At 39.9% G+C, this 60948-nt stretch overlaps 3 protein-coding genes and 1 pseudogene across 3 annotated transcripts; 1 reads left to right on the top strand and 3 right to left on the bottom strand.

Moving 5' to 3' along the window:
* Nucleotides 1-913: 913 nt before the first annotated feature.
* LOC129045730 (complement receptor type 1-like) lies at nucleotides 914-12832 on the bottom strand. Its single transcript, XM_064594096.1, has 5 exons — nucleotides 12646-12832; nucleotides 9061-9084; nucleotides 8158-8233; nucleotides 6558-6659; nucleotides 914-2875 (listed from the first exon to the last, which is right to left on the bottom strand). Exons 1-5 carry the CDS (start codon nucleotides 12824-12826, stop codon nucleotides 2863-2865), a joined length of 396 nt encoding a protein of 131 aa, XP_064450166.1. The 5' UTR covers nucleotides 12827-12832; the 3' UTR covers nucleotides 914-2862.
* Nucleotides 12833-14131: 1299 nt separating this feature from the next.
* On the bottom strand, nucleotides 14132-29880 carry LOC123845679 (complement receptor type 1). Its single transcript, XM_064595520.1, has 6 exons — nucleotides 29784-29880; nucleotides 29636-29735; nucleotides 24736-24821; nucleotides 16339-16566; nucleotides 15018-15194; nucleotides 14132-14139 (listed from the first exon to the last, which is right to left on the bottom strand). The coding sequence occupies exons 1-6, from the start codon at nucleotides 29878-29880 to the stop codon at nucleotides 14132-14134; spliced, it is 696 nt and encodes a 231-aa protein (XP_064451590.1).
* LOC123846072 (peroxisome biogenesis factor 2-like) lies at nucleotides 20590-21633 on the top strand (annotated as a pseudogene).
* Nucleotides 29881-30569: 689 nt separating the features above from the next.
* Nucleotides 30570-44634, bottom strand: LOC135364817 (complement receptor type 1-like). The gene is made up of 4 exons (XM_064595519.1): nucleotides 44432-44634; nucleotides 36023-36108; nucleotides 33843-34070; nucleotides 30570-30766 (listed from the first exon to the last, which is right to left on the bottom strand). Exons 1-4 carry the CDS (start codon nucleotides 44632-44634, stop codon nucleotides 30579-30581), a joined length of 705 nt encoding a protein of 234 aa, XP_064451589.1. The 3' UTR covers nucleotides 30570-30578.
* Nucleotides 44635-60948: the final 16314 nt, after the last annotated feature.

The raw sequence follows: 60948 nt of genomic DNA, 5'->3' as shown, positions 1-60948 counted from the left end.
TGGGAAAGTGCTGAGAGATTTTGTTTTAATCGTCTTAGACACTAGGAACAAGGTGGGGTTTGCGTCTAAAGGAGGGAGCTACGACTGTCTGCACAGAAAACGTTCCTGTATCAGCAGTGCAAGCTCTGATATGAAGTGGAGCTACTGTCTGTCCCTTAGCCCTCAGATCATTTTCGTGACTTAGTTCAAAGGGAGAGTGTTGACAATGAACATCCTGTAGCCTGGACAGGAACAGAACTCAAGAATCAAGGCTTTGAGTGAGGTAGGGGAGTAAAGGCTCCTGGTGCCTGCAACGCCCCCTAAAGATTTTGTCACACTGCCAAAGTGACAAAGAGGAGAGCACGGAGAATATGCCTGTGTGTCGACCAGGTTTTGAGCTATGTGCTAGATCTCCTTTAAGGCTTTATGAATGGCACTAGGGTGCAGGTAGGTGTGTGGGGATGTCATTGAACAGAGGCCAACTTCTGTGCAGTAAATCTTAATGTTAGATGATTCTAAATTAGTATATTTCCATCATGCTTTTCAGAGGTGGGGGTAGCAGCATGAATGGGCCTGTGAGTCCTCTCAGAAAAGGCTTTCCACTGTCGTGGTGAATTACACACTAGGTTAGCTGTGAAAAGCTGAAAGAGAATGGCTAAACAGAGCATAGATAAGCCATCTTTTTGATGTTGGCCCTGGGAGCTGTGCCACCTGTTTGTACCTGGTAAGCACCTGCCAGCCAGTTGACCTTCATATTTAGCTGTTACCAGCAAGAACATTCCAGTGGTAAGCTGCACCTTACACAGGGATTCTGAAACCATTAAGTACAGAAAGGAGGACACTTCTCGGAAGGAATGCATATTCATTTTGTTTCGTCTTGGCTTTTGAAGGCCTTAAAAAGTAAATATATTACAAACCATTTTCCAGACACCGATTTAGAAAGAAAAAATCTTTTATTCCTTTGCCATTACAGTGATGGAGACAGAACATTTTATTTAAATGTCATAGGCTTGAACTCACACCTCACGCTTACGTGTACACAAAAAGGAAACGAGAAAAAAAATTAGATTGTTAGCACTAAGAATGCCTTTGGAGACCAGTTGGTCCAGCCCTGCTTTCCAGATGAAAAATGTAAGGCCAGAGGTTAACAGAATTACTCAACAATACAAATGAAGTTAGACAATTCAGTATTTTACCCATAGTTAGTATAAACAGTATTTCCCATGTATCACTGATGTCACAGGCATAAAATCTCATGAATTTCTTGAGATTCAATGTCCCAGGCGTCAGATGCTGGTTAATCGCAATACTCACTGACCTACTGCATTCTGGGGGAAAAAGAGGAATTTACATTTTTTTCTTATGATAGGGAATTTTAATTCTAAGCAAGGCCAATTCCCAACAGATAATTTCTAGCCCTCCTTTAAAATGTACTTCTTCAGAAACTCAAGACCTAATAGATTTCCCTAAGTTTCAACTAAGCAAAACCATTGAGGATCTTTTGATATACTCATGGGTTACTTGCCTTTCTTTTATTGGAGGCCTGGCTGGATATCCTTTCCCCATTTACAGGGAGGTGGGTGGGGAGGGTTGGTCTTTGAATTTTTAACTCTAAATATGCCAATTACCCTTGTCTACGATATAAGTTGTAATTTTTTCCTCCTAGTTTGTCAGTTGACTTTGCTTATGCTGTTTTCTCCCTTTCTTCCATGATTTTAAAGAAAGTTCAAGTTGATGTCCAGTTCACTCTTTATATTTATTTATCTAGGTAAATGTGGCAGAATATACTCTAAAAGCAACTTAAAACCCAGAATTACACAGTAGTTAGCGGTCGTCATATGCAAATCTGTTGTTAAATATCCAGAAAGATTCTGGTATTTTCTAGATTGTTAGCATGGCCCATGTTATCATACCAAATAAATTGTTGATCTGTAAGCATGTGGACCAGTTATGGACTCCAGGATCACTTATTTATAGACCTGTACATTAATTCTGCAATTCTTAAAAGTCATGGTTTCTTAGTTTATTTGGTGTCTTCTGAATCTATACAAAAAGTCACTTGCTTTTATAATAAAATTAGTCTTTCATTTAAAATAGTATGTTTTTATACACACAGTACAAATTGCTTTTGAAATAGAACTTAGGAAATATCCAAAGCTCATTGGTTAAGATGTTTCTCTTGAAAACCTGTTCCTCGGATTCATTTAACGCCTTTTTAATAAACAGAAAATGCTGTGCTCGCTTCAGCAGCACATACAATAAACAGAAGATACTTTTTTTCCTAGAGAAAGTAAAAACTGATTTCTCTATATTTTACTCTGATCTAATAGGAGATTTTGTTCTACAGAAGAAAAAGTTACTAAGAAAGACATGTGTGTATAAAGAAACAAACATATATGAAGAAAGCTTAGCAGAAAATGAATCAAAATATTAACAGTGGTTATCACTGAGTAGTATAATTGTATGTGACTTAGTTTTTCACATCTTCCTCCTGGATTTTGATCTTCTCATTAATGAGCCCATTCCATACATAGGTGAATTACATACAAGGCGAATAACAAACTTGTAAACAGAAATCCGAAGTGCCACCTTCTTCCTTTAAGTAATTGAGACTATTTATATACCCTAAGTGCAGTCTTTTCCCCCAACTTGATGATGTGTGCGTTCAGCAGAAGGAGAAAGCACAAGGAGTGACAGTAATCCAAGCTAAGAGGAGGGAGCTTTTACTAGCTCCTGGGAGCCCGGCAGCGTCTTCACGTGCACATGTCTGCGTCTCAATGAGGTCACTTCCAAGATTTTATGAGTCTCACATCTTACTCTGTTGAATTGGCTCCTTTCCAGCAACATTGTGATCCGAGGTGTTTCCAGCTCTATAGTACTTTGTCAAGGAAGGGCACTGAAATAACAGGATATTTTTATTCGGGTGACAGCATGGGTGACAACTGAACTGCCCAGAATTTGCTGCTTAAAATGGTGATGCTAACATTACACATAATTACAAGTTCAGAAGAAGTGTTTATGCCCTCCTTAGTGGTTGCTATGTAGGGCACAAGAAAATATGGCATAGATTGAGACACTGAGTAGACAAGAGAGAGATTAATGAATAAGTTGACCTTTCCTCATTGCCTTTTTTGCCAAAGGAAAAGTGTTCTCAGTGTTGAGCAACCAAATAGAAAGAGCCTTGTTCCAGAAACATAGAGGTCCCTCCTAACACACAACGTATTTCTGACTCTCTTTTCTGAGCCAGCTCCTGGCAGGGGAGCGTAAACAGGAACTGGTAGTTTGGAGGAGGGTCTGCCTCAGAGAGCATGTCTTCCCCCTACCACCGTCATGACTGAAAGAAGATATTGTATAGTCCACGATGTCCAAACGCTTGCCTGGCCATGCTGAAAGCTCTCCTCTTCCGTAAGGCCAGGAAGACTGTCCTCCCGCCAGTGGACAGATCCCTGTGGAGGCCCAGCAGCTCATCTGACACCCCCTATTATTACTGCCACCTGATCCCTCATCATTGTTCTCTTTCCACCTCTCAAGACTTCCCAACATCATTTGTTACCTGCGCCATCTTTGAACATTCTCATGTCCTTTAGCACGCAGCTGTGTCTTTGGAATCTGCCTCTTTACCTGTATCACCCTCTCGGTCCTTGCACCTTGCTTGGGTGCACAAGGTGCAGATCTGACTCATTCCTTATCTACCACATCTTGCCACAGAGGATCAACCTTGCTCCTGGAGAACTCTATGGCCAAAATTCCAGTCTTAAAAAGGAGATTAGACACAAATTCATTAAGGACTTCCTACCATTTTATTAAAAGTTGATCAACAATGTACACAATTTTACCTGTACCTTGATATAAAAGAATGTTTCAAAAGAGTTGAGGATACATGAAATTTGATCAGTTTATCCTCAACTGTGTACACTTCTCATTGATTAAGTCTATACTTAGAATTAGGGGAAATTTAAAAGGGGTTCCCTTACTCTAGTTTAGCATGGTAAAGAAAACACATAGGTACAATATTGGTACATTAAGTGACTGATCAGTGTTTGAAGAATGAGCAAGTGCAATAGTGCTAAGAGGCAACAATGATAAATGAAATTTTGAATACTATAGAATATAAGTTTATATACAGTTTGTAATGATAAGGGAATGGTTATCATTTGGTGGAAACCAAACCAGGATTTAATATTATGCAGTTAATAAAATCTCAATGTATAACCTTGTAAAGTATGTGAAGAAGCTTATGAATACTAGCCATTGGATGGAGGCCATTACAGGTTATTTTTCTATTTATATTTTTCTGGTATTTTCTATATTTTCCATAAGCACATATTACTATTAAAAGAAAATATTCTAAAAATGGTATAGACAGTAAGTGCTATGAGTTCCAAAGACAGACATTACTTTGCACCAGAGCACTTTGGGAGAGTTTCTTGGGTGAGTGAATTCTGAGCTGGGTTAATGCAAGTTTGATTGGAATAAAAATAGTCAAGTGTTTAGGTAGCTACCCTAGCAGGACTGAGGAGAAATCAAATGCTCTTTTAAGTACTCTTGTGCATTTTTTTTTATTATGTTATGTTAATCACCATACATTACATCATTAGTGTTTGATGTAGTGTTTTTAAATGGACTTCTGGAAAGACACCCGGCCCTCACAGTGGGCAGTTACTTTCTGTGTTTATATTGGTGGCAGCACGGTGGGCTGTGAATCAGTTTCGCACAGCTTTTCCTTCAGAGTAAAGGACAAGGAATGCATCAACCCAAGAGCCTTAGAGCATAAGGTAAAGCATGCCTGAGAGCATAATGTTCTCTGTCTTATTTTATCTTAAAATCTCCTGCATTGTTTGACTTCTGTTCCATATATATATATGTATTTGTGTTAATATAATGCTCTTTTCCCTTGCAACATTTGGAATAACATTAGAAAAAAAATACTCTCCTAGGAAGTCATACCATGTCACGACTTCCATATCCTATGGATCTACCAGTCAAATTTCCCCAAGTATATGCAAATGCTCTTTTGAGAAGAATCAGGCTGGATGATCATTAAAGCTTCAAAAAGTTAATTAGGAATTCAGAATTTTTAAAAAGCAGTGCCTATTTCATTTGCTTCTATAAACAGTCACCAAAAATAAGCTATTCAGCAAAAGCATAGTGAGTAAAAGCCAAGTAGTAAACATAGGGATTCACACATTCTAACTAGGAGAAAGTTGACCTACCTTCTATGTTTGTTTAGAAGATCTGAATTGCCTGTATCTTGATTAACTATAAAATGCCTCTCCTACCCCCTTACCTTTTCCTGTGGCCACTCTACTGTCCTCTGTTTAAGATTTCTGACATGTTTGTTGATAAAAACGGACAGGTTTAAATTAATGCACATTGATATATGGGAAAGAGGACAGAAAGGAAATTTATTTAAAAATGTGATACTTTGGCTTCTGCTTTCTACAGGAGTGGCCTCATCTGTTTTATGGGCTTCGGTGCTGGTGTTGCTGACATTGTCCTAAATCTGAATGGATAGAAATTTTAGGACACTTGGGCATAGGCAGAGTAAGCAAGGACTGGGCAAATTGCTCTGTCTGATAAAGAAAATTGGAAGTTTGAATTTACAAGAAAACCAGGAGTCAAAATGAGCTCCCCTGAGAACACATTAAAGATCTTAACAAAACGGACAGGAGTCTCATGTGAGAGAAGCCTAGGGAAAGGGTGGAAAGCCAAGGCTTACCGGGGGGACCAAGCAGTGAGAAAATCCTGATCATACGATACAGTTCAGGGCCTGGCACTTTTCTTCTTAAGGACCAGATAATAAATATTTTGGCTCTGGGTGTCACCCCGTCTCGCCCTCTGTGGCTTCTACTCCACTCAGCTGCTGTAGCCATAAGTAGGCTACCAGTGAGGGAGGCTGTGTTCCAGTCAGACCTTAGTTACAAAAACCGTCACTTTACGGTCCCGGGATTTCTACCATTCAGTTCCACGTTGTGTGCCACTTTGGGTTGTAGCACCGTCTCCCTTTTCACCCCAATCCTTTAGCAAACAGCTAAACGTTTACTACACGGCAGCTCTGCTAGTAAGCTGGTACTTTGACCTCCTGGAATGCAGGCATGAGGTGTGGTGACAAGCCTCCGGGGGTGGGGGGCGGGGAGAGCAGTCCTAGGAGGCCAGGGGAGGCAGGGAATTCAGTGGGAGTGGGGAGGCAGGAAAGCCAGAGTCTCCACGGGGTCCTGAGGTGACCCCGTGCATTGAAGGGAAGTGGGGGACCCAGAGGCACGCCCACGTGGCAAGTGCTTGGGTTCCACAAGAAAAACAAAGGCTTCCTTCTCAAAGGTTCATAGCAGCCCTGCACAAAAATACGGGAACGCTTTGTGAAAACGGCCTGTGCTTAGCGCGGACAGTCCTCACCCAACTCACTGGAAACAACCAGAATCCAACAAGACAACAACCGAGGCATTTCCACTTCCTGAAGTCCCTTCGAACTCCCCTGGTACCAGCGATCCAACTAGAGCGGGAACATACGCAGATCCTGTTCTCATTTGCAGGATTTGAGTTCTTGAAGACACTATGAATTCAGTATTTACGTTAGGTACCTGCTGTTTTCCCGATCTGTTTGCAGAGTTTGAGGCCTTACACTGCTGTCTTCTAGAGGATGTAAGTGGATCATCTCTTTAGGTTTCTCATCTGTGATATTGCTAATTGGCAGAAGAAGAAAAATAGGAAAAATACCTTAATTCTATACATTTCAGTCTTGGAAGAAATTCCTCAGTCTCTTTTATTTTGAGATTTAGGACAGAATTTGCCTAAGTTTCTGAAATTTTTGCGAGATATGGAAAAGGAAAACATAACCAAATCCCACCTTTCCACACAAAGTCAAAAGACAGAGGAGGACATAATATGAAAACCAGCCCGTACGTTGTGTCAGAAGACTGCGTCCTTATAGACAAGTGTCCACGCCTTAAAACAACACTTATGTCCAAAGCAATTCTGACTGACAAATAATCACTCAGCGCCAGACTGTGACATTTAAGCCTCACAGGGTCAGTGGCTCTGCGCGGCGGATCTTACTCAAGGCTTCCTCTTCTGCTTTAGAGAAGATAGTTCTGTTTTCTGTACAGTTAACGTCCACAGTCCTTGTCCTGAGGCACAGGGGCACTGACAGTAATTCCAAGGATTTAATCCCCTTTAAATGCCAGTAACAATCACGTGTAAGTAACAATAGCTCACATTTTCTGACCTTCATCCTAAGGGCGGCACTGTGTTAAGTGAGGTCGGAACTATTGTCCCTACTTTACAGACAAGGAAAATGAAGTTTAGAGAAAGTCAGTGTCTTGCCGAGGGTTTCCTAACTAGTAAGTGGGTGTGAACACAGCTCTTGCTGATTGCAAAGCTCATGATCTCACCCGGTAATGCTGCTCTGCCTCTTCAGGGGTGAAGTGTAAGCGCTTCATTGTACATCAGTGAAGTGAGAAATGATACAATACCGGTATCTTTAGGTTTCAAATAGGTGTTGGTATTCGGGGATTTAAGGGTGGAAGCACAAGGAGTTAACTCACTGCACCACTTAGCAGTACATCCTCATTACTCAGTTACCCTTTACCCTTTCTTGGACGTTAGAACGAGGGCACTTGAGACAAAGAGGAAGAATGAGTCAGAAGCCAAAGTTTTCACAGGATGAGGAAGGGCAAACTTGAGATCCTTGCATGAGGAAGAGCAGAGGGTAGTACCGACAGGGGTCTGGGAGGGACTTCCAGGGAGCAATGACTAAGTGGATAGCTGAGGGAAGGCCGAGAAGTGGTCTTGGGTAATAAGTGGTACGTGGGGTGGGAGAAAACACAACCTTAGTGTATGTTGAATGAATGGCTATCCAGCTGATTGATGGTGGTTATAAGATAATAGAAAATATGTATTAGTTTCTTCTCTCAGTAGCTGGCACAGATCTCTGAAACGCTTATATAATTTTAATTATCACTTGAAAAAAATGTTCTTATCATATATATTTCTTTTAGTGTGAATACTTCTCTATCCATAATGTACATCAAGGGCCTTCTTTATAATTATGAATTATTACATCTGTTTATGTAGTAGTGGTTTTTCTTTTTTTTTTTGAGGTTTTCTTTCACTTCTCTTTGGCTTTCAAGAGGAGGCAGGTATAGTTGTGGACATTTTCTAGGAGAAAATGGCCATACTTACCCTTTTTTGTGCTTTACAATTATCCAACCGGAAACCATCATGGATGAAAGGAAGAAGATCACGCCAAAGAAAATACCTAGGCAGTAAAACAGGGTCATTGAATTCATGGAAAATATGACCCATAGGTTTCAAACTCTAAATATCTAGTCCCACTAGAGGTTGCCAGTGAGTTTTTTAAATGTAGCTATAAATTCTACTTTTAAGAAACACCTCACTCAGGCTTACCTTTAAGAGTTTCCCTCCCATCCAAGTACTAACCAGGCCCGACCCTGCTTAGCTTCTGAGATCAGAGAGTTTCCCTCTGCTCCTGGTTTAATCTAGCGCGTGAGTCTTACGACCACAGGGTCATAGGTAAGGGGTGAGCAGAGCAGTCTGTAACGTGTAGTCCACAGCAGACTTTCAACAAACAGGTGAGGACAGCCCCAGAGCTCCTGGCTCAGGGGCTCCAGACCCCTGCGCTCCTGCCTTGTGTGAGTCACAGGCACAAGCTATTCTCTGCAACAGAGTCTACTGCCAAACCACTCCTCTGAAATGGGCTCAGGAAATTGGTCTTTGTGGCTTCCGGTTTGTGCAAGTGGGCGTGATACCATCCTGAAGAAATTTCCTGGGTTATAAACCAAAAAGGAAGTTGTGCTCTCTAGCTCCCTTAGAACAGGAAGGATGATTATTCATTTGTAACAGTTTAAAGCCAGTATAGAACCTTCAATAAAGATCACTCACTCTATATATGCCCGTGAGGATACCAGTCTTGCCACACGATGGCCTGAATTTCAACTTACTTTCCTTCTAACTGAAACTGTAATGTAGGAGACCTTGATCTCGCCTTTTATGTTTCATTCACTGTAAGTGAATACTTACGTTAAAGGTGCTAGAGCTCTTCATCAAACTCTTCACAAAACTTACCGACTATGAGAGCATCACTTGTGCCTGAAGGGAAGACAAAAGTAGGAAGGACAACATCAGCCTGGCACACGGCATGATCAACAGATCAGTCAGTGACAAGTCATCCTGATTTTTTCAGCACACAGTCTAATGTTTTTCTAATATAAAAAGCCATTGGTTTCCCTCACCCAACCTCATTTTATCTTGTGCACTCAGCAAAGTATGTTTTTTTCTTTGTATCTTAAAATTTTATCATAAAACACAATTACAGCATTGAATTTATAAAACAGTATAGAAGAAAAATATCACACATGACCATACTACCCTGAAAAATCTTTTACTTGGTGAAACTGTTCTAAAATTGTGGTGTACATTTTTCTAGCTTCCTAGGCAGACTAAGCCAGCCTACCTACTTTTTTCTACATTTAGTTCCAGAAAGCTATTTCTGGAAGCTATGATATCAGGATGCCTCTAGGAGGTCTTCAGGGACTAGAGAGCCTTAAATCAATCTTACTTTTCTAGGACTAATTTCTACTTCTGTCTCTTTCAGCTTGTCAGCTCTAAAAGGAATCAGAAGAATGATAGAAGAGGGTGCAAGTCAGGAGGGGCACCTGGGTGGCTCAGTCAGTTAAGCGTCTGCCTTCGGCTCAAGTCATGATCCCGGGGTCCTGGGATTGAGCATCCCATCCCCCATCAAGCTCTCTGCTCCGCGGGAAGCCTGCTTATCCCTTTCCCATTCCCCCTGCTTGCATTCTCTCTCTTGCTGTGTCTCTCTCTGTTAAATAAATAAATAAAATCTTAAAAAAAAAAAAAAAAGAGGGTGCAAGTCCTTGGAGTCAAATTGGCTCGGTTAAAAATAAGTTTTATTACTAAATAGGCATATATTTGCCATGTTCGTTGATATTTCTGTATCTCATTTATCTTACCTGTATATTAGAGATCACAGTACATCTAACTCATAAGATCATTCATTCCCTAAATATTTATTGAGAACATATTATGAGCTATTTAATTCTGGGTACTGGGGACACAAGTGAAATAGACAAAAATCCCTGCCCTCATGGAGCTTTTATATATCTCTATATTTATATAAATATATAGACATATTTCTCCCCACTTAAACTTGAAAACCACTTAATGGGACAAATTATTTTCATTACTTTAGGTATAATCATTAACTTGCTCAAGAGCTCATAAAATTAAAAGAACAAATGTTAAGGACTCAGAGAAGTGCTTGTCATAAAGGAAGCATTAATAGATGCATATTAGTTCTTGTTTACTGCTCATAATATATATATATCTTTTTCTTCATCACAAATGTAATAGTATCCAAATAATACAGAAATATGTGAAGTAAAAATAAGAGTCCCTGTAATTTTTCTCCTGTAAAGAATTTGGCTCATAATTTGTTTAGTGGACTTCTCTTCCTAGGGCATCTGTGAAATGAAGTTTCAGGATGTAATAAGCCAACAATTCTGGCTATAATCAGTATTCATCGCGGAAGCATCAAGTGATTTTTTGTCTTTTTTTTTTCTTCTTCTTCTTTGTCAGTGTTCTCTGGCGAACAAAATTGCTTTGGCTGAGAACCACTGCTTTTAAAAAAAATCCTGAAATGTTCTGGTACATTCCGTTCTGGGACATTTTCCTGTGATCTAAGTTTTTACGTAGTTACAGACTCTCTGTATCTATCTAATATTTCAACAGTGGAATGAAGAGCTCAATATATGTCAACTTGTACAATCATCACAACCACTACATGCTATTTGCATGATACCACTATTAACGCTTCTTATAGTTGCACATATTTTTCATCTGGCTAATGTCTTCTAATTTACTTTTCAAAGTACATAAATTCTAAGTCAAATTTGTTGACATTTTATGATTTTCTCTATGCTGTCGGAAAGCTCAAAAAGTTGGCCGCCTTCTAGCTGTTTCATAAATATTCTTATGTTTTACCTTAGCTTTTCCATGTTCACTTTTAAAACTTATAACTCTTTATTCCACCTGGTATTTATTAAAGGATAAAAAGAAAGGGTCAAAATGTCTTCAATGCTACCTTATAGCATTTGATTATCTTTTTCTTTCCCATGGATTGATGTTTGTTATTATGTTTTATCTGTAAGATACTTTTATTTTTATTTATAATAGCCTTTATTTTATTAATATCTGCTTTGTTCCATTTATTTATAAAAATAAAGTTGTATTTTGCGCTGGCATAAAGTGATTCATGTATTTATGGCTTTATATTTTGTTTTAATATCTGGTAAGGTTGCTCCTCCAATTATGTGAATTTTCTTTCTCTCACAGTCACATCTTCAGAATACTCTAAAGGCATCCAGTCAGTTCAACAGTGAGATTTTTGCCAAAGAAATAAATATAATTTGATATTAAGGGAGTGTCAAATTTATTATTTGGAAATATTATGTGAGTCAGCTTAGTTAACATGTTTAAGGGATTAACTATAAAAAATAGTTTCTAATATATTCAATCATGTATTATAAAAAGAGTTACAAGAATTGTGGAGAGCAGCCTCGCACTAATTTTGATTAAGGGATGATTATACATTGTTAATTTTGCTCATCAGCAACTTGATGTTTAGGATTTAAGGTTTAGGATTTTCTATCTTACAGCACTCTCTTACTTGCCAGCACAGAGCCACTCTTCTACTGAGCTCAATGATACATGATTTTTTTAAATTAATGAATTGCTTTTTTATTTAAATTCAATTTAGTTAGCATATAGTGTGTTCTTAGTTTCAGGGGTAGAGTTTAGTGATGCATCATTTGCATATAACACCCAGTGCTCATTACATCAAGTCCCCTCCTTAATGCCCATCACCCAATTATCCCATCCCCCCACCTACCTCCCCTCTAGCAACCCTCAGTTCCCTATAGTTAAGAGTCTCTTATGGTTTGCCTCCCTCTCCATTTTTAACTTATTTTATTTTTCCTTCCCTTCCCCTCTGTTCATCTATTTTGTTCTTCAATGAATAAAGAAGATGTGGTATATATATACAATGGAATATTACTCAGCCATCAAAAAGAATGAAATCTTGCCATTTGCAATGACGGGGATGGAACTAGAGGGTATTATGTTAAGAGAAATAAGTCAGAGAAAGACAAATACCATATGATTTCACTCATGTGCAATTTAAGACACATGATTTCTAAATCTGCTCTATCCAGCTATACCAGCTTAAAATCCTGTAGCCTACACCAGTGAGGGAGACCAACTATCTTGTCTCTCCACCTTGGAAAATGCTCCCTCATTCATGTTGAAATATTCTTGAAGGCCTGCTCTACCACTGATGTGCTCCTGACCTTTAAGGCCCACAGGCTATAAACAAATCATTACTGTGCCGTGCAATCAACAATAGAGTAATACAGACAAAAAAGGTTCAGAGGGGTTCCTGAGGAGAGATGAATGGGTTGAGCAATGTGAGAAGAGCAAGGCTTGCCTTATTTTCATTGCTAAGGGCTTTCTGGGAAGAATTAGGAGCTCCTGTTGTACTCCTTAGCTCTTAGCAGGTGCTACAAACATCACACCACATTCAATGACAGTATAGATGAATGAATGAATAGTAATCATGACTAAGGAAAGACCTACATTTCTTGCAGCTCCATTTACTAGATGTACATATAGCCAGAGGAGGGTTCCATGTGTCATCTGCCTGGCATTGGCTCTGGGGACTGCCTTTCAGAGTATACCCATCTTCACACTCGAAAGTTATATTATCTCCATAGCGATACACTTTTCTCATTTCCAGCTCCTTCCGGATTCCATCCATAAACTCTGGAAGGATACATTTTACCTCTGAAATTAGAAAAATCAGAAGGAAATTGATATTTTATTGTTAATTGTTAGTTGAAATTGCCATAATGGAGAGATCTATGACCCAAACTGCTTTGCCTTAAGCAAAGATGAGTCATGTTTTCAATCGAGAACTACTGACACCCACTCAACATCTTAGGATTTTAAATTCTCTGACTTTCATTTCTTGGGTAAAGTAAGAGAATATGGAATGTATTACACATCCACTTTTAATTATTGACACCTCTGCAACTATGGAAAGATTGGGAGTTAATGATATCCATGTTCAAACACTGGATCCACTTGGGTCACACCGTAAGGAAACAGGAATGTCACATTAAGTCTCTCTAGGTATGCAGTAGGTACTGGTATTTTGCTTCTTGATTGAATGCATATTTCTGGCTCATTTTTATGCATAGAACAAAGAAGCTAGTAAATCATGATTCTAAATTTAAAACACAATTTTCCTACTTTATTTTATCTTATTTAGCTTATTCTTTGTTTTGCTTTCTTTCTCTGCCCAGCTATCAATACCTTCTTCAACTTCAAGCAAAGCCTGCTTTTTAATTGTAATTATCCCAACATGAGGTTAAATTATTTTTTTCTGTATAGGAACCAATAAGGTAAAGTGGTATTTCCCGAAGTATGGTCTGTGGTCTTCCTACATCAGAATATACTGATAGGTTTGTTAAACGTAGACCAAACTCCAGCTCAAAATGTCAGAATCAGAGTTCTTAGGAATGGCGCTTAAGATCCTAATTTTAATAAGGTTCCTGGCTGATTTTGCTAATGCTCAAAACCTAGAATGACTGCTATAAAGCACATTCCAAGAGGACAGTTATTAAGACAAAAATGAATTTTACTTGAAAGTAGCTGCCAAGGGAATAGACTATTACCCTTTTATTTTCAGGAGAAGAACCTTCCCAGAGTCTTAATTTGAATACTTAATCTTTGAAGTATTCCCTGAATCTTTGTACTTCTCCATGCTACTAAAGCAAGGAGGGGTAAGTGTTCCTATTTCTGCAGAAACACAGGGACTCTGCAGTTTATGCAGTCCATTCTTGTAAATAAATACAGGAGAGCCATTTACCCTCTCTGTAGAGGACCTCATTTTTTCTCTATCTAAAATCAGAGTGTGGCTAGCCAAGGACTTCTGAGACTTTTAGGTTGGGGAGGAACCTTTGGTCCTATAACCACCATGGCAGCCCATAGGACTAACTGCTCCTTAACATTTGAGACACAGGCATGTCTGAAGTCCCTCCTACCTCATCCCTGCCTTAGCTTAGTTTTCTAAAAAGAAAAGAGACAAAAAGCAAATTGCTAACTTACAGTTGTGCAAAGTCCAAAGAACCACATTTGAAAGGAGACAGAATATAGCGCAGTGTTTAAAAACATGGGCTGGGCAGAGGCCAGTGCTGGCCCCATCACCCAAGAGCTACGCACCATGGACTAGTTACTGGGGCTCTCTCTCAATTTCCTCTTCTGTAGAATAGCAAGAATAATCCCACCTCATCAGACTCTTTTGGAGACTAACACAAATAATTTTTATTAAAGACCTCAGTACCATGCTTAGTCACAGAATATTATTTTTAATTCCAAATTTTGTAGTTTTTAAGAATATTACCAACAAAAGATTTTAAGTTTATGCAAACACAGACAGGAATAAAGGCAGTAAGTCTTGGCACTTGTTCTAGGGAAGAGATGAAATAAGCACTTCACCTTTGGTCTTGGAAATTATAATAAGGACCCATATTCAGTAATTCCAGGTATGAATTGCTCTCAACCTTGCTCTATGCTTCAATTTTCCTCACACACACACAAAAAAAGTGTGCTTCTAGCCTCTTATTTAAGGTATTTGTGAGGACCACTTGTGACCCTATGAGGTCCTTCAGAGCTGAGATATATTATTAGTTAAAAGCCTGCAAATCATTTTAAATTTGTGTTTGATGTCGACTGTATTACTGGAAATTCCATCAGTTATTCCTACTACTTCGGTAGAACTGAGAATCCTTGGGTAGCCTCCTTCTCATCTTTTTTTTTTTTTCCTTCCCTGCTTTTCTCGCCCCCCTAATGACACTCATTTCACAATCTTCTCAGAAAGATCTCTCAGCCTTATCGGCTCCATGCATCCATTTTCCATTAAAAAACCCAGCAAGAATAAGAAATACCTTTGCAATAATGATCAAATTGGCTCCAGGTTCCCTGGTATGTGCAGAATATGAAGGCTCTTCCCACCAACAAGTAGCCTGGGTCACAGGTGTAGTTGACGGTCATCCCAGGAAGATATGGAGAGGCATGTCCTTCAATGTAATGCCCATTGTGGATCTTGGGCAGAGGTGGGCATGCTAAGAACAAGATTCCCCCAAAACACAAGAAAAGACATTCAGTTAAACAAAGAAGTACAAATACATCAACATATCTAATAACATCTTTGACTACTAGATACACAGGAAGACCCAGGGCAGGTAGGTCTCAAGGCACCACTTATTTACCGATCAGTGGGAAGACTGACTCTCTTAATGGAGACTTCTCTGCCTTTCATCAGAATCGCCTGTATTCTCTACCCACAAACTGCATCAGACGGGGGTACCACCAGGATCTACAAATGACCACTTCAGTGCTGTCTGTCTTCCCTGGTGCACAGAGCTTGTGTGGACAATCACAGCCACAAATGAGCCCCCGATTGTCAGTTACTGTCATTTAATGCCAGACTAACATGTAAAAGAAAGGAGTTTTAGGAGAGGAGAGCACAAAGAGAACACAACCTTGAACTCCACTTCTCTAGGGCATCTTGAGTTCCCGTTGCTAAAAGTGAGAGGAAGAGTCAACAAAATGTAGTCACAGGCTGAGCAGAACACTTAGAAGGAACAAAAGGAATACACAAATGCCTGCATCGGAGTTTCTTCAGTTATTTCCACAGCATCAAGTCTGAAGTAAAATAAAACCATCAACATGTGCTTTTTGCTCTGCACACCCACCTATCCAAGAGAAATACAACTTTTTTTTTTTTTTTAAGTAGGCTCCATACCCAGCAGGGAGCCCAATGCAGGGCTGAACCCCCAACCCCGAGATCAAGACCTGAGCCCAGATCAAGAATCAGCTACTCAAACGACTGAGCCACCCAGGCACCCCGAAATACAACTTGTAATAGAGATGGCACCACAGAGTGTTTTCTTTGGCATTCGTTTTTAGTGTTGGAAAATAGTCTCTATAAAGTCTGGGCCTCACTGATTCTCCCCATTCTCTCCCTCCTCTTCTCGCTATCCCACACTCCTCACCCCAGCGGGAAGGGCCATCAGAGTACCACCAACTGGGACACAGCATGGCACATCTAGAACCCAGCTGTTATTCGCCCGGCAGGTAATTCTGTGTGTCTGACTTTTACAAGAAGGCCACGTTCCCAAGCAAAAATGACTGTCCCCATAGAAATGGGGAGGTTCTCGCCTAGATACTATGATCTGTATAGGGCATAGGGAAATGTGCACTGACCTGCAGGACCAGCAGGTTCACAGCGAGGAGCAGGGCCACTCCAAATGCCCCTCCCTTGACTGTCACTTGTGCAGTGGATGGTGCTCTCCCCGATGAGGTTGAAGGTCATCCCTCTGGCTGGGTGGTGGTCACACGTGTAAGTAATTTCCTTTCCATAGGGAATGTCTCCCTGAGAAGTTCCGGTGTGGTGCCCATTAAGGATAGAGGGAGGATGTGGACAAAAGATTTCTAGAAAGAAAGCAAGAGCTTTAGGTTCCATTAGAGTTTCAATCAAAACGATCATACAACCATGGTGCCCTGGGACTGTATTTTTGCCCTGAGAACACAACTAAGGTGGGTGGATTTAAATATGTAAGACTTTTTCAGAGAAGGAAATAACTGAAGTGAGACTTTAATTACAGTTTATTGCAAAAGTCCAAGACTCTCCAGGTAGCTAAGATTCAATTGGAAAGGCAACTGATTTGTTTTTCAGCAGCTGTTGTTTGCCTGCTTGATGTCTGGCATGAAGACAGTCCTGGGTTGACGCGGGCGGTATAAGACAGATGAGGTTGGCCCTCAAAGCTCTGAAGTTGCAAAGAAATCTTAGTAAATCTTTATTAAACATAGACGATTGTTTTCAGCAGCTGTAAATGCTTCTTGATGATTCAAGACCATTATCATCTGTATCAATACCAAATACACAATAGTGTCTTCAGAATACACTGATTCCTATCGGGCTCTTCAGAGCCAGATTAAGTGGCTCTAGGAGCCTTTTTTTCTTTTCTTCTTTTGTTTTTTTCTTCCTTCCAAGTGACCAGCTGTCATTTCTTTCTGCTTTTAGTGTATCTGTTTCTAGCAGTTCTCTCCCTAAAACTAATTTGATTCTTTGAATCTGATATGAATTTAGAAATAGATACCCAAGCCTGTCAGAATTGTGTGAATAAACAAAGTGAAGGCCTTCATACAACGAACAGTGAGTGACTTCTCATATCTGGATTTTATCTATGTGTTTGTATTTATCTAAAGCTTACTTATGTATTTACTTTCAGATTTATATGTCTCAGGAAGGTAGAGTTTGCTGGATATCTGAGTTTTATTCATATTGGATGTTCTTACAAAGTTCCATCACAATCCTGTAAGATGTCCAAATAGATTTCTAGCAAGATATTTTAACAGAATCCAGATTAAAAGGGCGATTCACAACTGAACGAAGGTGGTTCTGTATATTACATTTCTACACACCTGTGTTTCAAAATATAAGTGGATGGTATCTCGGAGGCTTGCTGTGGATCCAAGGGAGTTGGAATCCAAAGGAATGGGGCGAACCGCCCCACCCCCATTTGCTGCAACTGAGGAAAAAGCAAAACTGGAGAAGGCCAAACATGGTGGACACGCACCACAGATAGAGAATTTGCAGAGGTCCAGTCAGCCTCACGGGAGAAGCAGGCGCCCATCCAGGCAGGACAGAGAGGAGATTGGAGGCAGAGGAGAAGGAGGATCTTTTTTTTTTTTTTTTTAAGATTTTATTTATTTATTTGACAGAGAGAGAGAGAACACAAGTAGGCAGAGCGGCACACAGAGGGAAAGGGAGAAGCAAGCTCTCCGACGAGCAGGGAGCCAGACATGGGGCTCTATCCCAAGACCCCAGGATCATGACCCAAGCCAAAGGCAGCTGCTTAACCGACTGAGCCACCCAGGCGCCCCGGAGAAGGAGGATCTTGAGGAGCCAGCTCCCTCTTCAGGGCCAGAGACCTCCCTAATGGAGCAGGTAGAAAGCGGAAGTGGTGAGTGATCGACTGGACCCATTTCTCTCCAGCTGCGCAGATTTCTGAGACGGGACCTCTAAGATTGGGGGAGAGAGGAAAGGGAGGGAGAGGCAAACAAGAATAACAAAGGGCATTGAAGGAACCTGTTCCCTGGCCATCAGCTTTGGGATTTCAGCAGGAGGTACTCTGGGAGTACCCTGACTTGAGGATTCCGCCCCATGTTAGGTTGTGGGCACCCACAAAGTAACAGGGACTAAGCCCACACCTCCCCCAACTCTGCCTTCAGCTTTTTCTACACCAGCTTTTTTAAAACCAGTGCTCCCCAGTGCAGCCCAGAGCCAATGCAGGTACAGAGAAACCAAAAACTTGAGCTATAAAGCGCCACCTTCTGGAAATCAAAGGAATGGTTTCTAATTGCAAGTATGTTGAACTGCAGTAAACAAAGGTATGTGCTACTTCAAATGGGACGGCAGAGACACATTTTGTCAAACACTGAAAAATCACAGGAACATCTAATGGCAAGTGATCGATCTCAAAGGCATGGAATGTTGCAATCTAAGTGATTAAGAATTCAAAACAGCTGTTACGAAGAGATTCCGTGAGCTACAAGAAAACTCAGAAAGGCAATTCGGTGAACTCGGGAATAAAATTAATGAACAGAAAGAGTTCTTTACCAAGATGCGGTGTATATATATATATGTAAATATATATATGATAGAATATTATCAGCCATCAAAAAGAATGAAATGTTTCCATTTGCAACCATGTGGATGGAGCTAGAATGTATTATACTAAATGAAATAAGTCAATCAGAGAAAGACAAATACCATATGAATTCATTCATATGTGGAATTTAAGAAACAAAACAGATGAACATATAGTATGGGAAACAAACAAACAAGGAGATAGAGGGAGACAAACCATAAGAAACTCTTTTTTTTTTTTTTAAAGATTTTATTTATTTATTTGAGAGAGAGAGCCTGAGCTGGGGAAGGGGGAGAGACAGACTCCCCACTGAGCAGGGAGCCCGATGCAGGGCTCGATCCCAAGACCCAGGGATCATGACCTGAGCCGAAGACAGATGCTTAACCAACTGAGCCACCCAGGTGTCCCCCATAATAGACTCTTAACGATAGAGAACAAACTGGGGGTTGAGGGAGGGAGATTGGTGGCGGATGGGATAGATGGGTGATGGGTATGAAGGAGGGCACTTGTTATGATGAGCACAGGGTGTTATATATAAATGATGAATCACTGGATTCTACTCCTGAAACCAATATTGCACTGTATGTTAACTAACTAAAGTTTAAATAAAACTTTGAAAAAAAGAAAGAGTTCTTTATCAAAGAGATTGAAATTCAAAAAAAAGAACCAGACACAACTAAACCACCCTTTTATTTATGCACAATAAAGTTTTCTATTTCTCTAAAACAAACAAACAAACCAACAAACCAGACAGAAATTCTGGAGATGACGAATTCAATGAATCCAATGAAGAATAGGTTAGAGAGTTTAGGAAATAGGACAGATCAGATTAAGAATAGGTTAGTGACCTGGAGGATAGAAATTTAGAGATAACTCAGAAAAGGAGAGAGAACTAAGATTTTTAAAAAGTGATGAAACCCTATGAGAGGTATTAGATATGAGAAAAACAAATATAAGGACAACGGGTCCACCAGAAGAAGAAGAGAGGGAGAAGGGAGCAAGAAGTATCTTTAGAAAAATAGTAGCTGAGAACTTCCCTAATATGGGGAAGGAATGAAACATATAAAGTCAAGAAGCTAATAGAATACCCTATTATCTCATTGCAAAAAGACCCTCCCAAAATATCTTTTTTTAAAAAAGATTTTATTCATTTATTTGACAGAGAGAGACACAGTGAGAGAGGGAACACAAGTGGGGAAGAGGGAGAAGCAGGCTTCCCGCTGAGTAGGGAGCCCGATGTGGGGCTCGATCCCAGGACCCTGGGATCATGACCTGAGCCGAAGGCAGACGCTTAACGACTGAGCCACCCAGGCGCCCCAACCCTCCCCAAAATATCTTATAATGAAACTGCCAAAAATCAATGATCAAGGAGAAATGAGGAACGATATATTCAAAGTGGTGGAAGAAAAATGGCCAGCCAACAATACGTTATCTAGCAAGATTAGCCTTCAGATGTGAAGGAGAAATAAAGGCTTTCCCAGAAAATCAAAAACTGAGGGAGGGTCACCACCACCATCGCGAGACCTGCCTTACAAGAAATGTTGAAAGAAGGTCTTCAGCTGAAATGAAAAGACATCAGCAAGTGACATAACAGCAAGTGAAAATACAGAGTACTCTAGCAAACGTGAAGAATAAACCCGAAAACCATAACTCTCTATTGTTAACCACCTAATTATAATATTAAAGCTCACAGAAAAGAGCATTCAATAGAACTGTATCTACTATAATTTCGCAATGACTTCAAAGCATGAAAAGAAGTAAACTAACAACAAAAATACAAAAGGGGAGGAGTAGAAGGCTGGAAGCTTTATAGGTGAATGAAGATAAGGCGTTATGGGCTCTGAAGCCCGCCAGGTCCGGAAGCCTGGGTCATCCAGGTTCTGCTAGGAGAAGCCAAGCTTCCCAGAGAATGTTTCAGAAAAAGTGATGTGGAACGGGGGCGTTTTGCAGACTCCCAAGAGACCTCCAGAGAAGACATGGCTTCCAGAGAAAACACGAAGAGGACAAAGAGAATGCTAAGAATAAATCAGCTGGATGCACTTGAACTTAAAAGGCTCTGGAGCAGCTGGTTTGGCCCCAGTTTACTCTCTCCTTTCATGGATTTAAGCCAGGTCCCTTCGCCCACTTTGAACCAGAGGTGAAAGCGTTTTTGTGGCTTTTCTTGTGGCGAGTGACCATTTCCTCTAAAAATGCCACCGGAGGACAGCCCATTTTGCATATTCAGTGCAAAAAACGATGTTTCCCCGAAGCCCAGGTACCAGCCTCCTTGGCTACAACAGCCCTGCCACCACCTGTTTTGAAACTGCCATTTGGCGTCATTTGGCAAAGCCAGGCAGTGCGTGAATATCGTGGTTGAACTTCTGAAACTAGGAGGGCTGGTTAATTTCCTGATTTTCCTTCAGAGGGGCAAGTTTGCAACTTTGCCAGAACGTTCCCTAGCCATTCGTTCTGTATGTCACAAGCCCCGAAAGAAAATGTGAAGTTGGCTTCGAGTATATGACCAGGGAACTTCTCTGTCATGGTTTTGCTGAGTTTCGGATTTTTCTTTTACCACGTATTAATATCCAGAAGTTGAAAGCTGAGTGATCTTCACGATGTATTCCTCTTACTGGTGTTCCTAACAGTGACAAGACATTAGCCACCAGCGGCAAACAGTGTTCTCTGTGTGGAGAGTGGCCCCCGCATGCCTCAGACTGGAGGAGGCGAGCATATGTTCTGTTACTGCTGTGTGAAGAGTAGTTTCTTATTTGACAGGGACTTTCCTTGTCCTGAGTGTGGCACACATAGACACAGTGTACAGCCACTGAAATCAGGAATCAAGATGTCAGAAGTGAATGCTCTTTAGAAACTCAGATTGTTTCCTCTAAGGAAAACTGTATTATGTTCAATACTTAATATTAATCATCCTAAGCATACTGTTTTGGTGTCTTTTATGAGGAGATGGGCTTCCCAGCGACGGTCTTCTGTTCCTTTCCAAGCATGACGAGTTCTAATCCCTAGAAACCACATGATTCTGAATATATCAGGTAAACAATAATGTCTATTTTTCTTTAAATCATTGCATTCAATTCTTATGGTTGAGAATAATGGACAGTTTTTTGTCAGACTACTAAAAATGCTCTTTCAGTCTGCTACTTCCTAGAAAGAGGTTAGAGTCTAAAATGATTTTGGAGACTCTGGGATGAATGTGTATTTATTTTTAGAGATGGCGTTATAACATCATAATCTGACAATGATAAGACCCTGGTGTTTTGAACCTTTAAGATCTAGTGCCCCAGTTGTAGTTTTAAGGTTTTCTGTTTTTGAGGGGTTCAGTTGGCTTCATGCTCAGGCAAAATGATGGCCACCAGAGGCTCCAGACTGATGTTCTGCCAGCTTTCTGGTCCCCCTGGAGTGAGAGCTTCTTGCGTAATAGTTCCAGCTAAGTCCAGGACCCCACTGTCATTGGTCTGCCTGGGATTACACATTTGTGAAGCAGGACAGAAAAGGACTACTCTTGATTACTAGGTGTGTACCACGTGGACCCACAGTAGGAGAACAGGAAACTCAGGTGCCATTATAAGAATAGTGGATGTTGAGCAACTAAAAACAACAGATCCCTACTAGAGTCTATATTTGCCTTTTTTATATCAAAAGTCTATATGCATTCTGTAATTTTACCAGTGATCTGGGTTGATCAGGACATAAGTAACTGAATGGTTGACTCAGACTGCAGATTTAAAAGGATTAAATAAATCAACATTTTGTTATACCAACAACAACACAAAAAGATAAGGCATTAATCAGCATAAAAAGGACCAAGTTTGTCTATGAGACGCTTTGTGTAAGCCACGTGGTAACCGCAAAGCAAAAATCTAGAGTCATGAAACATAAAAAATGAGGTGGATGACCAAATCACCCTAGGAAATCACCATTTTTGCAAAGATAGAAACAGAAGGAAAAAGAAACAAAGAAGGAACAAGACAACCAGAAGGCAAATGATACAATAGCAGTAATAAGTCCTTATGTAGCAATAGTTACTCTAAATACAAATGGATGAATTCACCAATCACAAGGCCCAGAGTAGCTGAAGGCACAGATTCAGCTGAATTCAGAGTAGTTGAATTTGATAAGAAATAAGACCCAATTACATGCTGCCCACAGGAAATTCATTTCAGCTCTGAAGACACACATAGGCTCAACGTGAAGGGATGGAGAAGGATATTCTATGCAAGTGGAAATCAAAAGAACGTGGGAATACCCATACTTTATATAAGACAACATAGACTTCATGCCAACAATGATAACAAGAGACAAAGAAGGTCATTATAAAGTGATAAAAGGGCCAATCTATGTAGAAGATATAATAATTGTAAGTATATACACACCCAACATCGAAGCGCTAAATCTATTAGGCAAATACACAGAGATCTAAAGGGAGAAATGGACAACTATACAATAATAATAGGGAACTTCAGTTCCTCTGTATGAACAATGTATAGTTCAGACAGAAAATTAACAAGGAAACATTGGAATTGAACCATACTCTAGAACAAATGGACTTGACAGATAGATACAGAACATTCCATCCAACAGCAGCAGAATACACATTCTTCCTGAGTGCACACAAAACATTTTCCAGGATAGATCATATGACATCCCCCTGGAAAATTGATACGGTAATTGATGATATCTTCCTATTTTGAATTTTTTTCAGAGAATTTTAAATTTTTGGCAGGTAAAGGAGGCACCTTGTATATGGCTCCTCATCCATTTCTTTGAATCTTTAAAAGCCAATGTTATTTTCTTTTTATGAATACTTGTGAATACAATGAACACATTTCTTAGGGAAAATTTATAAAATATGGACAAGCAAAAAGAAGAAAATGATGATGGTCCAAAAAGAACGATTTTTAACAACTTAATGTATATTGTTTCAGATATGTATGTATTCATATGCTCCTGTGGCTACGAATATATTTTCTACAGTATCATATTTGGTGGCTGAATAATATTCAGGCATGTAGATAACATAAATACACTATCTGTTTCCACTTGGGTGAGGCATCTCAATCTCTAATTTCTTATGGCATACTTTTTGCCTTTCTTCAAAACTTATCAAACTCCTTCCATTAGCTGTTTTCCAATCGTGCTGAGCATTTAGATTTTTAACATTTTCTGCTGTCCTAAATATTGTTGCATTGAGTGCCTGTGGACCAAAATCATGGGAAAATTCCATGATTATTTCCTTGGGATAAATTCTGGGAAATAGAATTACTAGGTGAAAGGGCATTTACATTAAGGCTTTTGTATATATTGCTCATAAGCCTTCCAGATGTTTATGCCCACTTTCACTGTCATCAATTCTGTGTGTGATCCTGATTTCTTCCAGCCTTAATATTTTACCAATTTGCAATCCATCACTCATCCATGCTCCTCAGAGTTTTGGAAGTTCACCTTACAACATCCCACTGAAAAGATGCAGAGTCAACTAATAAAGAACAAATACAACCAGGGCATGAACCTGGAAGAATTTGAAGAAAGGATAAAGTGCAAGACGACCTGTGGCATAGGGCAATCACTAAGATTTATGAGATCTTATTTCATTTTTCAGAGTACAAATAATAAGGAAGGGAGTAATCTACTTCTTGGGCTTATAATGCGCTATTAAGAGGTGGTAGAGACAAATTTTATTTTTTTCACTGTCTTTTAAATTTAGTCATGAGGAAAATTTTTACCCTGGAAAGTGTTTACTATCAAATTAGGAAAGGAAGGCAATCTTACCTGAGTTCCAGAAAATAACCTCCTAAAATAAAGAAACACCTGGAGGACTATGCAGCACATGACTCCAATTTTTGAATATCGGAGAGACTACTCCCTGCAAGATGTACTGGATTTCCTCTTTGTAACACAGGGCAGATTTGGATGGAACAGAGGGAATTGTGGGAAAAAAACCACTTCAACTCACCCTCACACATAGGTGCTTCCTTATCCCAAGTGACCGTACTGCCCAAGAGGAGACAAACTGCGAAAGGAGAGCCAATGAGTCGATACCTAGAAGCAAAGAATGGAAAATTATACTCTACACTTATTTTCTACTTAAATCACCATGAGAAAAGAATTGCAGGTAGATGTTACAAATTACAGGCAGATTAAAACAAAGGAGATGTCAAGGAAAGAAACCTCATCTCCATCTGCAAATTGATCCTTTACTTCTAAGGACAAGTTTACATTCTCACCGCTTTCATCCATGTTTATTGCTAGTCCCTCACCACTGAATGCAATAATGCCCTTCTTCATGGGACATATTGTACTTGTCTTTATGGAACCTCAAGAGCTATTCTCTCCATGTGTACTTCCATCTGGGAAATGATAAGCTCCTGGATTAACAGGGAAGATGTCTTATTGAAATATTTATATTCTCTAGCACCTTGCCTAGAGACTTTCAACCACGTGGTACTAAAAAAATAGCTGTTGAGTGAAGGATAGGATGATGGCTTTGCTAAGATGACTCAAATGTAAAAGGTGGGAGTACTTACCTATTGTGCCATAAAATCATTCATAGTAGGTCACGAAGATTGGAACATTTCATCATCACTTACTTTTTTATTTATTAGGTATCTATATTGTTATTATAAGAAATGTCACAAAGGATATTCAACTAAGTTATTCACACATTCCATGTAGAGTAGGGTTAAACTTGACGAAGTAAAAAGGTAAGGGGTATAATGTAATGTCATATAATAGTGAGTAGTTACTGGAACAGCTAAGAGCTTTGCTTCTTGATTACCCAAGACATGTGATCAGGGCAGTAACCATTTGTAGCAGAGTCTACTGGTATCTCTAGTATCTACTTTCCTCTTTTTCATTAGTGATGGAACCCTGTATTTTTAACTGGGCCATTGGCCACCTTCATTAAGGGTTCCCTACGGTTGTGTATAGCCATGTGACCAAGTTCTGGCTGCAGGGATGCACCTAGAGTGTCTTGTGAAACTTCTGGAAAGTGTCTTTAAAGGAATGGGTATTCCTTTCTTCCATTGTTTCTCTTTGCTGGCTGGAGTTGGACCATGTGATGACACAGAGTCTCAAATGGAAGGATCCCAGGTTAATGTGGATCATGGAGCCACCTCTTAGCCCTGGATTTGTACATTTTACTGTTTTCTTGAAGGACTGCCCCTGCTTCTTAACCTGACAGAGAAGTAAAATGTTATCTTGTTTAAGCCTCTGTTATTTTGTTTGTTCTGTCTTTTACAGCTTAATCTAATCCTAACTTATATACCAGGTCTTCCAAAATCAGTGACATAAAGGTGACGGGAACTATGTGGGTAGAGCAATGGCAGTGAATACTTTTGTAGACACATTGAGTCACTTTTATATTTAGGTAGTGATTGAGTTTTACTTATTGTTGCTTGTTTTTTTTTTTTATTAACTATGTTGTAAAATCTTTTCAAATGTGCCAACAAAAATTTACTCTTCAAAATTTCTTCAAAGAAACAATTTGAGAAGCAGTAGTGTATTTCCCTCTGCCTTTCTCCTATCATACATTTAACAGTTGTCTTAAGAGCACAGGATCATGGATGTTCCCTGACTTTTGACTATAGACATTGCTCTTAATGTGTTCGCTATGACTAAGTTAGAGAATTGAAGTAAAAAATGTGAGGCAGGTTCCAGTCTATGTATGGCTGTAAAAAATGGAATATTTTTGAATGTATTATGAAACACTAATATGCTCCAGTAACAATTATGTTGTAATTTTTCTGACTGGATTTCCCATATCTCTGAAATTCTTTTACTCAAGCCTACTCCTTAGCTTCCCTGGACATTAGGAATTCAGGTGGCCATGAAGCTAAACCACTGATCAAGAAGAGCCATGAGATTCCCTTCCCTGTAGGCAATATGCACACTGTGCAGAAGCATGCTGAGACAGACATTAGAGAGGCTATTACATAAGGTCAGGGATGGGATATGTAGCGGCTGGAACATGGTGCTACTTCTGTCCTTCCTATTTTGTTCATGGACTTTCAACTAGTTTGGAGTAGAGGGAATCTATGGAGACATTCAATAGGCTGCAAATGATTAAAAGTAGCTCACAGATTTGATTCTGCAGCACATTCAGCTGTGTGTTAAACTTTGTATCTTACAGAGAATGTAAGCTTTCTTTCTAGGAGCCATTTATAAAAGTTGTAACATATCATTCCTCAGAGTGTACCCCCAAAAATTTGCACATAGGAAAAATCAAAACAGCTATACACTCTCATTATAATACAATAACACTAGCAATTTAATAACCACAGGACAAATACAAAATTCAAAAGTTTGGATCTTGGTCAAAGACAAAAGTAAAACAGCCATTGCAGATTACCTGTAGGATAAGAATAACACATGATCAGCGAGTCATGTGCTCCACTCTTCAAAGTGTTTGACATAGATTCACTTACTTAGTATTTAAAATAATGCTTTGAAGTGAATATTATGCCTAGCCCCCATTTTACAAGAGAGAAAACAGAGTTTAACAAATCTGTTCAAATTCACATGACAGATATTGAGGTTAGAGTTTGAATGTCAATTGGCCTCAGCAGCCTGTAGTGATAAACCTGACATTATTCAGTGCCTTCATTATAAATGCTGATGCAAATGTTACTCTTTGAAAATTTCTGGAGTGCTAATGCCAAAACTGTCTTTAGAGAACATTTAATACTTTTGTTATTTGACAAGAAAAATTTCAGGGGCACCTGGGTGTCTCAGTTGGTTAAACATCTGACTTTCGCTCAGGTCATGATCTCAGGGTCCTGGGATAGAGCCCCACGTCTGGCTCTGTGCTAAGTGGGGGGTCTGTCTGTCCCTCTGTCCCCAACCCCTGTTCTCTTTCTCTCTGTCTCAAATAAATAAATAAATAAATAAATTAATTAATTAAAAACATCTTTTAAAAGATAAAAAAAAATTCAAATAAATGAACCCAACATTTTACTTTGATGTTTTAAAGATTATAAACATGAACATATAAAGGAAGCTGGTCTGAGGAATTAATAAATCAATAAGTATGAAAAATAGAATAGAAATGGTAAGTCTAAGAGCAGTTTCTTTAAATAAATAGAATAGAAATGATAAGTAAATCTAAGAGCAGTTTCTTTAAATAAATAGAATAGAAATGATAAGTAAATCTAAGAGCAATTTCTTTAAAGGCTGATTAAAACAAACAAATCTTGGCCAATTGTAACTTCACAAAATAACAATTCTACAGATTTACACAAGAATGAGAAAATAGTTATAAGCATAGATATTGAGGAAATTTTATAAAGTACACATTATAAAATACTTTATAAAAATATGTCTTCTCTATCCCAATGAAATTGAAAACATCTGTGAGATGTGTCATTTTGTAGGAAAAATATAATTTATCAGGTTATACTTAAAAATAGGTAGAACAGCTGATAAACCCAAATCTGTCTGAGTCTCTGTTTTCAATCTGTTTGAATACATACCTAGGATTGGAATTGCTGTCACTGGGTAATTCCAGGGTAACTTTGGAATCACTGAACTGCTTCCCACGGCGGCCGCACGAGTTCACATGCCCACTAGCAACCACAAGGGTTCCATTTTCTCTACATCCTCCTTACACTTTTATTTTTCATTAAAAAAAAATTATTAGAGCCATCCTATAACATGTGAAGTAGGTTTGATGTGTGTTTTTTTAATGACTAATAATATTTAGTATCTGTTCATGTGTTTCCTGGATATTTGTATATCCTCTTTGGAGAAACGTCTATTCCAATCCTTTGCCCATTTTCTCAGTTGCATTGTAAGCATTTCTGTTGTTGAATTGCAGGACTTCTTTATATAATCTGTGTATGAAATCCTTGTTAGAGAAATGATTTACAAATATTCTTTGCCAATCTGTGGGTTCTCTTTTCACTGTCTTGATAATGTCATTGATGTTGACTGGGGCTACAGTCATTTGAAGGACTGATGAACTAAGAAATCAGAAGTCCTTTTTGGGAGCAGGAGGGCGGTGGTGAGGGCAGAATTGATGATTTTCAGATACGGCATTGATGCTTGTGTCCAATTTAACCAGCTCTCCCTTCTAAGGGCAATTGAGCTCAATGGACATCTGGGTTACATGTGAATTTTCAGATAAAAACCCTAGAAGAACTCATAGCAAAATATTAACTATGATGAGTGGTAGAATGCTGGGTGGTGATTTTTTTATCTTTGTGTTATTCATGGCTTCCAAATATGTCTGATGCATATATATTTACTTTTCTAATCCAATAAAATTCTATTTTTTTCTCTGAATTTATTGTGGCAACTGAAAGTTAGTACACATTCCTTAACTGCTCCCTCTACGTTGAGGCAATAGTATCTAGCATGGTTCCCTGTGCCAAGGAAGAGTTGAGGGCAAGAACTCCATGAATGTTCCCGCTCGTTGTACATGTTAATAGTTATATTTCCCAGAGCTACTACATCATTAAGACTTCCTCTCCAACCCCTACTTCAAGGTCCTCCAACTCAGCTATAGTACTTGCTGATCTTAGTTAAGAATGTTGCCTGCATTGTTCCACTAGCATTTCTCCTTTTACTCATTTAGCAGGCTGGTCCTTTTTATCCAGTGAATATCTTACCAGGTTTCACATGTATTACCTTCAGCAGGAACCTGGTGCCCTCCCCTCATTAAAATACAAATAGAGATTGCTACTTCTTTTTTATATTCCTTTGTCCATATGCCAATGTTCAAGCTACCATCTCTACCCAGAAGTCTTTATTGCTAACTTGTTGAAGTGCAGGTGATAGTCTAGTCTGCCTGTGTCAGACTAGGTCAGAGATAGTATTGTTCTGGAACTCATATCCTAGCGATAGTGCTCTCAACTCACCCTTCATTACAAGAATAATGAACTGTTGATCCAAACTGGGTATCTGTGTTTATATGCACCATGCCATTGAAGGGTTCTGGTGGAGCTTCACATGATTTTCCTATGGGAAAGAAGCAGAATTTGGGGCTAGGTGTAGAGTTCAATTTACCTTTGTTTTTAAGGTTCAGCCTGGAGTGTAGCATACTGAACAGCCTATATACTTCTGATTCCTCCACAGAAATGACTGCTTTGAGGAAATTCACCATACAAGCTTAGAATCAAGCAGCTACAGAGCACTGCTTTTTAAAAGACTACTCCTGAATCTCCCAATAAAAGTCATTTATGGATAAAGAATTATTTTCTCATCCCATCAGCCTAAATCAACGGCCTCACAATTTGGGATTTTCCCTCCATCTGGGTTAGCCAAGCACCGTTCACTATGACATACATAATTTTCTTTGGTGTCCCTATTTCATTCATGTCCAGATTTTAGCCATCAAAGATCAATACCAGTGACTGGGAATTTCCCCTGGGATTCCTTTTGTGAGAGACATTGCTGTGACATGAATATCGAGTCAAGGCACAGACTCCAGGCAATAAGAAAGGATGACCAACAGGGCCCCTGGGTGGCTCAGTAATTAGGCCTCTGCCTTCGGCTCAGGTCATGATCCCAGGGTCCTGGGATCGAGCCCCACATCGGGCTCCCGGCTTGGTGAGGAGTCTGCTTCTCCCTCTCCCACACCCCCCTGCTTGTGTTCCCTCTCAGGCTGTGTCTCTCTCTGTCAAATAAATAAATAAATCTTAAAAAAAAAAAAACACAACAAGAAAGAAAGGCTGACCGACAAAGTCTACCCTCCATTTAAATGCCTTGGGCAAACCTAGATGTCTTGCCTACAAAATTTGAACAAATTAAATTGGATCCCACAGAGGCCTTGACATACGTGAAGGAGCTCCCAGGATGGCATTACTCACGTCTACAGATACCTTCGGCACTCGACCAGGCCAAGTTTTCTAAGCAGGTGATAGAAAACATATCCTCAAAATACCCAGGGGAACATTCATAATTCAAAGATGTCCCAATCGGAAACTCAGACTCATCAGTCAGGGTTGTAGGTTTGGCAAACGGAAACTCTTCTGGGGCTTTGCAGTAACCTGGAGAGCAAAATCACAGGAATACCACAGTGAGCAGAGTGATTTCCACCCTACTTCCTCATTCTTTCCAATGAAGCTGGTAGATGCGCTCAGAGAAACAGAGACTTACAATAATGGCAAAAGGTTTTCTTCCCCTTCAAGTTACTTTAGGATGGTGCTTTCCAACAGCATCTACTCATCAGGAAATTTTTTACTACTTGGAAGACTATTCACCCTTCTGGCCTTTCTGCTCTTGTTTCACCAAAGCAAGAATTTTAGCTAATGGTTTCATGTGTCAGGCCTATTAGACTGCCTGTGTGTAGGGTTAACCATTCATATTCTCATTTCTTGGTGTTAATATGCTCACGTATATCAACACATATTTTACCTTCTCTCTCCATTTATTCCTCCCTACCTCCTTCTCAGGGTATCTTCCATAAGCAGCTTCTCTGGCTCTAAATAGCAGTCACTGCTTGTAGTGGGTTGAATGATGTTCCCCCAAAAGGTACACCCATCTAGGACCTCACCATGGAAGCTTACTTGGAATAAGGGTCTTTTCAGCTGTAATTAAGGTAACACTCTCAAGGTGAAATCAGATTTTTGAAAGGTATTTAAAAATTGTTTACTTCCTTGATATATTCTATTTAAAATCAATTGATATTTGTAATGCTACTGCTTTTGGCATAAATATTTATATATATATTTCCTTTTCTTTCTGTGGATTGCTTTTGTTTAGTGTTTTATAAGGAGCTTTTAACAGTGTGATTGGGGGAATAAAATTTCTAAGTAAAAAAGAAAAAAAAAAAACACTGGTGGGACCTGGGTGGCTCAGTCGTTAAGCGTCTGCCTTTGGCTCAGGTCATGATCCCAGGGTCCTGGGATCGAGCCCCGCATCGGGCTCCCTGCTCTGCGGGAAGCCTGCTTCTCCCTCTCCCACTCCCCCTGCTTGTGTTCTCTCTCTTGCTGTGTATCTCTCTCTGTCAAATAAATAAACAAAATCTTTAAAAAAAAAAAAAGAAAAAAAAAACTAAGATCGTCCTGGATTACCAGGGTGGGCCCTAAATACAATGATAGGTGGTATCTATAAGAGAAAGGACAGGGACTTTTGATACACAGAGACACAGGGGAGAAGGCCATGTGAAGACAGAGGCAGGGATTGGAATGATGTGTCTACAAACCAAGGAATGCCAGGAGCCACCAGAAGCTGAGAGAGGCAAAGGATTCTCCTTTAGAGTCATAGGAAGGAATGCAGCCCTGCCAACACCTTGATTTCAGACTTTTAGCCCTCAGATCTGTGAAAGAACACCTTTCTGTTGTTTTAAGCCATTTAGTTTGTGGTAATTTTATGGCAGCCCTAGGAAATTACTGACCATTTTCATTTTGATGCTAAGCCAGATATTTAAGAACAATGACAAAACAGACTAAGCCATTGAGCAGCTTTGTCTAAGCAGCTATGTCTTATTAGTGAAAGGGTAGATTGCGTGCTGCATATTTTGAATAGAGTCTGTACTCAACTATCTCCTTTTTGGAGGAGACTGCTTCTTCTTCTTCTTCTTCTTCTTCTTCTTCTTTTTTTTTTTATTCTTATGTTAATCCCCATACATTACATCATTAGTTTTAGATGAAGTGTTCCATGATTCATTGTTTGTGCACAACACCCAGTGCTCCATGCAGAATGTGCCCTCCTCAATACCCACCACCAGGCTAACCCATCCTCCCACCCCCCTCCCCTCTAGAACCCTCAGTTTGTTTTTCAGAGTCCATCATCTCTCATGGTTCGTCTACCCCTCTGATTTCCCCCGCTTCATTCTTCCCCTCCAGCTACCTTCTTCTTCTTTTTTTTTTCTTAACATATATTGCATTATTTGTTTCAGAGGTACAGATCTGAGATTCAACAGTCTTGCACAATTCACAGCGCTTACCAGAGCACATACCCTCCCCAGTGTCTATCACCCAGTCACCCCATCCCTCCCACCCCACTCCCCACTCCAACAACACTCAGTTTGTTTCCTGCGATTAAGAATTGGAGGAGACTGCTTCTATTTGCCCATTCAATATGCATGGCTGGTGGCCTAGGCAACTTCATTTAAAGAAACCTCACTGGATTCTAATATAACCATCCAGCTGGAATGGGAGGGACACCAAAGAAAGGTTAAAGGCCTTTCATCATGTGTTGCTTTTTCTCATTGGCTTGCTTTTCTCTCTCATGTGGTATTCCAAATCTGGTGCCACATTCCCAGTATACTCCCGCTTCCACCTTGGGAAGGCCTACAGTCAGGCCTTAAGAACCAGGTGACCTCCAGGCTTTAGGAAGAAAAAGCCTCTTCCTTTTTTGCACTCTTCCTTGAGCTGATCTTTCCTTGCTTCTAACTCTCAGAATGGAAAAGTTCAAGGACAAAGATTAAGGTGGGGCTCAGAAGCCAGGTGACAAATGGGCATACTTTGAGTCAAGGTCTTAAGCTACCAAGGTCGAGTCTTTTTGGTTACTTAGCCTATTTAGCATAGGACTAGCTAAAGCCTTAGCTAAATAATATCCATATTGCCAGTTTGATCCTTTGCATGCCCATGAACTTGTGGGGGGTGTATATCAGTTACTCTGGCATTGGTTAGTGTTCATACCAGTTGTTCTCCAGTCCTCTCCAAAGAAAACGTATTTCTTCTTGATTTATACACAATGCTTACTACTTTCCCCTCACCCTTTCCTCTCTCCTCTTACCCCACTCTGTTCGCCACTGCGCCAGCAAGAAGAGTTATTCACATCTTACTATTCAAACACCCTTCCCTCTCTCCTCTTACCCCACTCTGTTCACCACTGCGCCAGCAAGAAGAGTTATTCACATCTTACTATTCAAACACCCTTCCCTCTCTCCTCTTACCCCACTCTGTTCGCCACTGCGCCAGCAAGAAGAGTTATTCACATCTTACTACTCAAACACAGCCTGGCACTGCTGGACTCATCTGTTTTAGCTACGGCATGCAACTCCGATACTTCCACTTATGACGATGTTAAACTCACAAACAAACACCATAATCTTATGGAAATATGAAGGATCTTGGCCGGATGTTCTGAATCCATTCGGGGTACATGGGTACTAACCAGCAGGACCAGCAGGTTCACAGCGAGGGGCAGGACCGCTCCAAATGCCCCTCCCTTGACTGTCACTTGTGCAGTGGATGGTGCTCTCCCCGATGAGGTTGAAGGTCATCCCTCTGGCTGGGTGGTGGTCACACGTGTAAGTAATTTCCTTTCCATAGGGAATGTTTCCCTGAGAAGTTCCGGTGTGGTGCCCATTAAGGATAGAGGGAGGATGTGGACAAAAGATTTCTAGAAAAAACACAAGTGTTCTAAGTTACATTAAAATGTTTATATTTTAATCTGAGTTGATTCCACAATTATGGGATGTGCTGTGACGGTGTTGCCAATTAAATAATTAACTCTCAAAAGAGTATAAACCACAAAATAAATATATTAGGTCTCTGTTGAGATGCTTCTGAATGAAATGACACTGAAATCAAAGCCCAGAAGGGACTTAATCATCCTGAACTCTTGGGAGAGTTAAGATTTCTGGATAATTGAGAGCTCATTCTTTTAAAATAGACAACAGTCTTCTTAATCCCAATGAGAAGAAAATCAACCATTTAATAAGAAAATTATCCATCAATTCAACAGGAATTTTTTGAGGACCTACTCTTTATCAAGTACTATTTTAAGCACAAGATAGAGGAAATCTTTTTTGACATCAAGGATCTTCACCCCAGAGAGATCTTTCAAAATATATTATACATTTACTATTTGTCTATCACTGATTTAATCTTTTCTTGATGACTCGAGGCTGTTATGCTCAAAAACAACATGGATGGTTATAGTAATGCCATCACAATGAGTGAAACATCCCACTGGTCCTATGCACGATCCAGAAGATGCAGAAATGTTATGACTTTTGAGATATTTATTAGTTTTTACAGGTTGTTTTCTCATTGTGGAAATACACATTTCTTCTTTTGAGCTAACTGTCTGGAGATATTCCTTTCCCTTTCTGATTTGATCTGTATTTGGGAGAGGATACCGCAGCTTGAAAGAATTATGAACAATCAAAAGGTGGAATAGCTTAACCAATGTTTACAGTCTAGTGAGTGATCTGGGTTCATGGGAGTATTTTTATTTCTTTCCTTCATACTTCTTAACTATATTCCAGGAAAGTTAAGGTTTTCAAATAGCTGACTTCCAGATATGAAGGATGTAATTATTGAGTTTCATTATATAAATCAATACAAAATTTCCAAACGACTTCAGAGCAAAATATTCATGTGAAAGCATTTATTATAAACATGTATGTTTCAATAGCTATGATCAGAAGATGAAGCAACATCCTGTTTGATTTCATGAAGAAATAAATTGGCAGATTGAATATATTAGTAGTATTTCTGTATTTAACACATTATATTTCTGTCCTCTTAAAAACAATTATAAACAACAGGAAAGCAAGGTCCTAGTCTGTCTTCTTTACAGGTGTATTCCCAATATCGAATTATTTTATTGCATTACCCTATTTTTTTTGTAATAACACTTGGTATTATCTGAAATAGTCTATTTATGTGTTTGCTTGCCATTATTTTTAAAGATTTAGTTATTTCAAGGGAGAGAGAGAGAGAGAGCACAAACAGGAAAGGCAGAGGGAGAAGGAAAGAGACTCTCAAGCAGACTCTGAGCTCAGCTCTGAGCTTGATGTGGGGCCCGATCCCATGACCCTGAAACAGACCAGAGCCAAAACCAAGAGTCTGACGCTTAACTGACCTTGCCACCCAGGGGCCCCTGTTTGTTATTTTTTTGTCTTTCCCCCTACACAAGAATATAAACAACATGAAAGCAGGGTCCTAGTCTGTTTTGTTTACAGCTGTATTCCCAGTGTCTAGAAGACTGGTTGGCACATAGCAGGTGCTCAAAACTATTTGTCAAAAGAATGAGGCTAAGAATGAATAGCTGATCGAGACAAAGATAGAAAAGTTATCATTTTTTGACAGGAAAAATGCTTCAGGCTCTAAATTTCCCTCTATCTATGAAGTATTTCTCTCCATTTGTAGCACACATTATGCTTATAAACATTATAAACACATGATGAAACAATCCTTGCAACAAAGAGAGATGTTGATCCAAAGTGAAGATCAATAAAGGGGCAAATATTAGGTAATTTTATAGGCAAAACACATTAAACGAACAAACAAGCAAACAAAACACGGAGGGAGGTGCCGACCTGAACAGGCATTCTTTGTACTCACGTTCACACACAGGAACACTGTGATTCCAAAGGCTTTCTGTTCCAACCAAGACGCAGTAACTAGCAGAACTGCCCTTTAAATGGAACCTGAGGAACAAAAGTCACAGTGAATGGGTGAGCGCACCATTTCTCCCATTCTGCTGAAATACAGTTTAATGCCTGAGTTAAATCCCAGGGGGAAAAGCCCAGCTTGTTGGCTTTCCCAGCTGATAGAGACTCTGAAATCAAAACATTTGGCAGGATTGTGGTTTCCAGTGAGGATAGAGCAATAACAACGGTGTCTGGTTGTCGACCCTCAGGAGGTCATCTGTCCCGCCTGCCCTCGGACAGCTCCCTGTCTGTCTCTGTGTGGAGCTCTGTTCTCTAGGGCACACCACAGCATTTTCCTCTCTAGTGGCTCAGGAGGAAAACGACTCCCAATTCAAGCTGGTCAATCGGAGAAAGTGAGGAAAGACAGCAGAGACTGCTGTTTTTGGCCAAAACTTTTGGAATGCTCCTGAATGATGCCTGTGGCATATCCACATTAGTGATGAATCAAGCCAAATTATCTAGGACAAATAAGAAAAGGTGAGAAGAGATGATTCTCTGGAGGCCCATCCTCCTAAAACATCTGGCTTATTGTCAGAGCAGCGGCTGCCTGGATTGCCTCCAGGGCTTTGTTGGGTGACAGATATTTGCTGCCTGCCAAGGGACCCTCAGAATATATTGAGGACACCTGCTCTGTCATCCATGATTTTTACCTGTCATCCATGATTTTTAATTTTGCCTGTAAAATTACCTAATCTTTGCCCCTTTGTTGATCTTCACTTTGGATGTGTGTTGGAACATAATACCAAGGTCATTAAGATTCCCAGAAACAGTTCATGACAGAGCGGGGCAAGATGGTGGCAGAGTAATGGACCTCATTTCATCTGGTCCCTTGAATTTAGCTGGATAGCTATCAAACCATTCCAAACACACACGAATTCAACTGAGATGTAAGAAGATTTATCTGGATCTCCACACGCAGAAAAATGACTACTTTTTACAAGGTAGGAGGTGCAGAACCTTGAATCCTTGGGGGAAATATCTGAAGATAAGCACAGGGGGAGGAAGCTTCCATAAGCCAGTCGCCGGAAAGTGATATAACACCAGAGCAAAAAAATCGGGACCCTTGGAAATGTACTCTAGTGAAAGGCATCCCCTTCTGAAAAGGGCACAGGGGGCGAATAGGGCAGAATTCTAGGTGGATCACTGTGGTCTCAGGATTCCAGGAGACTCAGAAAGAATGGGGGAGCCCGAACCAATAGAGTGTCCAAGCAGTGGAGCGAGGACACTGGTTATGGTCAGGGAGCCCAGAGGGGACTTTTTGCTCCAGGCACCAGAAACTGTGAGCTGAGCCAGTAGGGAGACCGCCCTCTGCCTAAGCACCCTGAAAAGGACTAGAAGGTGCTGGCTGTCTAACATCCTAGAGGAGATATGGAATGGCTTGTGCCCATGACAGGGACAGCTCTCAGAGCAGTGTGGCCCACGAGGAGATGGTGGGGTGGCACGCAGCGTGACCTAGGAGCTATGCACCCTAGGAGGGTGCACGCGCGAGCCCAGGGTCACTGGCAGTTGAAGAGTCACAAGGCACCGAGGCGCTCGAGGTTCCCTGTGACTCCCCTGGGAGAGGTGCTGCAGGCATGAATTGTGTGAGTCTGTGGAGTTGGGACATGCCCAGGTGGAGACGGATTGATCTGGAGTATTTGTTGAGGTGCGGGGGGGGCGGTGGACCATGACATTGCGGGGCTGGGCCAGAAATTACCCCACGGCCACGTATGCTCTGACCCTCTAAAGAGAAGCAGAGAAGCAGAGAAGCAGAAAGAAGCCAGGGAACCAAAGCCATGCAGCCAAACAGCTCACATTAAGCCCATCCCCCTGACAAGGGTTGGGGCAACTCCACCCCGGCAAAGAAGTCTGGGGGACTGAGCAGCAGGCCCCTCCCCCAGAAGACAGACTGGAAGAACAGGTAAATGATAAGCTTATTTTGCACAAGACTGTAAAACCCCAGGGCCAGGGGAAAATAATATAGGGAGCTCCAGGTGTTCCCTCACAACTCGCTTATACTTCAGGCTAAAATTTTACATTTCTTTTTTAGTTTCTTTTCTTATTCTTTTTTTTTTTTTAATTAACCCTGCTCCTGTTTCAAATAGATTCTTATTTCCCAACCTATGTTTTTAAGTTGTTTCTTAACTTCTTTTTTTTCACATATATGTTTTATAGATTTATGCCCCATACTAGCCCGTTTTTCACTCTATTCAATATTATCTTGAGATATATGTAAGTTCTGATTTCTTTGCAATTTGGGGATATAGTGTCTTCTAACACACAGACCAAAAATCAAGCAGGAATGAGCAGATCACCCTGCTGTGTCCACCCTGAGAGATTATAATCTCTCTCCCCACCCCCGCTCTTTTTTCCCCTCTTTCTTTTCTCTTTCTTTTTTATTGTTTTGGATTATCTTGGCTTTGGTGGTGTATCTGTGGTAGCTTTTGACCACTTCATATTTTTTCTAAGGTGCATTTTGCTTGGGTCGTGATTGATATTTTGGACTCTGTACATTCCCTCAAACATCCCTCAACAGAATGACAAGGAGGAACTCCCAACAAAGAAAAGAACCAGAGACAATGTTCTCTGCCACAGATCTAATGGATACGGATATAGGCAAGAAGTCAGAGATAGACTTCAGGGTAGAAATCAGGAAGTCAATAGCTGGGCTTGAGAAAAGCATTAGTGACAATATAGAATCTGTAAGAGCAGAAATGAGATCTAATCAGGCTGAACTTAAAAATGCTATGGATGAGATGCAGTCTAACCTGGATACTCCAACAGTCAAGGTAAATGAAGCAGAAGAACAAATTAGATCTAGGAAAGGAAGGAAGCTGAGGAAGATAGAGATAGGCAGCTAGTTGCCCATTGGAACAGACTTAGAGAGACAATGATGCAATGAAATGTTCCAATGTCAGAATTATTGGGATCCCTGAGGGGGTGGAGGGAGAGAGAGAGAGGACTAGAAGGTATATTTGAGCAAATCATAGCTGAGAACTTCCCTAATCTGGGGAAGGGAACAAGCATTCGTGTCCAAGAGGCAGGGAGGACCCCTCCCAAAATCAATAAAAATAGATCAATGCCCCAACATATAATAGTGAAGCTTGCAAATCTTAGAGCCAAGAAAGCTATCCTGAGAACAGCTAGGGGAAAGAGATTTCTTAACATATGGAGGGAGGAACATCAGAATAACATCAGACCTATCCACAGAGACCTGGCAACCCAGAAAGGGCTGGCAAGACATATTCAGGGTAGTAAATGAGAAGAACATGCAGCCAAGAATACTTTATCCAGCAAGGCTGTCATTCAGAACGGACGGAGAGATAAAGAGCATCCAGGACTGGCAGAAACTGAAAGAATCTGTGACCACCAAGCCAGCCCTGCAAGAAATATTAACGGGGATTGTATAAAAGAAGAAAGACCTTAAGAGTAATGTAGACCAGAAATTAACAGAGATAATCTATAGAAACGGGGACTTTACAGGCAATACAATGACACTAAATTCATATCTTTCAATAGTTACTCTCAACATGAATGGGCTGAATGCTCCCATCAAAAGGCACAGGGTTTCAGATTGGATAAAAAAGCAGGACCCATCCACATGCTGTCTACAAAAGACTCATTTTGGACCTAAAGACACCTCCAGATTGAAAGCAAGGGCATGGAGAACCATTTATTATGCTAGTGGACCTCAAAAGAGAGCTGGGGTAGCGATTCTCATATCAGACAAATTAGATTTTAAGCCAAACACTGTAGTAAGAGATGTAGAAGGACACTGTATCATACTTAAAGGGTCTAGCCAACAAAGAAATATAATAATTGTAATTATCTATGCCCCCAACACAGGAGCAGCCAACTACATAAACCAACTTTTAACCAAAATAAAGAATCATAATGATAATAATACCTTAGTAGTAGGAGACTTCAACACTCCACTCACAGCATTAGAAAGATCATCTAAGCAGAAGATCAACAAAGAAACAAGAGCTTTGAAGGACACATTGGACCAAATGGACTTTGGAGATATATACAGAACATTCCATCCTAAAACAAAAGAATACTCATTCTTCTCGAGTGCACATGGAACTTTCTCCAGAACAGATCACATATTGGGTCACAAATGAAGTCTCAACCGATACCAAAAGATTGAGATTATTCCCTGCATATTTTCAGACCACAATGCATTGAAACTGGAACTCAACCACAAGGGAAAATTCGGAAGGAATGCAAACACTTGGAGGTTAAAAAGCATCCTGCTAAAGAATGAATGGGTCAACCAGGAAATTAAAGAGGAACTTAAACAATTCATGCAAACCAATGAAAATGAAAACACATTGGTTCAGAACCTATAGGATACTGCAAAGGCAGTCCTCAGAGGGAAGTACATAGGCATCCAAGCGTCTCTCAAAAAATCAGAAAAATCCCAAATGCAAAAGCTAAGCTCATACCTAAAGGATATGGAGAGAGAACAGCAAATAAAGCCTAAACCAAGCAGGAGAATAGAAATAATAAAGATTAGAGCAGAAATCAATGAAATAGAAACTAGAAGAACAGCAGAACAGATCAACGAAATTAGAAGCTGGTTCTTCGAAAGAATTAAAAACATAAATAAACGTCTGGCCAGACTTATTCAAAAGAAAAGAGAATGGACCCAAATTAATAAAATCATGAATGAAAGGGGAGAAATCACAACCAACACCAAGGAAATAGAGACAATTATTAGAACTTATTACCAGCAGCTATATGACAACAAACTAGGCAATCTGGAAGAAATGGATGCATTCCTGGACACTTATAAACTACGAAGACTGAAACAGGAAGAAATAGATGATCTGAACAGACCAATAACCAGTAAGGAAATTGAAACAGTAATCAAAAACCTCCTAAAAAACGAGAGTCCAGGGCCAGATGGTTTCCCAGGGGAATTCCACCAAACATTTAAAGAAGAAATCATTCCTATTCTACTGAAGCTGTTCCAAAAAATAGAAATGGAAGTAAAACTTCCAAACTCATTTTATGAGGCCAGCATTATCACGATCCCAAAACCAGACAAAGATCCCATCAAAAAGGAGAATTACAGACCAATATCCCTGATGAGCATGGATGCCCAAATACTCAACAAGATCCTAGCCATTAGGATCCAATAGTACATTAAAAGGATTATTCACCATGACCAGGTGGGGTTTATTCCTGGGATGCAAGGGTGGTTCAACATTCGCAAATCAATCAATGTGATTGATCACATTAACAAAAGAAGAGACAAGAACCATATGATCCTCTCAATTGATGCAGAAAAAGACATTCAACAAAATACGGCAAACTTTCCTGATTAAAACTCTTCAAAATATAGGGATGGAGGGAACATACCTCAATATCATAAAAGCTATCTATAAAAAGCCCGCAGCAAATATCATTATCAATGGGGAAAAACTGAGAGCTTTTCCCTTAACGTCAGGAACACGACAGGGATGCCCACGCTCACCACTTTTGTTCAACATAGTACTAGAAGTCCTAGCAACAGCAATCAGACAACAAAAAGAAATGAAAGGCATTGAAATTGGCAAAGAAGTCAAACTATCTCTCTTCGCAGATGACATGATACTTTATGTGGAAAAACCCGATAGACTCCACCGCCAAATTACTTGAACTCACACAGCAATTCAGCAACATGGCAGGATACAAAATCAATGCACAGAAATCAGTTGCATTTCTAGACACTAACAATGTGACTGAAGAAAGAGAAATTATGGAATCGATTCCACTTAAAATAACACCAAAAACCATGAGATACCTAGGAATAAACCTAACCAAAGAGGTAAAGGATCTATACTCTAGAAACTACAGAACACTTATGAAAGAAATTGAGGAAGACACAAAGAGATGGAAAAACATTCCAAGCTCATGGATTGGAAGAATAAACATTGTGAAAATGTCCATGTTGCCCAGAGCAATCTACACTTTCCTGCAATCCCTATCAAATCACCATCGACATTTTTCACAGAACTGAAACAAACAATCCTAGAATTTGTATGGAACCAGAAAAGACCCCGAATCACCAGGGTATTATTGAAAAAGAAAACCAAAGCTGGGGGCATCACAATGCCTGATTTCAAGCTATATTACAAAGCTGTGATCATCAAGATAGCATGGTATTGGCATAAAAACAGACGCATAGATCAATGGAACAGAATAGAGACCCCAGAAATGGACCCTCAACTCTATGGTCAACTAATCTTTGACAAATCAGGATGGAATATCCAATGGAAAAAAGACAGTCTCTTCAATAAATGGTGCTGGGAAAATTGGGCAGCCACATGCAGAAGAATGAAACTGGACCGTTTTCTTACACCATACACAAAGATAAACTCAAAATGGATGAAAGACCTAAATGTGAGACAGGAATCCATCAAAATCCTAGAGGAGAATGAAAGCAGTAACCTTTTCGACATTGGCCACGGTGACTTCTTTCAAGACATATCACTAAAGGCAAGGGAAAGAAAAGCAAAAATGAACTTTTGGGACTTCATCAAGATAAAAAGCTTTTGCACAGGGGTGCCTGGGTGGCTCAGTCATTAAGCGCCTGCCGTCAGCTCAGGTCATGATCCCAGGGTCCTGGGATCAAGTCCCACATCGGGCTCCCTGCTCGGTGGGAGGCCTGCTTCTCCCTCTCCCACTCCCCCTGCTTGTGTTCCCTCTCTCCCTGTGTCTCTCTCAAATAAATAAATAAATAAAATCTTAAAAAAAAAAAAAGCTTTTGCACATTAAAGGAAACAATCAACAAAACTAAGAGGCAACTGACAGAATGGGAGAAGATATTTGCAAATGACATTACGGATAAAGGGTTTGTACTCAAGATTTATAAAGAACTTACCAAACTCAACACCCAAAAAACAAATAATCCAGTCAATAAAGGGGCAGAAGACATGAACAGACACTTCTCCAAAGAGGACATACAAATGTCTAACAGACACAAGAATAAATGTTCAACATTAGTAGCCATCAGGGAAATACAAATCAAAACCACATTGAGATATCATCTTACACCAGTCAGAATGGCAAAAATTAACAAGACAGGAAACAAGTGTTGGCGAGGATGTGGAGAAAGGGGAACCCTCTTACATTGTTGGTGGGAATGCAAACTGGTGCAGCCACTCTGGAAAACAGTATGGCGGTTCCTCAGGACGTTAAAAATAGAGCTACCCTATTACCCAAATTGCACTACTCGGTATTTACCCCAAAGATACAGATGTAGTGAAAAGAAGGGTCACATGCACCCCAATGTTCAGAGCACCAATGTCCACAATAGCCAAACTGTGGAAGGAGCCGAGATGCCCTTCAACAGACGAATGGATAAAGAAGATGTGGTCCATATATACAATGGAATATTACTCAGCCATTAGAAAGGATGAATACCTACCATTTGCATCGACATGGAGGGAACTGGAGGGGATTATGCTAGATGAAATCAGTCAAGCAGGGAAAGACAATTATCATATGGTTTCACTCATATGTGGAACATAAGGAATAGTGTGGAGGCCCACAGGGGAAGGGAGGGAAAACTGAATGGGAAGAAATCAGAGAGCGAGACAAACAATGAGAGACTCTGGAATCCGGGAACCAAACTGAGGGCTACAGAAGGGAGTGAGGTAGGGGGATAGGGTAACTGGGTGATGGATATTAAGGAGGGCAGGTGTGGTGATGAGCACTGGGTGTTATATGCAACTAATGAATCGTTGAACACTACATCAAAAACTAATAATGTATTATATGTTGGCCAATTGAACATGATAAAAAAAAAGTTCATGACATTATTGGAAACATGAGCATCAGTCTTCATGTTCCTTCAACACAGACTAATTCTAATTAGATGACATAAAACTGGATTGAAAAATACTCCTATTTACACTTTTGTTCCTATTCCAAATTCCACTATTGATTGGTTTAAAATTGTTTTTTGAAACACTCGTGCATATGACTTATTTTATAAATAACTTTCTTTGACATACCAACCTTTTTTTTAACAACCACTCTGCAATATTCATCCTTTCATGCCTGCAAATTACTTTTCATTCATACATGTAATGTTTCACCTAAATATTCACGATCTGTTGTTATACTTCTGCTGTTCAACAGTGTATTTAGCGTTTTTCCTTTTCAAGCACCTGTTCATGGTTCTATCCGGTTCCTACCATACTTCCCAATCACTGTTTCAGATATTAGTCTTTTTAGTACTTCTTTTCCGTTAGGCAGCTTGCTTTTTGGATAGATCCTCACTGCCCACCATGTCAGCATATTAGCATGGAGTACTAAGTCCCCCATCTCTCTGCCAGGTCACACTCACCCCTCATCACAAACGAAGGACACTTTTGCCCCAAGCTGGAAATTCAGTGGAAAGAGCACACGGCCATTAGGGAGTTGGTCCAGGAAGTCCACACATGATTTCACTAGGAAAACCACCACAACAAGGAAAACAGAAGTAAGATGGCCGTGTGAGGACCAAAAAGATGGATCTGCAAATAGATGAAAGTGGGGGCACCTGCACATCTTGGGGCTGCTGGGCTCCAGTCTCCCTGGGGCGTGCAGCGCAGAGAAGCAGCCCCTCGGAGATCATAGCCGGGCTGGCAGCTGTAGAACACTTCGTGCCCGGGGAAGAAATTGGTCTCTTTGCCGGCGGCGCGCTTACCATGCAGAATTTCTGGAGGCGACTGACACACTGCGGAAAGAACAGGTGCCAAGCACCAGTCGGTTATGGGGAAGTGTCTTTTGCTACATTCTAACCCTTCCGAGGAGTTACAGACTCATCATTCAAGGGGAGTGCAGGTGTAACAAAGGAAACCAAATGATACTCCCGCCCCTCCTTTTACTGTTATGAAGTTCAGAATATGGAAGGGAGGTAGCTAAAGGCCTCACAACTAGAAAGAGGCTGATAATTCAAACTGAGTTCTTCCTGGCGCTAGGTCAAATGTATGGCCAGGCCCCCAGGGGTGCTTTCTTTAGTGCTGGCTAGTCAACATGGAATTATTAGCCCTATTGTAAAGCATTGCCGTGAAGAGTAAATGAGATAAGTCATTTAGAGTGCTTATTGCCTAGCTGACTAAAGAGTGTTCCTCAGTTTTCAGGGTATCTGAGAGATACTGAAGCTGGTATTTTGCCCTGAGGATTGCTCAGTATGAGAGTCCCAAACGTCTCCTTCCTCGACTGATTAAGCTCCCGCTTTCAAAATGAAGGCACATATACTTAAGTGCACACTTGCGTGTGCGCACGCATGTGCGTGCACGCACGCACACACACACACACATACACACACACTTCCTTAATTTCATGCTTCATCCCCCCACATTGACTGCACGGATCACCATGCATTCTACTCCCAGAACAAACACTGATCTCCTGATCCTCTTGCAACCCATGCCCTTTGTTGGTCCCTTCAAAGCCTCAGTCAGACTCACCCCTAGAGCAGCTTGGCAACTCTGGCCCCCATTTGTTTTGGGCTTGGCATTGCACACTGGAGGGTCCTTTAATGACAAAGCCGGGCTCACAGATAAACCTCACAAATTCATGTAAGGAAAATAAGGTTTTGCTCTCAGATACCCTTATTGCATTTTCAACGTCTGGAGGTGTGCATTTATTAGGTATGATGCACTGAGGGGGGTCGCTGCTCCATACGCCAACGCGATTGTCTTTGCTGGTGCAATGTATTGATGAGTTGCCCACAAGCTCAAACAGCTTTTTCCCTCTCTGTCCAAGATGGCAGCGATAGTTCACCACGGTTCCATATGGAAAAGACTCTGTGTTGGTGCTAAAGAAATTTCCATTGGCGATGGCTGGGGGTGGCCCACAAGGAATAGCTGGGAAAAGAGATGGCAACTTAAATAATAGTGAGTCAAAATAACTAGTCAGAGAAATCAAATGAGTATCACTATTTTTACATTTGTTATTGGTTTTTAATCTTTGTTAACATGCAGACACATTTTTACAAGGTTGTGATTTTGGTGGGCATAATAGCATGCCTTCTGCCTTTCCTACTTATATTATTTCCTATGAGCATAAACATTTTTTAAAACAATCCCCATTCCTTTCATCTTAGATAGCTCTTTGATCATATTATCACACCATAGTGTACACAGTTTTCTCCTACTCTTTTCCATTTGCCTTCTTAATTTCCATTTTGTTATTAGCTCAGGATAGCTTTCAAAAATTAAAAAGACCCTTGCTAAAGGAAAATGGAAGGGGAGAGAAGCAACACAGATACACTAGAGTAGGAAATAGAATTCAAACATATTTGCATATGTATAAGAAAATTATATGAAACTGTAGACTATATACGTAATGTTAAACATTTTGAAAATCTAAATGATATGAATGGAAATAGAAATTACCAATATTCATTCAAGAAAATATAGAAAGCTAGAATGGACGAAGAAACTTGTCAGAATAGAAAAAATCTTTTACATAAATTTGTATCAAGTCACTTCCAGGTAATACACACTTCAAAATGAAATTTCAAATGTTTCACGAGATATAAAAGATAGAAAACTTACCAACTCATTTTATCAAGCTGATGTTTGATATCACAACATGGTACCCACGTAGAAGTGATCATACATTAGTCCACAAAACACCCTCAATACTTTTGAAAATGTAGAAGGAGGACATAGCACACTATATTACTATAATGCTATATAACTAGAACCAAGTAACTTTATCTAAAACTCCAAAACACTTGAAATTAAAAATAAGATTTCTTGGGGCTCCTGGGTGACTCAGCCAGCTAAGCATCCAACTCTGGGTTTCCACTTGGGTCATGATCTCCCGGTCCTGGGACTGAACCCCACGTTGTGTGACGTGCTCAGAGGGGAGTCTGCTTGAGGATTCTCTCTCCCTCCGCCCACTCTCTCCACCCCCGCTTGCTCTCTCCTTAAAAAGTAAATCAATCAGGGGCACCTGGGTGGTAGTCATTAAACGTCTGCCTTTGGCTGGGGTCGTGATCCCCGGGTCCTGGGATCCATCCCCGCGTCGGGCTCCCTGCTCCGCGGGAAGCCTGCTTCTCCCTCTCCCACTCCCCCTGCTTGTGTTCCCTCTCTCGCTGTCTCTCTCTGTCAAATAAATAAATCAAATCTTTAAAAAAATAATAAAAAAAGAAAAAATCAATCAATCTTTAAAACAATAAATGAAAATAAAAATTCTTAAGGAGGCTTGTCCTTCCGGTAAGGGTAATCTTAATAATTTAAATCAGATATCACTCTACCTCCATTTCCTCCCCCAAGAAAGACTATAGATGCTAGATAAATTATAAAATGTATCTGTGAGTGCATTAGAAAGCTAATAAACTAGGGACGCATTACTGGACCATGATCTGACAGGAGATAAAAATCCAGGTGAGAGTCAGGCATGTAGGCTGCTTTTCTGCTGGAAGGTGAGCTGAACCAGGAGGGCGCATCTGAGTGGCGAATAGACTTTTGATCATCTCATGGAATCAAGGAACAAAAAGTGGAGTCCAGGTCTTGCAACGTGGAAGCCATGCTAACACCTTCGGATGTGTCCTGGGACCTCAAAGCCATGGGCCCTGGGACTCAAGATTACTGCAGTTGTTCTGCAAGTATGTAGGTGGCCCGGAAAAATAAGTGCTGAAACTTAGTGAAAGTGGTCCCACATTGTGCGTGCCCCCACGTTTCTGAAGAAGTAACAACAAGAATCCTTTCTGAAGAAGGTTCGTCATCTAAGACCTTGAATTCATTTCTGCAGAAAGGTTTCCAATAAAATTCCACACATACAGTGAAGGATCACATGGTACTCAAAAGAGATAAAATCACATGAAGAAGAGTCAGCAGAATCACTGACAATAGAAACTGAACCATTAGGGCCCCAGATATTGGAGTTTTTGCTCATGGATTTAAAACAGATTTTTTTTTTAAGATTTCATTTATTTATTTGACAGAGACACAGCGAGAGAGGAACACAAGCAGGGGGAGTGGGAGAGGGAGTTATGTCTCTCTCTTCAAGGACAAAATATACAAAAACTAAATTTTTGGTGAGAACTAGAAACAAAACAACAGGGCAAATTTTGAAAGGAACCAAATACAAGTTCTTATCATTGTAAAGTACAGTTACTGAAATTAAGAACCTGATAGAATTAACAGCAGGTCAGACACAGTTTAATAAAAATCAATGAATTGGAAGCTAAGACAGAAGGAAATACCCAGAATAAAACACAGAGAGACAAAAGAATCAGAAACACAGCAAAAAGAGTAATAGACTTATAGGCTAGAAGGACAAGGCCTACCACGTGTGTAAGTGAATTCCCACAATGAGCAGAGAGAGATATCAGAGCATGAACATTTGAAGTAATGACTGAAAATTTTCCAAAACCGATGAAAATCATCATTGAACCACAGATTCAAGAAACCAGACAAACTCGAGCAATACAAATACAAAAAAAAACAAACAAACAAAACTTTACCCAGGCACATCATAGTATTATTGTAAAAAATCAAGAGCAATCAATTTGGGGAAAGCAGCCAGAAAAAGAGATAATAACTTTTAAAGAAGCCATACTTAGAAAAATGTTTAAAGAATCTATCGTCAGAGGACCTACAATACAAAAATGCTAAAAGATCATTTTTTTAGATTGAAGGAAAATGGTGTTATAAAGAACTGATAGAACGGCAATTATGGAGGACGTATAACAGAAATAGTTAACATGCGGATAAGTATAAATAAATACTATTTTTATAAAAACAACAATAATGTCTTTTGAGATACATATAAAACTACAAAAATTAACACAGTGAAGGAGAAACAGGATATGGTCATCTCAATAGATCCACAGTGATAAATTAGAATACACATTCATGATAAATCTTTTAGCAAGTTAAGTATAAAAGAGAATTTCCTTAATCAGATAAAGAATATCTCCCAAAAACCTTCAGTAAACAGCACGCTTTATATTGACTATCAAAAACTCATTATCAAGGGTGCCTGGGAGGCTCAGTCGGTTAAGCGTCTGCCTTCATTCAGCTCAGGTCATGATCCCAGGGTCCTGGGACTGAGCCCCACATCAGGTTCCCTGCTCAGGAGAGAGCCTACTTCTCCCTCTTCCTCTGCCACTCCCCCTGCTTGTGTTCTCTCTCAAATAAAGAAATAAAAACTCAAAAAAAACCTCATTATCATCTCTTCCACTCAACATTATACTGGAGGTTCTAGCCAATGCAGTCAAGCAAGAGAAATAAATAAAAGATACAAGAAATAAAAGGATTAAAACATAGGATAATTATTTATCAATGACATGATTATGCAGCATATCCAAAAGAATATACGGATAAACTATTGCTTTTATAAGGAAATTTTGCAAGATTGCTGGATCCAAGGTGAAAGGATTGCATATTTAAGAAACAATTAGGAAATGTTACATTCTCCAATATTATTACATTTCCATGTTTACATTATTTTCTATAATGTAAATTGGCAAATAGTATTGAGAGAAATTAAAGAAGATTTCAAAAATGGGGAAATATATCGTGTTCATGAATTTAAAACTCAAAAATGGAAATATGTTAATGGCCCACACATTGACCTATGGAGTCAATAGAAAGCCAATCCAAATTTGAGTAGGACTGTTTGTGTGGAGACTGACAGGCTGATTCTAAATTTTATCTGGAAATGCAAAGGGCCAAGAATCATCAAGTAAATCTTGGAAGAAGTGCACGGTCAGAGCCTATATCACCAGATATCAACTCTTAATAAAATGCTATGGTAATGAAAACAGTGTGATAAATCACCAGTGGAACACAACGCCTTGAAATGAGACCCACATATACTGTCACCTGATTTATGAGTATTATACTATTACACTGTGATATACAAGAAATGGTTTTTCTTAAATGGTTTTTTAAATAAATGATACTATAGCAGCAAAGTTATGATTATTCGTTAACCAATTCCCAGACTTGAGGGCCCACGGATAGCTCCAGTGCAGCTCAAATAAATAGGAGATGGGATCTTCTTGAGAAAGCGGGCTGCTACACAGCCAAAACGTATAGCGAAAGTTTCCTCCCACCTTCACCAAAGAGGCGTGAAGCCATTCACCGAAGATTAGATAGAGGAAGCGTTACAAAATTAGAAATAAAGATGAAAATATAGGAATAGGTATAGGTGTATTATCTTTAAATAAAGAGATCCAGCCAGAGTACTGTTTTGTCATCTATTTTTTTCACACAAAAGTATATAATTGGGCGCCTGGGTGGCTCAGTTGGTTAAGCGACTGCCTTCGGCTCAGGTCATGATCCTGGAGTCCCAGGATCGAGTCCCGCATTGGGCTCCCTGCTCGGCAGGGAGTCTGCTTCTCCCTCTGACCCTCCTCCCTCTCATGCTCTCTGTCTCTCATTCTCTCTGTCCCAAAAAAAAAAAAAAAAGTATATAATTAACATCTGTATATGTCATTAATTGCATCTCCATGACATCATGTTGTTTGTTTTTTTGCTTTTGTCTTTTTTAGCTGAATAACATTCCACTGTATGGATGCATTTCCTCTCCTTCTCCTTCCTCCTCTTCTTCCTCTGCTTCTTCTCCTTGTCCTTCTTCTTCTTCCTCTCCTTCTCCTCCTCCTCCTCCCCCTCCTCCTCCCTCTTCTTCTTCCTCCTCCTCCTTCCCCTCCTCCTCCTCATCTTCTTTTTTAAGTAGGCTCCTCACCCCATGTGGAGCCCAACATGGCGCTCAAACTCACAACCTTGAGATCAAGATCTGAGCTGAGATCAAGAGTCAGACACTTAACAAACTGAGCCACCCAGGTGCCCCTGGATGTATTTCTTCTAATTCTGCATGGCTCTCTTTTTGTTTCTTAGGGAATTCTCTATAGTCATTTTTTTTTTTTAAGATTTTTTTTTTTTTTTTGAGACAGACAGAACGAGAGAGAGAGAGCACATGAGAGGGGGGAGGGTCAGAGGGAGAAGCAGGTTCCTTGCTGAGCAGGGAGCCCGATGCGGGACTCGATCCAGGGACTCCAGGATCATGACCTGAGCCGAAGGCAGTCGCTTAACCAACTGAGCCACCCAGGCGCCCTCTCTATAGTCATTTTTAACATGACTCTTTCCTTCTGGTATTTTCCAAACCATAGTTGGAAACATTTAGGTTACTTTAACATTTTTGCTCTTATAAAGAATGAAGCAATGAAAAGTTTCTAGTGAACTCCTAGGAAAAATCTGTGTTTATTTCCCAAGTATAAATAGCAAGAAGTGGGTCAACATATATATGCCCATTTTCAGGCTATGGTACATGGTGCCTTTCAAGAGGTTTTGTGGAACTCTTAAGTATGTGAACATGTTGATTCATCAACAGCTTCACCAACCTTTGAGAGTATCACCTTAAAAAAATCTTGACTAATTTGCCAAGCAGAATGATTGTTATACTGGGGGCACAATCAACATAATTCTGAATTAATTGAAGGAAAACTAAAGTTTGAAGGCTTTTATGCATTTAAGTCCCCAGATTCAGAAAAGGCACAAGATAAGGAAAAACCTAAGGAAAGAGTTGCCAGAAACCCCGCAGGTATTGAGGGATAGAATGCACAAAAGGAATTCAATTAAGGTTTGTAGAACTTTAGGGGGAAACTTAGACTCTATTGGTAAAGGTAATAGGAAAGGATATTTCAACTCACTCTCACAAATAGGTGGATCGTTATCCCAGATGACAGTATTGTCTGAGATGATGCATGCAATCGAGGTCTTACCAATAAGTCGGTATCTAGAGGGAAAGAAGAATGAATGTTATTTTCCCTGTTCATTTTCCTACTTAAATTGCTACTTACAAGAGATTGCAGTCTTGGAGAATTCAGAAGGACAATTTCCTTTTGTCATCATACTATCTCTTTCCCAAATTGTATGTCTTTATTTGGGCTTCAATTTTTTCTTCATGGCTTCTAAGCTGAATGGGCTCTCTCCTCTTTATTACTTTAAGCTACATTTTTGTTTAAACCTAAAGTGTTTACGATTCATCAAAATAGAACCAAAGGAAATCCAAGCAGAATGAAAAAAGTTGAACACAGATTTCATATTTAAAATGTTAAAGGCAGAAATTCTCACTTCATTCCCCATTCATAATGTCTCGTAAAACTACTGTAGAATATTAAAACCAGGATATCAACATAGGTATGATTCACCAATTTTACTCAAACGTCCTCAGTTTTGTTTGTACTAAATTGTGTGTGTAGGTAAGTGTACTTACATCTATTCAATTTTTTATACAGGCTATTTTTAAGAGCAGTTTTAGGTTCACAGTAATATTGACCAGAAGATAACAGGGATTTACCATATTACTCCCTTTCCCTACACATGCATACCTTCCCACATTATCGACAGTCCCCACCAGAGTGGTAGAGTTGGTTGCAACTGATGAACCTACACTGACACATCATTATCACCTGTAGTCCATAGTTTACATTAGGGTTCACTCTTGGTGTTGTACACTCTATGGGTTTGGACAAATATATAATGACATGTATCCACCCTTACGATATCTATCACACGGAGTAGTTTCACTGCCCTCAACATCTTCTGAGCTCTGCCTATTCCTCTCTCCCTCCTCCCAACCTCCGGCAACTATCAATCTTTTTAATCCGTATTTTCTTTTCCAGAATGCCACCTTCCTGGAATCATACAGTATTTAACCTTTTCAGATTGGATTCTTTCACTTAGTAAAATGTTTTTATGTTTCCTCCATGTCTTTCCATGGCTTGATAGCTCATTTCTGTTTTCCAGAGTGGGTTTACTATTTCTATCAGCAGTGAATGAGTGATCCAGCTCCTCTACATCCATGCTAGCATTTGATGTTTTCACTAGGTTGTACTTTAGCAACTGAGATATGTGTGTGGTATTGTTCTATTGTTGTTTTAATTTGCATTTTCCTAATGGCTAATGAAGCTGAATATCTTTTCATGTACTGACTTTCCATCGATATATTCTCTTCAGTGAAATGTCTGTTCATGTCCATACCAGGTTCAATACTGTGCCTCCAAATTTCTGTCCTGAAACCTTAGAATCTGACTTCTTTTGGAAATAAGGTCTTGGCAGATATAACAGGCTTAAGGTGAGGTCCTGCCAGATTAGCCTGGGTCCTAATCCAATGACTGGTGTCCTCAGAAGAAGAAGGAAATTTGGACAAGGAGACAGACAGAGGGAAGACAATGTTAACACATACAGAGGTAAAGCCATGTGAGAACAGAGGCAGAGACAGGAGTGATGTGTGTATAGCCAAGGAATGCCAAGGACAGCTGGCAACCACCAGAAGCGATGAGAAAAGCATGAAATGGATTCTTCCTCAGAGCTCCCAGTGGAACCAACCTGCTGACACCTTGATTTCAGACTTGTTCAATTCTATTCCTAACTTGCTGTGAGTTTGTGTCATGAACTGGTTGGTATTGGATTTTGCCAACTGCATTTTCTGAGTCAACTGATAGGAGAATATACATTGTCTTCTTTAGCCTATTTATAGAGTTGATCACATTGATTGATTTTTGAATGTTGAATCCATCCTGCATACCTGGAGTAATTTCCACTGTGGTCATTGGATGCAGTTCTTTTAACGCATTGTTGGGTTTGATTTGCTAATATTTTAGAGATGCTAAAAAAATCTTCAATAAACCGTAGCAAATCAAGTCCAGCAGTATATAAAAAGGATCATATACAATGACCAACTGGGATTTATTCCAGGTATGCAATTACTATTTTTACAGAGACAAAATTCACAGTTAGTAAGTTCTTTTCTTTCAGTACTTGAACTAGGTGGGCCACTTCCTTCTGGTCTCCATATTTTCAGATAATAAATCCACCACCATTCAAATTGTATTCCCCTATAAGCAGCATGTCCTTTCTTTCTGGTTGCCTCTAAGATTTTTTTCAAGGGAAATTGTAATTACTTACTAAAGTGATTTTATGATGGCTGCTTTAAAATCTTCGTTAGAGAGTTCCAACATCTCCTTCCTCTTGGTACTGGCATCAGTGGATTATCTTTTCTCAGTTGAGTTGTGATTTCCCTGGTTCTTGATGTGACGTGATTTTCTATTGTATCTATTGGATATGATGTTAAGTCACTCTTGATCTTATTTAAATCTATTTTAGCGTGTAACCACCCTCTTTAGGGTAGTGTGTAGATTCTGGCCTACTTTTGTGGGCTTTGGTTCCAATGACCATTTAATTTTCCACTCTTGCAGTGCTATTCTGGTGCTTCATTCTCATGGCTCCACTTAAATTCCCAATGCATCCCTGATAATGCTGCCTGTAGACAGTGGAGGTGCTTCTTTGAACTGCCTGGTGTCACTAGTGAGGAATGGGAGATGTTGGGACTTACGATGGAGAGTAACCTCTCTGGCCTTCTCTGGCTATCTGGGGAGGGTGGAGTTCCCCCTTCATTTGTGTTGTTGCCACCAGGCGTGGGAAGCATCTATCTGGGCTGCATTTTGCTGCTGGGTGTAGAACCAGGAGACATTGGGTGTAGGAGGCTTTTTCCTACTGGATGGAGGATCCAGAAACTCTGAACATGGTTTCCCTTCTGCTGCTGGGTTGGTGGCTCCCTGCCATGGGTGTAGGGTCAAGAGACGTTGGGCCTGCAATGTGTTCTGCTGTGTGGAGGGCTGGGACACTGGGTCTTCTGGCATCCGTGGTGCGAGTGGAAGGGCCCTCTTACTGCAGGCTTGAAGCCTAGGTGTCACCACCTGAGCTCTGTTGACACTGTCACTGCAGGCAGAATAGGGCCCCCTGCTGCTGGCTGGTATGGGGCAGGAAGTAAAACTGTCATTGAGACTAAAGGCCAGGTCCTCCCATTGATACAACTGCTGGTGGACTGGGACCTGCTGCTTCCCAGGGCTGTGGACATAAGAAGGATAGACTCCCAGTCCCCACCGCTGATTTCTGCTTATGCTGTTCATGTGGGCAGATTGGGTCACTAGAGCCATCAATGTGTCTTCCCACTACATCCTCATTGCGCTTCCCTATTCCCAGTCCTATGACGAGAGAACAGGCTTCCCTCTTCCTCTGTCTCTGCTGCTTGTTGACTATTTGGGGTTACATTCTTTCCAGCACCCAGTCTGAGAGATAAAAAGAAAATCCAGGGACCTCACTACTGTGTCATTCTTTAAGTTCTGTGGACCCCCAGTCCATCTTCTTTCCATCTTTCCAAGTCCTTTTATGCTTGCGTGTTGAATAGTTTCTAGGGTATTTAGTTACATGTAGAGAGAGACTCAGGGAAAAGTGAGTCTGCCCATCTTGTCCTGGAACTGGAAGTTCTAGTAATACCTCTTTGAACTGTGATTACAAAAGTTAATACGTATACACTGTAGTCAAAAGTGAGAGGTACAGAAACTCCCAGTAATGAAAAACAAAATTACCCAAACTCTACCTTATAGAAATTAGCATAGTTCTAGTTTAGGGCAGGCCTACTCAAAAGTTTTATGTGCATCGAAATCACCTGGGGATCACGTGAAAATGCAGTTCTGATTCAGTAGGTGTGAAGATTCTGCAGTTCTAACAAGCGCCCAGGAGATGCTGACCTTGCTGGTCTGTGAGCCATACTTTGGGTAACTGGGGCTTAGAGTCAATCTTACAGTCTTTTGTATAAAGAGATATTACATATAACAAGTACATCAGCTGCCCTTCTCCTAAATAGATTAATTTTTCTATACTTATCTGTTCAGTTGGAAATTATATTTAAAAATTAGTATCCTACTGGGTTAAATCCATTAAGATACATATGAACTTGTCTTCTTCATTTTTTAGGTCAAGATTGAGTCATTTGACTACAATGCTAGCCCTTTAATTTTTTCCCTTAACTTCTAGCTTTCTGTATTTATTACACAAATTCATAAATAAATGTGATTACAGAAATTCAATGTACTATTGAATATATTTGGAAATTCAAATTTGTTAAAATTTTCTTACATCGTGTATTGCATGGAGGGAGATAAACGTAGTGATTAACTTTAGAATTTTTAAAGGATACAAGTTACAATTTCCAGGGTAACTTCTAAACTAATAGAAATAGAGACCCTCATTTCTAAACTATTGAAGGAAATAATGGAAAAAGAATATAAAACCTAATCAACACCAATGTGAAGGAAGTGTGAAAACATAAATATAGTATAAATAGAAAACACAAAATAAGACGGTAGACATTAATTTTAAATATTAGTAGTTACATTAAAAGCAAATGGATTAAACTCTTTAGTTCTAAGGCAGAGATTATCAAAGTGGATGAAGAAAATCTAACTGTAGGCTGTTTATCAGAGACTCACCTAACACATACTGATACAGCAAAGTAAAAAGTAAAAAGATTGTTTATAAACAGAGTGGGTAAATAATAAAAAAGCAATGCAGTTATATTAAATATATAATAGGACTCTAAGTGTACACACAAAAGACTGTTGAAAAGACTGTTCTTTCACCATTGGATTGTCCTGGCACCCTATGCTGAAAAAGAGTTGATCATAAGTGTATGGCTTTACTTCTGGATTCTCAATTCTATTCTACTGATCTATACATCTGTCCTTATGCCAGTAACACACATTCTTCATGGCTGTAGGTTTAGAGTAAGGTTTGAAAGTGAGAATTCTTCTTTTTCAAGATTGTTTTGACTGTATGGGTGCCTTGCATTGTTATAAGAATTTTAGGATCAGCTTGTTGATTTCTGCCAAAGGATGCTGGAATTTTATAGGCATTGTATTAAATCTGCACATCAATTTGGTGAGATCAATATTCTATAATTCTATAATATTCAATATTGTTGCAATGTCAACAATATTAAGTCATCCAATCTCGGAATATGGGATGTGTTTCCATTTATTTAGATCCTCTTTGATTTTGTTTTCAACAATGTTTCATAATCTTCAGTGTATAATCTTACATTTCTTTGGTTCAGTTTATTTTGAAGTTATTGTATTCTTTTTGATGTTATTGTAAGGGGAATTGTTTTCTTAATTTCATTCTCAGAGTGTTCATTGTTAGTGTATAGAAATGCAATTTAATCTTGAATATTGATCTGATATCCTGAATCTTGCTGAACTATCTATTAGCTGTAATGGGTTTTCTGGGTGTGTGTGTGTGTGTGTGTGTGCATTCCTTAGGATTTTCTATACAAAACACATCATTTGCAAACAGAGATTGTTTTACTTCTTCCTTCCAATCTGGATGCCTTTTGTTTCCTTTTCATGAATTGTCCTGGTTTGAAACTGCAGTACAATGTTGATTAGAAATGGTGAGAAGTTTTTGATACTTTAATTTATATAAATGTGTGTGTGATGTGTATGTGTGTGAGTGTGTATATCTATTGTAAAACATATTTCTTAGCTGTGGATCATAGCAAAATTAGTGTGAAAACCACTGTCCTAGAGAAACTTTTCCACATGGGCACCAGGAGACATGTGTATTTATATTGAGAATGTTTATGATAGCCAAAACAAAACAAAGGAAAAGAAATGAGAAACAATCCAAATATAACAACCAACAAAAGTAAATTGCTGTATATCCATTCAAGGAAATGCTATCCCAAGCAACAATGAATTAACCATAGCCACATGGATAATTGTCAGAAACAAAATGTTCCATAGAAAAGCGAGTTGCCGAGAAGTGCATATAATATCATGCCATTTATATAAAGCTCAAAATATGTAAAGCTAAATCTAAACTGAGTAGGACTATGTATGGGAGAAAATGGAAAACAAAGGCAAGGGAGTGAACGACACAGACTTCAGGATGGTGATTTTCAGAGAGATCCTGGAGATGGAGGAATGGGAACTGGGAAAGGCACATAGGCTTCTAAGGTACTAGCAGTGTTTCCTAAGGTGGATAGCATATACACTGAAGTTCACTTTATTGTTATTCCTATTTTTAATGATCACTTATTTATTTTATATGTCTTTTAAGTAAGCCATAAAGAATAAAAACAAAGCAAAATTAAGGTATAAGATAAAGCAGTCTCCCTACTTCTTTCCTGAATTGGTTATATCCCTTAAGGATAAGCCAACAATATGCCCACAGCAAATTTCTGCACTGTGTGCATTTCTGGAGAGGGGCTATAGCAATCAAGATTTGCCTCTCCACCTCCTTGGCTCCATCATCCTAAACAAGTCACTCTTTCCCACTTCTGAGTCTACCATCTCCAGCTCTTATTGCCTTGGGGTAAGAATATATGCACAGATCCACTAATGTCTGCTCCATTTGCTTCTTTAGAGAGCCGGTCCTTCCTATTTTAGGTTTTAGGTGCATTAATTTGGTGCACAATAGGTATCATTCCTCCCCACCCCCAAGTTTCTAGCACAGATACAGGTTTTTCCTATTTTTCAAATATTTGTGTAGTCATTTCAAATGTAGTTAAATACCTGAATTCAAGCCATCGCCTCTATTTAGAAGTCTTACTGAATGGACAGGTAGATTTTCTAAGACTCTTGTTTAGAGATTGGTGCTACAATTCTGGAACTGTCATCCCAAGTGATGCTGCTGCCAACTCACCCTTCATTACAGGCATAATTAACGGTTGATCCAAACCGGGTGTCTTTGTTTACGGTCATTTTGCCATTTAAGGGTTCTGCAGGAGTTCCACATGATTTACCTATAGGAGAGAAGCAGAATTTGGGGACTGGGTATAGAACACTCTGAACTTCTCTCAGTAAGTACATAAGGCCCCAACCTGGCTGGAGCTTACTGAAAAGCATTTGAAGAAAGAAACTTACAAGACTGCCTCAGGGTCAGCCACTTACTAAGCTCGCCTTTCAAAAAAGACCGCCCCTCCAAATCTATCTGATCCTGGTATTGTGTCTCCCAGATAAATGTAGACTTCATTTATTAGCAAAGTGATTCTTTTGTCATTCAACCAGTGTAAGTCAAAGATCTCAAAGTCTGGGATTCTCTTCCCACCTACACTTTTCTTCCCTTTTCTGAGTCATATGACCTAGTTTCAGTGGCGACAATGGGAAACTCCTACTGAATGGAGATTTTCCCTGCATCGTGCCTTGTGATGGTCATTTCTCATGAAATGGACTTGTAATGAAGGTGCCAGCAAGACAGAGGGGTAGGAAGATGTGACAGAAAGAATCACTCTCACATGTGCTCTACTTGAGGCAAACTTAACAAGTCATAGGTGTCTTAGTTCCAAGATCTGAACAGTTGAATCAGCTCTTATGGATGTTTGATTGACACAGAGGAGTTCTCTGTCCAGAGTTACTTACGTTGACAGATGTTGTCAGCGCTTGACCAGACTGAGTTGGGTAGGCAGGTGATAGAGAATACTCTCCTGTGGTAACCAGGGCGGCACTCATACTTCAAAGATGTCCCAATGGGAAACTCATACTCGTCAGTCACACGAGTAAGCTTGGCAAATGGAAGCTGTTCCGGGGCTTTGCACTGACCTGGAGGCCAAGACCACAGTGACATCCAAGTTAATGGAGAAACTTCTACTCTCCTTCCTCTTTTTCTCCAGTATGCTTCACAGATGTGATCAAAGAAAAAGAACACCTTAACAATGTTAAAGTAATTGCTTCTCTTAGTAATGATCTTAGAAATGAGCTTTTGATTTTATTGTTAAGCTTTATTCCTTTATTTTGAGGGAGGGAACGAGGGAGAGAGCCTGCATGAGTGGGAGGAGGGGCAGAGGGAAAGAGAGAGAGAATCTCAAGCAGACTCCCCTCTGAGTGCAGAGCCCAATGCAGGGCTTGATCCCAGGGCCCTGAAATCATGACCCGAGCCGAAGTCAGCCACTTAACCAACTGAGCCACCCAGGTGACCCTGTCCACAATTCTTAATAATGGGATGTGGAGCACTGCTCAATTTCTTAAACCTTAGAATTGAATTGTAAACCACCACCTCATTTCTTATTCTACAGTAATTTTCATTTGAGACTTTATCACAGTCACTCTGCTAAAAACCCAGTTTTGCAAAGATTTGTTGTCATCAAGAGGAACCTACCAAAAAAATAAAATAAAAGGAATCTCTTGCAATCGAATGTAGCCAGGAGCTACAGGGAGCACAGTATCTGAGAGATACCAAGTATGGCTGTTCCCACCAAAAATTTAAAATAGCCCATAGGTCTCCTATGAGATCCTGGAGGCTCCCAGGGCACACCAGCCCACAGTTTGGGAAATGCAGCACTCTGCTAATCTTTGTCTTTAAAGTGGAATTGTCTATTTATGTTTATTATAATTGTTGATGTATTCGGGATTAGATCTATCATCTTACTATTTGATTTTTATTTGTTCTTCATTTCCCATGTTCTTTATTCTCTTCTATTTTGCCTTCAATTTGATTATGAATTGTATTTAGTATTTTGTTGTTATTTCCTTTTTTAAAAAAGATTTTATTCATTTATTTAGAGAGAGAAAGCTTGAGCAGGGGGAGGGGCAGAGGGAGAAGGTGAAAGAGAATCTCAAGCAGACTCTGTGCTGAGCATGACTTGGGGCACCATCCCATAACCCTGAGATCATGACCTGTGCCTAAATCAAGAGTCAGATGCTCAAACGACTGAGCCACCCAGGAGTCCCTATTGTTATTTCCTCTTATTAGATTATTTGTTACATGTTCTTTTACAGCTCCTTTAAAGATAACATGCATCCTTACCATGTTAATGTGCAATGAACAATTATCATTCCCCAGCGATGCAAGAACCATAGAAAATGCTAACTCCGTTGATTTCCTTCCTGTCTTTTGTTCTATCATGAGTCTGTCTTTAAATTCTACATATATTTTATGCTCCCGTTAGTCACATTCAATGTACACACTGTCGGCTGCTTGCAGGGCTACAGACATTTGCTACTAAGCTGGACCCTAATGGTAATAGATTCCCTCAGCAGGCTCAGCTAAGATTTTGAAAATCTGTAGAAATGTG

This window comes from Mirounga angustirostris, unplaced genomic scaffold (assembly GCF_029215605.1).
Source record: "Mirounga angustirostris isolate CCGP_5_RB_7025 unplaced genomic scaffold, mMirAng1.0.hap1 SCAF_6, whole genome shotgun sequence".
In the NCBI taxonomy this organism is placed as follows: Eukaryota; Metazoa; Chordata; class Mammalia; order Carnivora; family Phocidae; genus Mirounga; species Mirounga angustirostris.
This window is presented reverse-complemented; position numbering and strand designations above follow the sequence as displayed.

Excerpts from the sequence above, each read along its gene's own strand:
- LOC135364817 (XM_064595519.1), bottom strand. The coding sequence starts at position 44,634 with ATGTGCAGGTGCCCCCACTTTCATCTATTTGCAGATCCATCTTTTTGG. Across the intron at positions 36,109-44,431 it reads TCCTTCGTTTGTGATGAGGG|GTTCCATTTAAAGGGCAGTT; the intron begins GTGAGTGTGACC and ends TTTGTTCCTCAG. Across the intron at positions 34,071-36,022 it reads CAGTGTTCCTGTGTGTGAAC|AAATCTTTTGTCCACATCCT; the intron begins GTGAGTACAAAG and ends TGTTTTTTCTAG.
- LOC129045730 (XM_064594096.1), bottom strand. The coding sequence starts at position 12,826 with ATGGATGGAATCCGGAAGGAGCTGGAAATGAGAAAAGTGTATCGCTAT. Across the intron at positions 8,234-9,060 it reads AAGTGATGCTCTCATAGTCG|GTATTTTCTTTGGCGTGATC; the intron begins GTAAGTTTTGTG and ends TTTACTGCCTAG. Across the intron at positions 6,660-8,157 it reads ATTGTAAAGCACAAAAAAGG|CAATATCACAGATGAGAAAC; the intron begins GTAAGTATGGCC and ends TCTGCCAATTAG.
- LOC123845679 (XM_064595520.1), bottom strand. The coding sequence starts at position 29,880 with ATGGTGAATTTCCTCAAAGCAGTCATTTCTGTGGAGGAATCAGAAGTA. Across the intron at positions 29,736-29,783 it reads GCTGAACCTTAAAAACAAAG|GAAAATCATGTGAAGCTCCA; the intron begins GTAAATTGAACT and ends TCTTTCCCATAG. Across the intron at positions 15,195-16,338 it reads TGAACCTGCTGGTCCTGCAG|CATGCCCACCTCTGCCCAAG; the intron begins GTCAGTGCACAT and ends TCTTGTTCTTAG.